Consider the following 72089-nt stretch of genomic DNA (forward strand, 5'->3'; position numbering starts at 1 on the left):
CATTTACAAAGCTTTCTTGTCTTACTCGTTTTTGTTTTAAGATTTTCTTTCTTCAGAGGGAAGGAGATAGAGAATCAACACGTTCCCTCTTGCATGCCCCCGAAGTGGGTCCCTGGCCTGACCTGCCCCACCCCAGACATGTGCCCTGACTGGGAATAAAACCAGTGACCTTTCTATTTACAGGTCAGCACTCAATCCACTGAGCCTCACTAGCCAGGGCTGTCTTACTTTTAAGTGAACTGCTCATCATTCCAGAGGCTGTCTGTTAAAAGATATACAATACTAGCTATGAAATACATAATATACATTCATTTAACTTTGTAACAGTTAGTGAACCAAGCAAAGGACAATTTCTTCATCTCTTCCTTTTTGTCTTACATATTATCTGTTATTTTAGAAATCTACCACATAATTTTACATTTCTTATTTACATAACTTATTTTATACCTCATGTTCGTTTCTATCTTTGTCCTCCTACTTGAAAAAAAGTCCCCAATCTCCTTCATGTTTTGGTCACTTTCTCTCATGATGCATGTTTTCCATCCAGCTGCTTTCTGTCTCTCTCTGGACTCTGTCCACTGAGCCTCTTTATACACTGTACAACAAGCCTTCATCTATGTAATTCTGATTTTAGCTCTATTTTCCATGTTAGTTGAAGGCCGTCAATTATGTTTTTCAGCATAGATTTCCAGCAAAAGGTTTTTGTCAGATAAGTTATAATAATGTTTAAAAGATCAAACATTGAACAAAATTATGCATCCTGTAAATCACTTAAAAGTAGTCTGTTAATGTAATTATGTTTATTTTCCAAAACCCTGAACAAGACCACACCTCTCTGAAACAGGAGGTAGTTCCTTGAGCTCCCCTTTCCCCAGGTGCTTTGAGTTCCAGATGCCTGTGTCTAGTCCCACCTAATATGCAAAGGAACTTATTTCTAAAATTCCGTTGTCGCTCTGTTAATAAGAAAAATCTGCTGCATATGTGACTTCTCATGTTTTGCAAGCAATAAAACAATTCACAGAAAACATGCAGAAGAGCAGAAAAGAGAAATCTGTTCCTAAGGGTTATCTAATTATTTAGATTAGAACTTAGATTGTGCTATTACTGATGTATCTGGCTGAGGGCGGTGGGGAACTGAAGAGGGTGAAAGTAAACTATAAATGTTGAAGGGGAGTCTCTTACATCCCCCAAATACACGCCCTGCGAAAATTTCAGCGGCCTAAGGCATCCTTTGCTCTCTGCCCTGCCTCCGGAGAGGTGTCACCTTTTAATAACACTAATTAAAATGGGCAATAAGTGATAATTTATGGGTGGCCAAGAACGAATAAGCCTCAGAGTCGTCATTAAAACAATAGCACAATTACAAGCTCTGGGGGTACACTATTATAATCATTAGATGTTCATGTGCAGTCGTCAATATGCACCGGTAAATTTGTTTCAAGTCCCTTCACTGAACATTTATTTTTTATTACGGAAAAATTTCAAAGTACACACAAGTAGAAACCCTCTTGTACCTATCACCCACATTGAACAACTCTTTCGCAATACTGTTTCATCTATCCTCTCCATTTTTTCCTCTTTGTCGTTAAAACTTCAAAGCAAATACCAAAGTGATAGCATTTTGCTCATTTAATATTTCAGTAAGCATTCTGAACATTTTATAACAACTTCTTTGGTTATCGCAAAATGCACCCGCACAAAATAAAGAAAAAAACGTAGAGAATGCTCCCTCGGTTATCTAGCCGTTCAGGCTCAGAAACGAACGTGGCATTCCCCCGGGAAGGGTGGAGGTGGTGAGTGAGAAGGAACAGACCCCAGGCACAGCTCCACGAATTCCATCACCAGCAGTCCCCACCCCCGCCAGGCATGCGCATTCAGACTCCAGAGTTGCTAAGGCTCCAAGAAAAATAGAGGCGCAGAATACAGCGAAAGCCAATCAGAGAGCTCAAAGGCTAGTCAGTTAGCCAATCCAGATACGACAGTGAATCAGGTCCTCAACCTTCTGCCAGTGTCCAATCAGAGAGCAGGCTACTTTGGGCGGATTATTCAAAACAAACAAAAAAACAAAACAAATCAGAGACCTTTAATTGATGTAAAGCAAACACAAACTGTCTCCTTCCGCCCCCAGCCCAGTTATTCCCTTTCCTCCTCCTCCGGCTCAATACCAGAATGAAGTTGACGCCCAGATTCCAAACTCTGCCCTGGAACCAAGAGCGAGGAGTGGCTCATTAAAGCAAAGGCGGGGGAGACCAGCCGGGGACAGCGGCTGAGAGAAGGGACTATTTTCTAATGTTCCCGAGCAGTGATAAATCCCTCCGCGGGAAGTCACGTGCCCCGCCCCTTGGTGGCGTAGAGAACACAAAACAAAAACAAGGGGTTTGGTTGGGTCTGCGAGGTGGTGCCCGTAGAGGGGCAGGGCTTGAGGGGCTGACGCTACGCCCCAGGAACCGGGGTGCGCAGGGAGCGGAATGAAGCCTGGGTGGTGAGGCTGTGGTGGCGGTGACGGAGGGGAGGGGTCGGGTGCGGGTCCTGGGACACAGCTGAGGGGGCGGGTCCTCGGAGACAGGTCCGGACGCCCTCACCGCCGCACTCAGTCCCCTCCGAACCGCAACGCCCAGCGCCAGTGGAGGCGCGTCTCCGGCATGGTGAGCGGTCCTACCCGGCTTTCTTTGTTCGTGGTCAGGATTTGGGGGAGGGGGTGCATCATAGTGCCCACCTCTCAGCCCCGGAAGCGACTCCGGTCCAGCCCTCAGCTCCGGGGGCGTGGGCATTGGATTTGGGGAGATGATGGTGGAATGGATGGAGAGTCAAGGAGGCTCTAAGCCATTCTTTGGTGCCCTCCCCCCATTTTGCCACAGGAGTTCGTTGGGGTGGTGCTTGAATTGACAGCCCGAGGCTCCGCACAGTTGCGGAACCGGGGCATCAGTGGTTGGACGGGTGTGTCGGGATACGGGGCGGGCTGGCTAATGTCTCCCACTGGGTGGGCCTCGGCACCCCACCGCTCTCTGGGGCCCGGGTCTTGTCACTCGGGTACATCCAGAGTAGGTGCTGCCGCAGAGGATGGGGAAGACGGCTCGGGGGTCGGACTCCAGCTGGAGAGGCTTGTGCGGCCGGGCTCCCGGGAGGGGCGGGACTCTGGAGTCTCCTCCTTCTGGTTTTTTGTTCAGTCGCGAGACTTTCTCTCCCTGCCCCTCTATTGTGCAAAGCCCGCACCCCCAGAACCCGCCGCAGTGGCTGCCCCCTGTGCTTGCCATAGGGTAGACTCCCCCCTCCTCACGGCCGCAGGTGGGGCGGCCCCTCCAGATGCCTCCACCCCACGTTCTCTAGTTTGTGCAGCGTCCGGGAAACCGGCGCAGGCCAGTCTGACCCAGAGCTGGCCTGCGGGGCCGGCGGAGCCGCGGCCCCTCCCCCTGCCACACCTCCCTGGTGGGTTCGTGGGATCGTTCTGGAGACGCGCTAAATCCCTCATCGGCTCCTCGCTGGGTGTGTTACGGCGCCCCTCCGCGGAGGTATTTTCTGCCCTTCTCCCCTACCATCTATCCCACCTCCTCCACGGATACACTGTAACTATCTGGTGTCTTTGCTGCAGATGAAGGATTTGGGGGCAGAGTACTCGGCCGGTCGTGAAGGGCTCCAGCTCTTCGGCTTGTTGAACCTCTACCTAGAACAGGAACAGAGATTCCAACCTCGAGAAAAAGGGCTGAGCTTGATCGAGGCTACCTCGGAGGTAAGTCCCCACAGAAGACTTACTCAAACAGCAGATAGCTGTAGAGAGGATAACCTTTTTTTTTTTTTTTTTTTTTGAGTTGAATCAAGTCTAAAGGTTGCCAAGTCTCTTAAGACCAAAATTGGGCTTCCTGGAGTACTAAAATAAATCTTAATCCTGGGTCAAGCTTTTGTTTCTTAGCAAGAATGAGAATGGTACTAACTCTAGAGAAGTGTTTCTTTAAATGTGGAACCCCAGCCTGCAGCTTCTGGGTGGGAGGCTTGGAGTTCATTTGTGGAAATACCCTTTGCCTATGAAACACTTGTTACAGGTTCTTAAGTCAAAAACAAACAAGCAAAAAAACCCCATAAAACAAGCAAGTAACCCTTTATGTCCATTACAGGGAATTGAATTATATTTGCTATAAACCCCTGGAAGTGTGACAACAGTTCACTTTTATATGTTGCCGAAGCTCTTTTATGATGTGCATTTTTTAAAAGCCATGATATTTACACCTTTTGTATCTGAAAAAGTGTAGTGCTTTAGTTAAATGATACTATTCTTTCCCATGTTCTTGAAGGTTATGGGAAAAAATTGCCTTATTTGATTCTGTGTGTATTATCTATTTAGTGTAAGAAAATCATAAATTTTGGCTCTTGGTTTTTATTGCAGAATGATAACACTTTGTGTCCAAGATTGAGAAATGCCAAAGTAGAAGACTTAAGGAGTTTAGCCAATTTTTTTGGATCTTGCACTGAAACTTTTGTCCTAGCTGTCAATATTTTGGACAGATTCTTGGCTCTTATGAAGGTATTTAATCATTTTTTAATAAATCTTCATTTTTCTATATCTAGAACCTACTATGGTGGCTAGCATAGAAGGGTTCAGTAAATATTTGGCAAATAATGTGATTATGTCACTCTACATAAACAGTTTTAATAATTGGAACTATGATGTTTAGCAGATTAAGAGACTACAAAATTTTGTATTGTATTTTAAGTTAGGTTGTACTTACTTCTTAACATACCTTTTCTTTGAAGATATAACAAAATGAACACTACTGTTTTTTAGGTATTCTTTATATATCTATGCAGTCCTTAATAATAAGGTTTTCATCTCCCATCATGTTTTCGTTGGAGCCTAGATGTTTTTTATACTGAAATATAAGTGGAAGTATAGCAGTCTGGTAAAGGTAACCAACTGCCTTCACTATGAGAAGTCTTTTTAAAGCAGAGAGCCACATCGTAATAACAGTTACCAGCAACTGTTAGAAAAATGTGGTGATTCTTTTGCCAATAGAATGGCTGTCAGCTGCTGGGTCAGTTTTCAGGGCACTGAAAAGAAAAGGGCAGCCATCTGTTCATGGCAGTTTTTACATAAGCTCTGCTCTGTACAACTGATGCAATATTTCTTGTGGGCAAATTTGCATTGAAATATGGGATGATCCTAATGTATTATTTTTATATCCAAAGAAGTAGTGTATTTTCTAGGTGGTGAAAGCTTTATGTTATTTTGGGGAAGATTGTATTATGAATTTTATGAGTTTGAAATACAAACCATACTATGTTAGAAGTCTAGCTTTTTAACTTGTATTTACATTGTTATTTGCATTTAAATGTTCAAAATGGTGGTGTTTTTTTTTAAGGGAGGTAAGATAGTTCAAATTGTAAAAATGATTAAATATAACTGTGGGTAAGAGTAAGTACAGGGAAGCAGCTTTTTTGTGTTCTGTCTTAAAAATAGGGGCATTATTACAATATTCTTTTAAGTATTTGCTTTGCTAAATCAAGTAGCAATTGTTAGAAGAAGCCTTTTGTTTTTTTGTTTTCCAGGTGAAACCTAAACATTTGTCTTGCATTGGAGTCTGTTGTTTTTTGCTAGCTGCTAGAATAGTTGAAGAAGAATGCAATATTCCATCTACTCATGATGTAATCCGTATTAGTCAATGCAAATGCACTGCCTCTGACATAAAACGAATGGAAAAAATAATTTCAGAAAAATTGCACTATGAATTGGAAGCTACTACTGCCTTAAACTTTTTGCACTTGTACCATACTATTGTACTTTGTCATACTTCAGAAAGGTCAGTGGGATTAAAAATAAAAATTTTGTACTTTATCATTGCTATAGTTAATAGTAAAGAATGAGAATGCCAATGAAATTTTTTTTTTTACCTCCTCCAAACTTTCAACTTGTACTGTGGAAGTTTAGTAAATAAATACTTGGTTCTTTCTTTTCATTGTATAGGAAAGAAATACTGAGCCTTGATAAACTAGAAGCTCAGTTGAAAGCTTGCAACTGCCGACTTACCTTTTCAAAAGCAAAAGTAAGTCAGTTTCTTGCTTACATGTGATTTACAGTTTCTGTTCAGAACTTTCTAAAAATTTTTTATTTTTCTTTTTTTTTTGTAGCCATCTGTATTAGCTTTGTGCCTTCTCAATTTGGAAGTAGAGACTTTGAAATCCATTGAATTATTGGAAATTCTCCTGCTTGTTAAAAAACATTCCAAGGTAAACATCCTCATTCTTTAAAGCAAGTTTCCTTCCTAATATTTTTACCCCCTGTGGTGACTAAAACATTAAGTAATACTTTATGATTTTTTCTTTTATCTGTGTTGAAGTTCTCAAAATACAGCTTTGACCCAGACAGGTGAAGCTGGAAGGGGACCCAGTCCTTATCCTAGCTTTTTCCTGCATTTAGATGTCCCTTATGTAGTATTTTTGCAAATTGGTAATACACTGGTCTGTTCTGAAATACATAGTAGGAAGTAGGCTTACTAAATATACTAATGGCATCCTGTTTCATTTTTAGGGCTAAATCATCCCATTAGTAGCATTACCAAAAATAATATCAGCTGTTTTTCTTTTTAAGCCCCTTAGGCCAGCTCAGTAAGTTTTTGCAGTTATAAAGAAGTATAAAACAATTAAAGACACAGTCCTTTTTCCTAAACAAATAGTGTAGTTGGGATATATGGAATTTAACATGTAGTCGTATGTTCTGTCATTTATCATTCTATGCCTGAGTGCTAGAAAATGCTGAACATAGGGAGTACTTTGGGGTTTTGTTAGTATAGAAGTAAGGCAGTGAGAGGCACTATGACTGGGGGCTGTGGACCAGAAGAATCTCAGTGAAATTTTGGTCAGCAAAGGCTTATGGCCAGGAAGCTGGTGGACTAGAAAGATTTGGGAATTATTTTAGAGTAGGGTTGTAGATAGAACATCTAGGTGATAGTCCAAGCGGGAGTGGGAATATCTAACTCAAATAATGGTTTTGGAAGCCAAGCATGGAAACGAGTCAAGGAGCCATAAATGATCAAGGTTTAGACCTAATGATGGAGAGTACATTGGTACCATTGAGGGAAATTTGAGACCTGCCTAGTGTCGCTCAGTGGCTTAAGGTGCTGGCCTGCAAACCAAAAGGTTGAAGGTTCAATTCTCATTCAGGGCACATGCCTGGGTGGTAGGCCAGGTTCCCAGTTGGGGGTATGTGAGAGGCAACCAATCGATAATATCCCTCACACATTAACGTTTATCTTTATCTCCCTCTCTCTCTCCCTCACCTCTCTCCAAAAGTAAATAAATAAAATCTTTTTAAAAAATGGAGGAAAGTTAATTTGTAATCAAACAAGTATGATTTGACCTTCCAGGTAGATGTCTAGCTGATACTTAGCAATCTGGAATAAAAACTCAGAAGATAAATCATAATTAGAGGTCAATATCTGAAATTTCTGCCCTGGCTGGTGTGGCTCATCTGGTTGGAATATTGCCCAGTAACCAGAAGGTTGCAGGTTCCGAACATTCCTGGTCTGAGTGCATATGGGAGGCAACTGATCGAGGTTTCTCTTTCACATTGATGTTTCTCTCCCTCTCTCTAAAAGCAATGAAAAAATGTCCTCAGGTGGGGATTAAAAAAGTAATTTAAAAAGATTTGAAATTTCTCATGAGGAAATAACAAGTGAAACCATAAGAAACTCTTGGGAGTCCTTTGCTTAGAGGTTGGTTGACATTCTGGGTTTTCAGTGTTCACAGTTTCACCTTTAGGAGCCAAGTGAAGAAAGATACACTACATAAATAAGAGCACTATCAAGTTGGGAAGAGGTTTTTAAGAAGAAGGTAGTTAAGAGAGCATTGAATTTTGGTGAGAAGCCCAGTATAATGAGAATTGAAGGAGGTCATTGGACACCCAGGAGGTGATGGCAGTAGAGTGAGAAGGGAGTAGTAGAAGCCAGAATGCAAGGCGGGTAAGATGTAGCTGAATTAGGTAGAAATGGAGGTAAATTATATAAAATTACCCTCTGTTTGTGGAGAAGGTACTTACAAAGTACTTTGTTTTTAACAGATAACTTCTAGCTTGTGTTTTAGTTATGAATTTATTAGTTTTAATGTAAACCTCTTATAACTCTTTCTAGAAACATCTTTGGTGAAAATTGATTCCTTGAAATAAACTGGAGCACTCCCCAGTGGTGGAGGAACTATGCCCTTTGGGGGAAATTCCTCTTCTGTCATACTGCTTGCTTCTCCATTAGCATATATCTGGTATCTTAATGTAAATACCCATTTTTAGCAATCAAACAATACTTTGTTATAGAAACCTAAGTCATGTTAAGTTCCTTTGCATTGAGATTACTAAAGAATATACTTGATGATTGATTATCACACCAGTGTTTTTAGGTCAATGTGTTTTCTTAATAGGCAAAACATTCTGTGTATTGAATCTTATGTAAATTATCTATATCTGTGTGATGCTCCTCTCCTGAACCAGTGGTTACAAATTTTGGCTGCACACTAGAATCACCTGGGGAGCTTTAAAAAATCTTGATTCCCAGGTTGTACCCCGAATCATTAAATAGGAATATCTGGGGTGGGAGCCAGGCATCAGTACTTTTTAAGGAGTGAAGGGTAATTCCAAGGTGCAGCAGGGTTTTGGAACCACTATTGTAACCACTTCATTAAATTGTTTTTTTTCAGGTTAATGACACTGAATTCATTTACTGGAGGGAGTTAGTTTCTAAATGCCTTGCTGAATATTCTTCTCCTGAATGTTGCAAACCAGACCTTAAGAAACTGGTTTGGATTGTTTCAAGGCGCACAGCTCAAAACCTCCACAACAGCTACTATAGTGTCCCTGAGCTGCCAACAATACCAGAAGGAGGTTGTTTTAATGAAAGCGAAAGGTAAGCAGGTTCCTTAGCTAATTAGACTTCCCCATACTAAATATACTCAAAATGGGGATATTATACGGGCATCAGAGGAAGTCCCTATCCTAATAGCATCATTTCTTCAGTGGAGAAAATTAGCCAGAAGTAGTTAATTATTAAAAGAGGTAGTAATTTAGAAGTGTGCCTCATCCCTTTTTCTTAATTAAAAAAAAAAAAAAAGTAAAACACCATGCTGTCCATTATATCCCAAGATTTATAACTAGATATTTATACCTTTTGACCATTGTCACTAACCACTGCCCCCCTTTTCTGGCAACTACCAACCTGCTCTCTGCATATATGAGTTCTGCTTTTTCTTTTTTAGATTCCACATGTGAGTGAGATGATAAAGTGTTTTGTCTTTCCTTCACTCCTCCTCCTTAAAAAACTGGTTATTTCCCACCTCCTTTGGTCTTTGAAGTATAGTTTTTAAAAAAATGTAACAGCCTTCTGGGCTCTTTCAGTGTTATGAATTCCTAACGTGGTTCATGGGAAGGGGCTACAGGTTAAATACTTGGGGGGGAGGGTGGGAAGGGAACCCCCACCACAAATGTGGCAGAATTCTGTAGATATTTTTAGTTTTTGTCAAGTGTCTTTGTCTTGTTCAGAGTTAATTTAGTTTGTAAAATGAATTATTTAATTTTTATACTGTAAGGATAAAGGACTGGAAGTTCCATTTCATCATTTATTGGGTGTTTTGGTTTGATATTTGAAAGTATTAGTGATGCGATTATTGATGCAAGAAAGACATCAAAACCATGTGATAGGAGTTTTGTTGTCCTTAGACTGCATTTATTGGACTTAAAATACTTAAAATTGAATTATTGATGATAAGAGTTATTAGTTGATACAAGAATAATAGTTTGGCAAATAATAATTTGTTTTAACCTCTTAGGAAAATGTATTTCCTAAGAGATTACAGTAGACTTCACTTTAGGAAGTTCTTAAGTTAAATTTTCTCTCTGTAAGCTTAAATTTTAAATATAAAAATCCTGAGACTAGAGATACTCGTTTAGCAGTTTTATTTTGTCTGTAAAACATTGTACGTATGTTTAAAATAATGGAATACTCTTTGTCTTTTTTTCCTTTTAGTGAAGACTCTTGTGAAGATATGAGTTGTGGAGAAGAGAGTCTCAGTAGCTCTCCATCCAGTGATCAAGAGTGCACTTTCTTTTTCAACTTCAAAGTGTCACAGACACTGTGCTTTCCATCTTAGAAATCTAATTGTTCTGTGTCAGAATTTGAATTGTGCATACAGGTTTTAAAGCAATAAATGGGGGAGTAGGTAGTTTTCTGTTCCAGCCCCCATCTAGGCAGGAATTGCATAGACTGGAATATACCTACCTTCTATTTATTATTCAGATCAGATCTGGCCTATTTTCATATTTAATCCTAAGCCATCAAATGGGTTAGTGCCTCTCAGACAATTAACAATACTTTAGACATTGGCACTTTATTTTTCTCGTTGATCTTTAGCTACTTGGGGGAGGAGGGAAGGTGTTGATACCTTCGATTTATTACTTTTCAAGAATTTTTAAAGAGGAATAGTATAGTTAGTCTTAAACCTTTTATAAAGCCTTCAGGTGTCTTTATTTAAACAGATTGGGAGTGGGCCAGTGCTTCCTTAGCAGGGAAAATGGATAATCCTTTAATGGTTTATCTTAAGTTTCTCCCCTCCCCCCATTCTCAGTACAGAGAATATACTCTTAAATGTCAAACACCTTCTTTGTTGTTTTTTTTTACTCATCATTTACTGTCTAGTGCAAACTCTGTAAACTTAGGAATTATAATATTGCTATTTCTGTGAATTTTAGTGTGTAATGTGTTAATTGAGGTTTTCTGCCAAAGCAGAAATAATCAACAAGCTATGGTTGTTAGATAATTGCATTTCTGATGCCTAAGTATTTTCAGACTGTAGTATTATTTTAATGTTTTTAAACAATCCATAATCTGCTAGTTTTGCATGCACCTGTATGAACGCAATGCAGGAAGTTGAACAGAACTAGGTAACTATGGAATTGATAAATGTTGATCTAGTAATACATTTTATTTCATTTTTATATATTAAAAAAAGTCTGCATGATTACATTTTACTTTCTTTGTAATTCACATTTCAAAAAGAATGCTATTAGTATATGGGTGCCAAGACTGAATATGAAGTAAAAAAAAAAAACCAACTGTGTAGTGTTATAGTTTTAGGTATATCTGTGTGGTGGTACAGCCATAAAAATAGGGATTTATAAACTCTGTACACGTGAAATTTTGTACAGAGAACTTTTTAAACTTTATAAACTATGAAAATGTAAATCTTAAAAAATGTACATAAAAATACTGTATTTTTTTACCTTGTGTGTGATAGTCTAGTAATTGCATGTAAATATAATTTATTGTGTATTCTGTATTATAGGTCAAACATGATGACTGACTTTTTTAGTGGTGGTAAGTCAGTATTCATTGGATGTTTTCTGTAGTGGTTCTTTTCGGAGTAATAATGAATTACAACTCAAAATAAAGATATTAATGGATCGTACTCCTTGTTTTCAATCACATCTTAATTTTTTGGTAAAAGAAAAAGTGCTTGCTTTATTTCAGTGGGAAGGTTGAAGTGAGGCTGGAGTGCCTCCAGGATAAGCCCTCTTTGGTTACCTGAAGCCCTCTGGGTAGTATTTCCTTATCACAGTTTGGCCCATAGTCTTGGAGACAACGAAAGTGAATCTGTCATTTGAGAATTGACCTCTCTCTGGATGAACTCGCATTAAACAAAATACATATTAATTTATAGTGAAAGGCAACAGGTATCAAGTAGACCAGAATACTCTGGTTGGCAGGTTAGTACGGTTTCTGCAGACAAGCTGAATTCTCAGGTTGCTTGGTGAGTAAGCAGTTAGGGTAGTGTTGGCTGTGACTGGACCCTGCCAGCCTCTGGCTCTTTGGAACTCTTTTTCCAAGCCTTAGGCTTGTTTTGCAAGTGGTTATGGGTTTTTTTGTTTTGTTTTGACATAGGTTCTGCCTCTAGTTTGATTTTATAGACCTTCTAGTTAGAGAATCAGATACACTGAATGTGGTGTTCATGTAATACCTCTTCCCACTTGGAGATATGTGCATGTTTTTCTGCTCCGCTATTAGAAATTCTCTGGTTACATAATTTTGGTAAATAGTAGACAATATGTTCTGCTGTCAGATTTTGATTTGTTAATGGCTTTCCAAATTTTGAAACCTTTAGTTCCTCCAGGGTTTTACTGCTTTTCCTAGATTCTCCTTCATGAACCTCTCCACACATGACTTCATCTTTTCCCCTTTCTGTTTTTCAGTACTTAGTCTAGAGCTCTCTACCTTACTCTCAACCTGTTTATTCACAACTGACCATCCTACTTGGAGGTTTCTGATTACTCCCAAACCTGCTCTTCTGTGTCTGTCTTGGTGCAAGTATATTCTATATACTCAAGTAGGAAACTTGGGCAATATCCTAGTCTCGCAGCTGTTTACAGGAGGTTACCATTTACCATTGATAAGATTTCATTTATACTATATAGCTCCACTCTGACTCCTCTTTTCTGCTACTGATTTGGTTCAGCCTTCACTCTAACCAGGGTTTACTACTGTCTTAGTCATCTCTCAGCCTCCAGGCTTGTTTCTGATCCCCTTACTGCTGGGATGTTTTTTTAAAATATGCAAATGCAGTATGTCTCTCCTGAAAAATTGTTGAATAAGTACCTCAGTCAGGATAAAGTCTATGTCACAACATACAGGTCTTTTCCTAATCAAAACACTATACCTGTCTCTGGCCTTTTTTTCCTTTCCCATTAATTAGCAAGGGTGTCCAACCTGTTGGCATCTTTGGGCCACACTGGAAGAAAGTTGTCTGGAGCCACACATTAAACACATTGTGACACGTAATCACAAAAAAAATCTCAATGTTTTAAGTAAATTTGCAATTTTGTGTTGGACCACATTCACAGCCTTCCTGGGCTGTGTGTGGCCCATGGGCTGCAAGTTGGACATCGCTATATGTGTATTAAGGTAACTTGGGGAGCTATGTGGAAGATGGACTGGAGCAGATAGAGATGAGCAGGTGGGAGACCAGTCGGGTCCCGCAGAAGTCCACCAGAGGTGCTGAAGGACTGAACTAAGGTAGTGGGAGTGGGGTTGAGGAAGAGGAGGGAATTGAGAGACACTATCCATTCTCTTGAGGCATTATTAAGATACCCACACAAGTCCAGGAGCCTAGTTATGCCCTCGTTGGACCATTCAACCAGGTGGCTTTCCCATGACATGAATAAAATTGAGATTTCAGCCTTCTGCCCCATTCACAGCAAAGGGTGAAAGAAGGCAACCATTTTGATCTTCTATTTGCTGCTTGACTTGGTAAGAGATCTGACTTTGCAGGTTTTGATCTGTCATTTCCTAGGATGTGGTATGCAAACTCTGCTGCTTCTGCTGTTGTGTATGCTGAAGTATCACTGTCTAGTCCCTGGTCTCCACCCATTTGTCCTTTAGAAAGTGAGAATGGACAAATGGCATGTTTTAATCACCTGTCATATTCAATACTGTGTTGAAGTAAAGAGGCATTGGTTGTAGAATACTCACAACATTTTAAACCATTTTCTTTGTTTAGGATCTGACTTTTTCCTTCAATTCCTTTCATTTCAATATTGGATTTCAAATAGGATGTTCCCCTCTGCCTTCCACCTTCCCCTGTACACATGCAAATTGTCAGCTTATTTAGGTAACCTACTTACCAGATTCTTTTATGGCAAAGGCCATGTATTTGCATTTGTCACTTTTGAACTCAGTTTTTCTAATTTTTTTGTAAGGGCAACAAGTTACTGTCTTTGTATTTAGCAAATAAGATTGTGTGGTAGATAGTTTCCCCAATAGTTAAGCCTTCCTATCCCCTCGAATTTCAGTTGGCCTTGTGCCTGGCTTTGCCTAGTGAAGTGCAGTGGAAGGACTTCAGTGCATGCCCAAGCCTAGGCTTTAAGAGGACTGGCAGCTCCCTTTTATCCCTCTTGGAAGCCAGCCACCGTGCTGCGGAGAAGCTCCGGCTGGATCACGGAAAAGATGAGAGGCCATTGTGGAGAGAGGCTCCTGAGGATGGGATATGCCAGCCTTGGCTAAGCTCCCAGCTGAATGCAGCCTGCAGAGTATCCTCAGCTGCATCACACAGAGCACAGGAGCCACCCAGCTGATCCCAATCAACCCAAAAGACTCATGAAAACTAAATTGTTATTTTGGGCCACTCGGTTTTGGGGTGGTTTGTTAACAGCAACAGATAACTCAGGTTGCTTGTAATTTACAGTCAAATGGTCATATCTGAGTGGTAAGTTCACAGGTGATTTATTTTTCTTAAGACAGGTATCTGTAGCTTTCATTTCCCACCCCCCCACAAATGGATTTGAATTACTAGTGTAGTAACAACAAAGAACAAATGTTTAAAAACACTGTATCTTTCCTTTTATTAAAATCCTTAATGGCTTCCCAGGGTTCCTGAGCATCAAGTTCAAACCCCTTACCATAGCTTGCAAGACCCTGTCTGATTTGGTCCCTGCTCCTTTCTCATCCTCACACACATGGCTTCCGCATACACACTTGCCAGCCTAATTGCATCCCAGTTGCTCCCACTCCACATGCTTTTGCTCACTTCGTGATTTCATGCACACTACTTCACCTGCTCACATTTTTGCTGTCATCCTCTTTAGGCAGACTCCTACTTAACACCTTAGGGGTCACTTTATTCACTCTTCATTTGCCCACCAGATACTTGAGTGCCTCTTCTGTGCCAGGCACCACACTAAGTGCTTCGTATATAAAACCAAACACGATATCCGTGCAACTTATATTCTAGTGGCAGAACCAAATAATTAAATTCAAAGGGAATAACACAATTTTTAAGGTGGTGATGGTGTTTTCTCCCAAGAAATCTTTCTGGAACTCCCTAACTCTCCTCTTGCCAGTGCTGCATGTTTCCATAGTACATTACTTTTTCTTATGCTAGCAGTTAAGACCTTGTTCGTCTCCCACGTCTGCTTACATTACCTGTCTGCTTACCTTACCTGTCTGCTTACCTTACCTGTCTGCTCTGGGAAGGCAGGGGCTTTTTGTGTTTCTTGTTCATTGGTGAATTCCCAGCGCCCAGCATATTTTCTGACCCAAACTCCTCTTCCTGCTGTTACTGGTAGCAAGTAACTTCACTGACTACTTAATAGTTCCAGGCACCTTCCGTGAATTGTTTAATTCTCACCACAAGACAAGCACTGCTGTTAGCTCCTTTACACACGAAGAAGCCAAGGATTAGAGAAGTACTTTGACACAGATTTGGTAGGTAGTAGGGCTATAATTCAAACCAAGTTCATCTGCCAAACCCTACACAACCACAATGCTAAACTATTACTCAAACCTTGATAGTACTCATTAAACAGTTGTAGAATGCATGAAACAATAAAAATTCTTGTAAAGAATATTCCACTCCTAATACCAGTAAAATAAAACATAGTATTTTCCCATTGTTCAATGTTTAATTGCTCTCACCCATAGGAAAAAAATGGCTGAAATTTAGAATTAAAATACCCTTAATCACCCAGGAGCCAAACATGGTAATGTGCAGATTCCAGGCAGGTAGAGAAAATGATGCCTCATCAAAAGCTGAGGATTTTAATTTGCCCTGGGAACTTTTCCATACTTAGGCTTACGGGACCCTCCCAAACCCTGTAGGTCGAGTTCCTTTTACACTTAGGTTATAGTTCATACTTTATCATTATCTTGGGTCCCAAGCCCCATTGTCATTTAGTATTAAGGGGGCGGAACTTTGTAACAATTGAGGACATTTTGTCAAAGACTTGATTGCCCTTTGCCTGTTTTACTGTTATCCAGCATAGCAATCATCTGCCACTTACTCGTTGACTGCTCCGAGACTGTTCCAATAATGATTTCATGTGTTTGTGGTTTATCCCCTTGCCGAAACTCAGAGCTTCGCATGAGAAGAGACCATGTCTTCTGCTCTCTTTATATCCTTTAACGTGGCTCACATCATGCTGGGACCTAAGTCAACATTTTTTTTACACGTGTCACCTGTAATCATTGCTCCTGATTGTAGCAATTCATGGCTGATAAAGGTGAACCTCCCTGCATGCAAGGATGAATTCAGCCTCTCCAATGTTAGGATTTCGATTCATTACTTGGGTGTGCAGGGGGACATAGCCCACTGCTGCTATTATGTGTACCTTATTCAAGAGTTAAGATGGAGTGATCAGGAACGCAGGCTCTTTAGACTGTCAGGGTTTGGTCCTGGTTTGACCTCTCACCATCTGACCTCACTGGCTGTTAACTAACGTGTTTCTGCCTCAGTTTCTTCACCTGTATAAAGGGGTCAATACCATTAGCTACCTGTGATGGATACTGAAATGTGCTACCTAGATGCCTGGCTACTGTGAGTGCTGTTGGCACACAGCCTTTAGTGGATGGCCCTTTCGGGCCTGCCCACCCAGACAGCAGCCTGACCCAAGGTCATGCCCTGTCCAGGAGAGTTCACAACTAAGGACTAATTAAGTTGGAAGGAGATATAAAGGCTTGGTCACTTCAATCCAAAACAGGATAACACACATCATTTTGACCCCAAAGCTCCCTATGGGTTTGGCTGAGGCTGCTTTTGGCTCAATTCCCTCCACCCCATCTTGCTTCCTTCTCCTCCCTGCCATGGGTGTTGATCCCAAAGAGTCTTCCTAATGAACATCCTGCACCCAGTCTATGTCTCAGAATCTGCTACCTGCAACTGCAGTCCCAACTGGGGATACTGTGTATTGAGTGATAGGACAATACATGATAAAGAATTTGGAACAGTGCCTGGTATGCAACTAATAAATATTAGCTATAACAATTATTACCTCAATTTTGTCCACACCCTCTTACTTCCCTGCTGAGATAAGACTCAATTACTTATCTCACTATTATTAAGTTATTGTGATATACTGAGTTTTATTCTAGGCACTGAAGATGCAAAAGGGAATCACAGCACAGGTCTTACACTGAAAGCCTCATACTCTGAGGAGAGAAGCGCGCATATCAATTACCACGCAGTGGAAGAAGCACAATACTAGAGATATGTCCAAGGCCCTGTGCCAGCGTCCTGGCCTTGCCTCTGCATGGACTCTCTAGTCTTCCAGAAGGACCCAGAAAACCATTTGGTGTGCTTTCAGTCGTTCCAGAGAGGTCCCAATGGTCTGTCCTCTCTCCAGTGCCTCTCATGTCATTATTTCTCCTCTAGTTCATTCTGCCATTCCCATTTCTAGACAGATTTTTTTTTTTTTGAGCTGAAGATTTTGAGTTTGGATAAAATGCAAATATCTCCAACAGAGTTTACACCTTCAATGCGATTCAGAAACTGTGGTTTGGGCCCAGGGCTGGGCACCCATTCACTGTGAGTAGAGTTTTGGACAAGACGCATGTGTTATTTTGGGTACCCCAGGAAGCAGTTGAAGTCATAGTGCAATAGATTTATTGGGATGACACCAGCAAATGAGAAAGGGGGAGGAAGGAGGGCTGGGCAGGGAGAGCCTAGGACTGTGATGCAGATCCGACAAGATCCAGACAATCTGGGACGAAGGAGCGCAAGTTGCCAATTAGAAGAACCCCATGTTGGGCGGAAATGGCCAGGCCTAGCACCCCCAGTGCACAGTCATTGCCTGAGGATTATTCAAGAGGAGCGTGGCTTCAGCTGGAATGCTGAGGTGGCTCCTGAAGGGGCTACAGCTGGAGGCTGACTGCTACTGCCCTCCTTGTGGTGGAATGGCGGGTTTTCTCCAGAGGGCCATCTGTGTGGTGCACCTCCAAGGTGCTAAGCAACATAACTGTTCTGAGAACTAGTTTCTTCATCCGAAAAGGGGAGACACTGAGAGCCACAAAAACTGTTGGCAAGAACACCTCATTCTACCCTTTGCACTAAGAGACCTGACCAAACTTTTTCATGGCTTCCAGCAGCCTAAGGTGGTATCCCTGGGACAACCCAGCCTCCTTATGCATTCCTGTCTGGGAAAGCTCAGGGCTTTCAACAGAATTTACTGTTTATTGTAGTCAACACTTGACTGCCCTTTCCTAGGGCATTTACTAAAAAGGGCTTACACCTGTGAAATTTTTTTCTGTCCCTTAGAGATATATATGTATTTCCTATAACTCAGGGGTATTTTTCTTGAGGATCTGAAAGCCATTCCTGTGAAATATCAGGAAGGATAGGGCCTCTGTGTCCCAGTCTCCGTGGGAAGATAGAATCCCAACTTCCATAATTGCCAGCTTGTAAACATAGCTGGCCTATCACATTGATAGTCGCCAACTCTCTGTAATTTTTCATGGAGCTGTCACTTTCTTCCGCTCCCTTAACCCTCACTCTCCCTTTGAAACACCCAGTCATCACTGCCCAAAATTTGAAGGGAGCCCAGCTCTTTCCTCTGGTCTCAGAGGAAGATGTCACTAAAGGGGATAGAGAAAGCATAGACCCCCAAAAGCTGGGCTCATTAAGTAACCTGCTGTCTACTTTCTGTCTGGTCCCAGGTCACAGCTCACGTACCTCCTAAGCCCCCAAAATGCTGGGACTGCTTTGAATAGGATGTGGCAGGCAAGCAAACGCAGGACCATCCCTTGGCCTGCACAGGGAAAAGTCTTCCTGCACAGCGTTGGAGAAAGCCCCGCCTGCAGTTATAACTGCCCGGCCTAAGCTCTTGTCCCATCTTGCACATGAAAGAGGAGCAGGGGTGACGTGTCCCATGAAGGAAATGTGTTCAAAGGCTAGATGAGCTGCCAACTCTCAGAAGTGGTGCTGTGCCTGAACTTGGGGCCTGGCTGCTGGAGCAGACATCTATCTTGGTTGCTCCAGGGAAGACTTTCATGCTATTTTTTTTGGGTGGGGCATTGGGGAGGGAGAAGGAGGTGAAGACGACAGGGAGCCACATATTACCTGCCTCTGTTCCTGAATTGTACCAGCAGCCAGGGCTCTTCGCTTTCCCTCTTTTTTTTCCCCATTATTAATTTTCCTAAAGTTGAAAAGATGAGTACGTAAATTTATCCTAAACTTAAAAATCGTTATTGAAAGCTCATCCACTATGTATTCATTTTAATGCCACAAATGTCTTCATGATATACATTACCCGCCAACTGTTGTCACAGAGGGTTCTATTTTTCACATAGCTTCCTCTTACACTAAGCAGCTTTAAGGCACCATAGTGCAGCTGCTGAACAGCTGTTGCCTGGCCGTAGGGCAGGAGCCCTGTCTGAGGTTCCATGACATAGTTCCTTTATGTAGTTTGCAGGACTCTGAGTTCTGAAATAGACAGGCTGCTCAAGCAAGAAGTGAAATGGTCCTACAAGAGGCCCTCTGCTTTGTCTGGGGAGTGGAGAGAATGGTGCATCTGCTTTCCCAGGGCCGGCCCCAGCAGGCTCTCAGGTCTGCTTTCCCTTCCTTCCTCCATGCTGTTAGAAGAGTATGAAAAAAAATGGCACAGAGAGGAGCACGCCTAAGTATACATTTCCTCAACTCCATTGTTCCCACTACTCTTGGTTTAAGTCAGTGAGATTGACCACTCTTGCAGCGAAAATAACCTACCATAGTCAAAGCAATCAATTATGCACAATAGATGGTTGTTAGTTTATCAATGGGCAAGAAGCTAGAGAGGGCCCTGAAATGCTAAAGAGGGAAGCTGGCTGGGCGTTCAGGAAGAGCTCACAGTGATGACACTTTCATGCCATTACCAGGTTTCAGATAAGAACCTCAGCTCTGCAGGCCCAGAGCTAGAGTCTAACACAGGGAGTAAAAGAGTCTTTCAGTGGAAGTAAGTGGAGGAACCAACAATTAATTTACATGAGATGATTTCCCCTCCCTGGATCTAGAATGTTAATGTCTTCAGTCAAAAAATGTTAGAGGCATGTCCCTTCTGCTAGCAGAATAGATGAGAAACTAATTGTAACCAGAGAGTCCACGCTTAGAACGGACTGAGAATAAACAGCGGGTTTGCTTCTGTGCATGGCCTGATCCAGACTTGATAAAATACAGTGCATCATCTTTCTCCAGTTACTGTGATGGGAGTTAGTTTGTATTTGTTGTTTGTTTGTTTGTTTTCACTGTCCCTAGTCATTCATTCCCATTGCTACTACAGAGAGCTAATGTCATCCCTTACGTTTCCAGCTGATTATATTACAGAAGACTGTAATTCCTTTATAGGAACCTTATATCTTTTCTCAAGTACTGAGGGCCCCTAAGCAGTCATTACAAAACCTGCTTTACCATTCCACATTCCAGAAGTGCTTTTGTACTAAGTCTTGGGAATTTGGTAGTATTATCTTTCCAGTAGACTTAATAGTATATTTATAGAATTGTAACTTTAAAGATAGTTCAGAATTTTCATACCCATCAGGTTTTTTTAAAAGTACTAAATGTAGAAGAAGCAAAGATAGACATGTAAACTGGTTTTCCTTTAGTGATAGTGAAGATGGAAAAAAACAAAGGGTTTAGGGAAGAGGGAACTCACACGGCACTGACAGGAATGTAAAAATCCCACGGAGGAGGAAGCAGGAGGGAAGGAAAGGAAGCTGCAGCAGACAAAAGATGATAAAAAGCAGGTGCTGTGGGGATTAAAATATGGGAGGGAGAAGAACAAGCTGTGGAAGCTGGTGAGACCCGGCAAATTCAGTATGGGACAGCTGTCGGAAAAAGCTTGGGTGAAAAGTATGGGATCTTGGGATTCAGTCTCATATCTGTCAAAGCTGTCTGACCTAAGCAAGTTACCTCACTGTTCTGGCACTAACTTTCCTCTTTATAAAAGGACGGGGTTCAGCCAGGTGACTTTCTGAGGTCCATTGTCACTTTGCCTTTCACATTCCAAAACTTAGAAGAAAATGCTAAGCAGCTCAAGACTCGTGTCTTCTGGGGAAATGTTTGTTACATCCTAGACTAGAGGACTGCCATTATTTCTAGTTGTAATCGTTTCTTAAGATTACGTCTAGTCCATGATCCAGTCAACTCTGTTTTAAGCTTTGGATTACATGCAGTCCAATCTGTGCTGAGTTTGGTTAATTTTTACTTAAAAGGATAGAATTGATAAATGATCATTTCAATAGTTATGGTGGGGAAATAGAATAATAAGTATCACTGAATGCAACTGAGAACATTCAGCACAAATACAGTCAGAAAACCAGACAAGGATGACCACCTCTATACAGATAGTGGGGACGTGCTGCAAGTATGCCTTGTGCAGAAAGCGTCACCACTGGGGCAGCTTCATTATTTTTCAAGCCCTGGTGAGAAAGAAGCCACCTCAGGCTGGCAGTGCTATCAGCAGACCGGATCTGAGGGTGGCACTGCCAAGCACCACCAATCAGTAGAAAAGAAGCCACGTCCATATTTAATATCCAGTGCATGTAGAGAGGCTGTGCTGGCGTGAAAAATCTCTGAAGTTGTATCTCATGGAGGATGGAAAGCTTACAATACTTAGGTTGTAAAAAGCTCTGGTGAGTGATTCCCTCTTTCTTGCTTTACATCTCACCTCTTCTGACTCCATTCCCCCAGCTTTGTTTACCTAAAAAACAGCTTCCACGAGCTTCTTGGGTGAGTGCCTGTGTCTTCTTCATTTTTGTGTGCCCAGTATCTCGCAGAGCCCTGTCACACAGTAGGTGCTTAGAAAATGACAGCTGAAGAAACTATATTATTTTGTTTATGTATTTATTTTTATCTTTACCTGAGGACATTTTTCTCATTGCTTTCAGAGAGACAGGTGTGGAGAGAGAGAGAGAGAGAAACACATCAGTTGGCTGCCTCTGGACCTGCCCAAACCAAGAACAGAACCGGTAACCTGGGTATGTGCCCTGACCCAGATGGGAACCCTGGCTCTCCCACCAACCGAGCCACACTGGCAAGAGCTATTTTATTTATTTTTAACTTATTTTTATTTTTTCTTTGTAAGTTTTGTTAACACGAATTTTTAAAAACAAGCATCCCTATGAGCGTGGGGGTTGAGAGTGGAGGAAGAGGGCAGCAGGGCAGGGCAGGGCGGGCAGGGCATTGGGATAGAACTCTGCTCTATGGGTAATAAAGCTCCAGGTTCATCCTGTCGTGGATTTCACAATCCGCCAGAGAAACGTGGTCCTTAAAAATTGCGAACCCCTTCTTTAGGACGATCTTGTTCCAAGGGGTACCCGTTTGGGCTGCGATCAGCTTCTTTAAGGTCCCCATGGTGTCATCCCTGTTGCACTTCATGTGGACCTTCTTCCCCAGGTGGTCGTGGCAAACCACCTTAATCGTCCTTTCTGGAGCTCCAATCCCCTAGAACGTGCCGGCGCCACAGCCTCCTCGATGGAGGGCCAAGCCGGGGCCAGAGCTGATGCTGAGAAAGCGAGGCTGAATGCGCAGCCGAAAGCGCCGTCCCTGCCCTCCCCCCTTGCCAACGTGCACCTGGTGGCGTTCATTGCTGTCCCAGCTCCTCCCACTCCCACCCCTCTCCCTTTTCTGGTGGGCTTGGGGTCCCCAGTCGCAGCTTTCGGGTCTCTAGACTTGTAGCCCCTGTACCGCAGGTCTGATTCCCCAGGGGCTGCTAGGATAGGAGTACAAAGGTGTTTCTAAGGAACTAACCTCACAGGGTGATCTGGTCATAAACTCCTAGCTGGGAGGTCGGGGTGGATAATCTCCTCCCAGCTGATGCTATTTTAAAGACATACATCAGGTCCCTAAAAGAAGTAAAAGGGAGTGGCTGTGAGGCTTGTTCAGGGCCCTGAGAATTGAAACCGTAAAGCCAGCACATTTTAAAAATTAATTAATTAATTTATCTATCTTTATTTTTATTGTGGCTACTGGTAGACATTTTCCCCTCCTTTGCCCACCTCCACCCAGCCCCCACCCCTGCCCCTTCCCTCTGGCCTTCACCACACTGCTGTCTGTGTCTGTGAGTTATGCATGTATGTTCTTTGCCTAATCCCCTCACCCTCTTTCATCCAGTCCCCCTCCCCACCTCACACCTGACAGCTGTCAGTGTGTTCCATGTGTCCATGCCTCTGTTGTTATTTTGGTCATCAGTTTATTTTGTTCATTAGATTCCACATATAAGTTAGGTCATATGGTAGAGGGCAGGTATTTGGAGAATTTCCTTAAACAAAAAACAAAACAAGCACACAAATGAAGAGAAAAGAAAACAGAATGTCTTCTGGACCCCAAGGTGGGGAAAACAGGGAGGGCTGGACTGTAGGGCTGATTCCATGTTGGAGTCGACATGCTAAGAAAGCAGAAACCAACAGACTAGGAATGGTTTGAATGGAAAGAGGAAAACAGGAGTCAGAGAATCAGAGATCAACTCTGCCGGTGTTTACCAGTGTAGTCTGGGGGCACAGATGTCCCTTCTGAAAAGGAGAGAGAAATCACCCGCATCAGGAATATCCTCACGGTGAAAATGGATTAGTCAGAGAAGCCCAGCTTGTTCTGACCCAATATTCTTTCAGTATGAATATTTGATTTCCATGGAGACTTCCTCATAGGGAAGTTATTCAGATATGACCAGTTGCAGTGAAGGAAGCAGATGCTGAGATGGAGTTTGGAGTACAGAGGTTTATTGCGGGGTGGTGGTGGGTAGTGGCCATGTAAGAAAAAGGGGGTTGAGGAGAACAGTACTGGGCAGGCAAAGTCTTGAGACCACAGTGGAGACTCGACGCCTGTGAAAGGAAACAGGAAGGAAGCAGAATTGGGCAGGGAGAGCTTCAGACTGTACTGGGGATCTGAACAAGTCTCTAACAAGCTCTGGAACAAAGATGAGAGGAGTCCCATCCTGGGCAGACAGGGCCGACCCTAGTACTCCCAGCTCGTACAGGATTGGCTGAGAGCTACCTGGGAACACGGTGGCTTCAGCCTGGACATGCAGTATATCCTGAAGGAACTGTGGCTAGAGGCTGTCAGCCAACTGGCTCCCTTGATACAGAACCAGCTGCCACACTACTCAAAGCCTTTCCAAAGCTCTTATTTCATGCTGACCCTCCCTATAGAATGTGGCTGGAGAATTAGACGCTTGCTTTCCCAGCCTGCCTGACAATTGCAATGACCATGTGACCCACTTCTTGCCATTGGGGCTTCTGGGGAGCTAACCAGTTAAAAAGAAAAAGCCTTATAAAAGAGAGTATTCTCCCCTCCCCAACCAGGTATTTGTTTCCTGATTTTGAAAGCAGCATGCATGTCTGGTGTGGCAGGGCCTTGTTTCCAGGAGGTCATAGGCAAACATGCTGAAGGAGAGTCCCTTGAGGACAATGATAAGACTGCTTTCTCTTCTTGTTGAATAAACCATGAAAAATGTTGTTATGGTTTAATCCACTGATTTGATTTCCTTTTACGTGAAGCTAACTGATACACCGGTTGCCTGGTTCCCATAACTTTGTATATATGGCATATATATAAAAATTACCATATGGTAGATCTTAATATAAATTGGTTAAGTTGGCATTCTGTTTTGTATGTAGTCATTTCTTATTACTTGGGTTAGAATGATCCCGTCTTTGTGAAATCAATATCCACAGAGTGCCCTGAGAAGGTCTGAAAAGCTAAAGACTAAATCTGGAAAAGGGTGTCATTGTGCGGTTGCAAGTTTCACAGGGAACCTTGGAGTTTAAGAGAAAGAAAGTTCGCTCAGAAAGAAGATTCCAGTGGGCCTGCCCCAGGGTGGGCAAGTGCTGGCATCTTTGAGAGGATTTGTCTTCTTTCCAAAATCGGGTATTTTAGGGGAGGTCTCAGGGGAGGATCTCAATAGACTATTCATCAGCTTTTCTAGGTGTGTCCTTTCAGGGCAGTGGTGTACACTGATTGGTTGGTGCCATGGGTTAAGTCATTAGCCATTTCCGGTGGTCTTGGGGTTGCCTGCCTTTTTTTTTTTTTTGGCCTGGGGCTGAAATACCGTGGAGGCCTAGGTGTTCTCTTGGGGGAGAAAAACTCAGCAGAGGATCAGAACTGAATGAGCAGCCAGGTGCCAGGGGAGGAATGTCCACCCTGGGGACGAGGTCCCCCACCAGTTTTGCCCATTGCTAGACACTCACGGGCTTTCTGCCCCGGTTACCTTCTGCATCTGGCTGTAAATTGCTCAGCCAGTTTGTTCATCTATCTGTCTGAGTTTCCTCATTCCACTTGCCATGGAATTTTCCTAGCTTCTTACTCTCCTGCTTTGTATTATACTCCAGTCGGCATTCTTGAATGTCTCAACATTTAGAAAGCTGTTAGTGATTCTTGTCCTAGAGAGAAACTATTGAATATTTACACTTGCTCCTCCAGATCCCCCCACCCCAACCTGCTCTGTGCCCTGCACGGTTGACCCGTGGTGATTGCCTCATTGTCTCCCTTGCCCTGGGGCTTCTGGTTGGTTTGGCTCCTGAGAGGCAGTTTCAGGAGACTGGAGAATGTGAGGAGTGTGATTTTTTTATTTCCTCAGTTCCAGCCAGGACTGGTTACTGCAGGTTGGATTCATATCCACTGAAGGCAACACCCCCTGTCTGTGGGTCCTCCTGGGCAGTGAATCTTTGAGAGCTACACTCTCTCCTTGCACCTGCAGCTCCTGCTACAGCTGGTCTCAGGGACGCTTCATGTTTTTCTTTTTTATTTTATGATTCCAAATGTGTTTATATAAAACACTTTTCAATAACAATCTTTTATTGAAAATTTAAAAAATAAAGGAAATATAAAGAAAATGAACATAAGATGGAGAAGTTTACATAGTTTTGATATTTCATGACATATAATTAGATTTTTATTTTATTTTATTCTAAAAATTTTTTTAATTGTATTTTTTCCATTTGTCCCCCAATACCCCCTCTCCACCGACCTGCAATCATGCCACTTTTATCTGTGTCCATGAGTTCTCTTTCTTCCCTTTAAAAAAAATATTTTTAGCTAAGCAACTATACAGTAATATTTAAATAAATCCATTTGTTTTATACAAAAGAAATACCCTCCCGCAGTAGAGTCTCATAACACTTTGGCGAACACCAATTTGATGTTTTAGGATTTTAATATGTTAACAAATGTTTAAACTCAAGCAAGTTTAGATATATCTTCATATAAAATTCCTTCAACTCTGTGTCCTTTTAAAGGGCCAGTTTCCATGACTATAGTAGCTGAAAGGCTGAAAAGGTCTTCTCATTGATGAATTCTAAGGTACCTCCACTTCCTCTGTAGCCTCCATTTAGAACTGGTGACTGGAATTACTGTTTCTATTATTTACTTATTTATTTTTAGAAAGAGGGGAAGGGAGGGACAAAGAGAGGGAGAGAAACATCAATGTGTGGTTCCTCTTGCACGCCACCACTGGGGACGTGGCTGACAACCCAGGCATGTGCCCTGACTGGGAATCGAACCGGCTACTCTTTGGTTTGCAGGCTGGCGCTCAATCCACTGAGCGACACCAGCCAGGGTGAGAATTACTGTTTCTAAATGAGTCTGGTCAAGGTTCAGCTCGTCTCCAGAGTCAATCATCTTCACAACAGCCGTATATTTGTCAGTATTTCCTTAACAATGCCCTTTTTCTTATGATATTTCTCTCCAAGTTTTTTGGTTATAATTCTCACAATGATTTCAGGCTGCTGCTCTTTTCTTTCGCTTTTTAATCCCCATGATTTCATCAAGTGTGGATTTCTTTTTCTTTTTTCTTTTGGTTGAGCTGAGCTCTGGAAACAGTGTTTCCATTTCACTGATGCTATGGTCCCAATTGCCTTCAAAGCACTTGTCCCAAAGAACTTGACTTGGAAGATGTTGCTGTTGAGCTACATGTTCCTTTATTCAAATTAAATATCACTTTCTCTTCATCGTTTTCTCTGATTTATTCTGTAAACACAGGGTCTCCAGTTCTTTCCTTTCCAGACCTCTCCTCACTTGCCCTTCAATAAATTTGGCAGTTTTTTCCTCATCAAGGTCCCGCTTCTTCTTTTTCTCTAGTTCCAGTTGCTGGTGGATAGTTTCTGGGTCCCTGTCTCTATACTGAATATGCCGGCCTTTTAGTGTCTCATCCATTTGCACAAGCCTTCTCTGCCCAGCCATGTGGTAAAATCAGAGTCCCACTGAGTGGCATCCTTATGATGTGCTCTCCGTGGCGGATGTACTCATTATGAACCATGTTGTTGTGAACTCTCTTTGTGCCAAAGTGTCTCCTGAGAAGTTCTAGAAAGTCATTTAGGAATTGCTCTGAAAAATAATCCATAAACTGCTGAGGAGTCTCTGAAGCCAGCAGAAGTTGTCTCTGATGTGATTGGGACATGCAAGGACACTTAAAGTCATTCTTGTCCCCGATCTGCTTCTGGCACATCTGGCAATACCAGCGCAGCTTCTGAAGCCTCTTGGATTTCATCCTGTTGACTATGGCTATAGGGGTAAGAAAATCCCACAATGGTCGTCCCTATTGTGACCACAGCAGCAATAACTTCCTGGAGCTCAGCGGTCTGCCATCAGAAAGCAGTGGAAAGGGGCTGGCAGGGATGGGCAGGACAGCTTCATCCCACCCCCACCGCACCTCCCAACTGACCACTCCCATTTAATTTTTTCTTATGGGTTTCCCTTACCTTGTCTACACTTTTGTAACTAGTTGCTTTACGATACTCACCTGAATCACACCATTTGAGCATATGCGTCATTTCTAGATATAGCAACCTAGCCATTTATTCATCCCCTCATTTTTAAAAAAATATTTTATTTATTTTTAGGGAGAGGGGAAGTGAGGAAGAAAGGGAAAGAAACATTGTTCTGCGAGAGCAACATAGATGGGCCCAGGCTGGGGACCCAACCTGCAACCTAGGCATCTGACTGGGAATAGGCCCAGCAAGCTTTTTGGTGCAGGCGTCAATGCTCCAACCGAGACACCCAGCCAGGTCTGACATGCATTTTAAACTGACAGCACATCGCAGTCCAGAATAGCCCCATTTCAAGTGCTCAATGGCCGGTGTTTGTTGTGCTGGACTAAAGAAAAGGTAACTTCAGGGCCTACTAGTTCCCTTAAACTTTATTTGCCATCTGCTTCAGAGAGATGTTGGTTTAAAATAACTTGCAAAGAATGTAGTTTCACTATTTCTGCCAGCTGGGCAGGGACATTTCAAGAGGTAAATACACGCCCTGGCTGGTGTTGCTCAGTGGATTGAGCACTGGCCTGCGAACTGAAAGGTCGCCGGTGTGATTCCCAGTCAGGGCACATGCCTGAGTTGTGGGCCAGGTCCCTGGTATGGGGCATGTGAAAAACAACTGGTTGATGTTTTACATCACACTGATGTTTCTCTCTCTCTCTTTCTCTCTTCCCTTTCCCCGATCTCTAAAAATAAATAAATAAAATCTTCAACAACAACAAAAAAGAGGTTAATTCCCAGGAATCAGAACATGGAAACCATTTAAGCTAGTTACTCGAGCTTTGTCAGGATGACTGCCTTTGTGTGTTTTTTCCTATTGTGTGATTCCATTCATATGAAACGTCCAGGACGGGTAAATCCATAAAATGGAAAGCACGTTGCTGGTTGGCAGGGACTAGGTGAAGGAGGGAGTGGGGAATAACTGCTTACTGGGTGCATGGTTTCACTGTGGGGTGATGAAAATGTTTTGGAACTAGATAGGGGTAGAGTGGCTCTACAAACACTGTGAATGTACCACATGCCACCGCACTGTTCCCTGTGAAATGGTTACTTTTATGTTATGTGACTCTCACCTCGCTAAAGATAAATAAATATACAGATTGCAAGAAAAAACTGTGAAGGCATGTGTCAACCAAAAAAAAGCAAAAGATGTTTACACTTACAGAAACAGGAAGGGTGGGGGAGCGATCTGATGTCATGCACCATTACCACATTGGTCAAGCTGTCCAAACCTAGCTAAGCCACACTTTGGCACCCTGTGGGCCTACCTGCCAACTGGAAAGGTCACTGCGACTATTCTGAACATCTAACACAAAGGCTAGAATTCCAGAATTACCTGGTATTTCCCCTCTCTTGGAAATTTCATCATTAGTTGGGGTCATAAATTTAAGAGCCATATTTATGAACACAATTTTTGGATACTCACCCTGATAAATACCAAGCATATTACCAGGGACAATGGACTTTGCTCAAAAGCCCAGGACATGTGGCTGTTGAAACTACAACTCTCTCAATGACTCTAATATTCAAGGGACTAAAGGATGCAGACTCAGAGATTTTACATACAGAAACATTAAAAGCATAACTGAATTTGACTCATTTTTATTATTATTATTATTATTTTTCATCCTCACCTAGGGGCATGTTTCCATTAATTTTTAGAGAGAGAGGAAGGGAAGGAAGGAAGGAGAGCCAGGGGTGAGGGTGGGGAAAGGGAGAGAGAAACACAGATGTGGGAGAGAAACATATATCTATTGCCTCCAATGTACCCGAACGGGGGGATGAATCGCAACCAAGGAATCAAACTGGCAACACTTCCGAGCAGGCTGCATTTTTAGAACGTAGCTCATTTCCGATTCTGCGGAGCAGCTGCCTGGGCTGCCGCTCCAGTCAGAAGTCTGAGGTTGCTGGGATTCAAGGAGTCCAGGTCTGGGAGTTCCCGGACCTTTGGGATTAACCTCGACTTCTACTTCAATGGCTATGTCCCCCAAAACGTCCCTCGGCCGGCCAGTCTGAGCTTCGACCTCAGTCACTATCCCTACGTTTTCTTTTCTTTCTTCCTTCCAGCTTGAGGACTTGTGCTCCTGCTTGGGCATCTCCTCTTTCAGCTCCCTCTACTGGATCCCCGCTCCCCGCATAGGTTGTCCTGACCTCAGGGGAGCTGGGTTGGTGATCCAGCACCTCCTGGACTGTGCCTTCTGACCCCTGTCTGAGTTCTTGCTCCGGTGCTTTTTAGAGCCAGGGTCATGCTTTTCCTTTATCATCTTTCTTCTGGGAGTTGAAGAGGAGGCTGGCTGCTCCACCAGTACCTCCCCATTAGTCTTTTGTCTTCCTTCCTTCTTCTTTTTTTACTTTTTGTCTTTGTGTGTGTGTGGTGGTTTTGCCATCTTCAGAGTCCTCAGGTGAATTCAGTGAGGGGGTTTGAGCCCCACAGCCCTTACCCTTGAGCTCTTTGGTCACAGTATCTGTTTTTCTGAGTCCTTAGGAGCCCAATAGTCAGACACGTGATCCACACGGATAGTTCTTCCTTTGATCTTGATCCCATTAAAATTGTCAACGGCCAGAATTGTGCTCCTCTGGTCTTCATAGCAGAGGAAACAGAATCCTTTGGATTTCCCAGTCTTCTTGTCCCGCACCAGATTAATGTTAACAATCTCCCCATATTGTGAGAACACACAGATGATGTCCCCTTCAGTCAGCTCATAAGGAAGTCCTCCCAGGAAGATCCAGGTGCTGTCCTTGTACTGGGAGTGCCAGGACACCTCATCCGCCACCCCGAGCTGGACCTCACGCTCATTCAGCTCCTTGATCAGCTTGACTTTAGTTAAAGGGTTCATGTCTGCGGACTGGGATTTCTTCAAAAAATCCTTCTCTTTCAGGGCCGCGTGAGCCACAAGCTGGTTGCTCCCGCACCCGCCAGCCTTCTATGGGTGGGCGTGCGACTGCAGCCGAATAAACAGGAGCAGTGGAGAGCCTGCCCACGGTAAACGTCCCTCCTCCGGGTCGGAGGCGGCTACCCTGACGCTATCCCAAGGCCGCCGCGCTGCTTGCTGGGAAGTTGAGTTTGGGCTCAGTTTGCCCGGGGCCAGACAACCAGCGCTGGAACTACCTTTCCCATGAGACACTGCGGCACGGACGGGGAAGGTGGGTAAGGGGCCGTGGGAAGTAATTGTCGCTCTTGCACTTCAAAGGAGCGCTGGGTCGCCCCCAAGCGTGCAGGGAAATGTCATTTTTCAGCGAGGCAGGCCTGGTAGGAGGTGGACTCATTCTTGTCAGGTATTCATTCTTTCGTGTAGGCATTTGACAGTATTTATTGATCACCTACTGTGTGCACGTTACTGTGCACTACGATGCCAGAATAAATACTCGACAAGCTCTGGGTTCAAATATTAAGAAAATAGACCTTTTCCTCTTTAGAGGCTCCTAGTCCAGTGAGGAACAAGGACCCGCACAAGTTCTCGTCCGTGGGGCGCAGGCGCAATGTGACGCCCGCCCTGCACACCAGCCTCACCGTGGCGCTGGGGCCAGTTGGCTGAGGACTGCTGTGGACTGGCTGCGGACAAGGAGGCCTGGCTCTAGAGATCCAAAAAAACAACCTGCATTCCTTCGTTTGGGTTCTCTTAGTATCCTCCTAGTTCCATTCTTGTGTTCATACTAGCTACTTTCTTGCCTAACTTTACATCACTTTCCCCCCACCTCTTGACCATTTATGTTTGTGTTCCCCTCCCTATACCTTACTCATTTTTACCACCTTGCTTTACTCGCTAGTGGATATTGAATATTCTGGTTCCCCCTTCCCTTATGCCATAACTACTTTATCTATATACACATGTTCATTGCTTAAATAGGTAGGACCATGCTATAGTTACGTGAACAGTAGATTAGGGTGATGACTAACTGTATAAATGTGTGGATATGGACAAGGAATGGTAGCAGCAGTAGCTAAACCTTTATAACATTATTCTCAATGCTTTACATGTACTTGTTGATTTATTCCTTAGTAGTAACTACCTTATGAGGTGGTTTCATCACTTCATAGAGAAAAAAATTCTCTATGGCCCAGAGGTTAAGTCACTTTCTCAACTTAACTGAAAACAAATAATTTCCTAAGTGTCTTTGTGTACAATTAAACTGCCTTTATAATAACTTTCTATAACATGACTATAGAACAAAAGTTTCACCTAATGCTTAATATTGTAGTTAAGTGTTAGGTATCAAACTGATTTTCTAAAATAAACCAAAACTACACAAAATGATGTAGATGTCATTCCTACCTTGCTCAGCAGGAAACTAAATGTCTTATGGGAACAAGAGCCACTTCCTATATCACCAAGTCCTATCTGCTTACCCAACTCTTGTACACTGACTCAAGTGTCAACTGTGGGTAACACAGAGCTCCTAATATTACTATGTGAATGGAAACTTTTGGTGTGGCAAGATGACTGGTTAAGTGTCATAAGCTTAGTCATATACATGTTTGCATCAGACTAAGTGACCAAATAGACGTTAAAAGATGGAATAAATGTCATAAATTGGAACATATCTTCTTCTTGTTTCCTTTTTTTTGTATGGCTTAACTCCATTTAATAGATCTCTGGGCTGTTTCAATGAAAAAAACAAAACAAAACAGTTAAGGCCTGCCTCTTGTCATACATGATTAATGCATGCATACACTTAATTTTTCTATTTAACAGTTAAATCTGAATTCACTTAACAGAATACCTATCTGATTCAGCACAGGGCAACTGATAAACTAGAATTTATGTGGAAATCTTACATTGATGTATTACAACAGCCAGTTTCCTCTTCTGCTGGCTAAACCAAGAAAGCATTTCAGTACTGGCCCAATGCCAGATAACTGAATCTCAACTAATCAGTCATAGGTAGTTATCAACTTTTATAGGTGATGCATAGACGCTAACTGCCCAGAGTCTCCATTATAAGAGGTACTAGGATTTGGAACCCCAGGTCTCCTTCCAAAGCCAGTTACTAGTTCTGCATGCAGATGTGATGGGATGGTTATGGAAATGACTCCCTCATCCCCTGACTCATCTTACTGCTTATTGCTTTTATTCTACGTCCTTATAAAAGGGTGGTTAACTCCTTGCACTTTGTTTTTCCAATGAACTAACCCAGTTGTTTCACTCAATGACCTTGTCTTCCTTCCTAGCTTGCTCTTCCAACTCTTTCCAATTCTGTCCTATGAAGATTGTTCTGTGTCTTTTATATGGACTTTCAGCCTGTTGACCGTTTTACTGTATCTCAATATCCAGTGGTTGTCTTTATTTCCTTGTTAGTGTGTCTTTTTTCTCAAATAACAATCTTATAGCTCTATTTCTTATGCCTTTCTTTTTTATGCTCTAAGGATATTACTTATAATTTGGGGGGATTCACAAACCCCTGAGCCCCCTATGATTACAAATGCCTGCTCCAGAGACTGTGCTCTTGAGGTAGAGGGATTACCCAGGTAAAGAACCCATATTTTCTCCCAGCTTGCTGAGGAAATCTTTCCATTTTCCATGTGGTCTCATATCGTGTAGATCCTGAAATCTGGCTACCTAAATTATGCCAAAAAGAAACTAAAGAACAAAATGAGCCTAGTTTTTACTTTGTTCCCAGTTCACCTCAGTGCCAATCACAACCTTGGGGTGTATGGTCCCTGGGGTACGGTGGTCTGGAGGTAAAGAAAGTTAGCAGCAGTAGCTGGGGTGAGCCCTGGTGGAACTCTCAGACTCTGCCAGCAGGTTAAGACATGGGGGTAAGCCCCGGAGTCCTGAAAGTTTCCTGCCTTGAAGAGCAATGAGGAGAACATCCTATTGAAAATAGGCAGGGTCCTAGGAGAAGCATATTATAGTGAAAGACAGGAATGAAGGACCTGACAACCTTCCTGAAAATGTTTTCAGTAGTGGTGTACAGGATGATGAACTCAGCTGTCTGGGTTCAAATGCTGGCTGTTACTTTTAGCTGTGTGACCTTTGCCAAGCCACTGAATCTCTTCAAGACTCCATTTCCTAGTGGGTTAACAGTATCTTCCTCATACGATGTCAGGAGGATTCAGTGTCAGGTGCTTGGTAACTTGGTATACATTTACAGCTCCATAAGTGTTATTATTGCTCTCTTTATAATCATTATTATTTTATTATTGCTTGGATTGTCCTCTTCCCCATGATTTGACATGAGGACAGAAATACCAGTCCCAGCTAGAGAGGATATGAGGGTGAGGAGGCGCTTGATTATCATATGTGAATAAACCAGGAAAGCCCTCTGTGGGTTCTGCTCCTGACCCCTTCCTCTACCTAACAGCTCCCAGTTAACATTTGCGCTCTTTCCTTCCTGTCTCTCCAAGGTAAAGTTTCATATGGTTTACCTATATAGGAAACCTAGCAGAGAGGGCCAAAGGACTTTGCCAATCCTGGTCTCCTAAATCTTGCTGGATGAGTCTAAAGAGTTGACTTTTTAAGTGTCTAAGATTCTGCCTATCTTCTCATACAGCCTTTACGTTGTTTTCTTGCTAAGCACTATTCATTCTATAGGTCAATGACGTTGTCCCAGAGAACTCCTGCGGCCATTTCCTGTTCCCTGTCATCCTATCTTTCCTGGTTCTTCAAGTCACTATGTTATTTGAAGTGGAGTAAAGGATGGGAAGGTAAAATCCCTTTTTCTCCCACTCCAGGGGGAAACAAATTTGGCTCTACTGTTCAAAGCTCTTTGTAATCTTAATCCAGCAATGTAGTTTAACCTGGTGTCTATGCCTTGGAAACAGACAAAACAAAAGAAAAAAAATACCACATCAATTGGGCAAAGGAAAGCATAAGCCACCTGCTCTGCCTTGTGCCCACCATGGAGAGAGTTCTCAGGATTCAAGTTCCCACATGGAAGTTTACCACAGGCCACAGTAGAGAAGCATAAGAAGAGCCTGAAGGACTGGACTGAGGGCCTAGACTTATCCAGAGACAATAGTGGGGTGGGACCCAGTAAAGTGAAGTGGGTGACGTGTTCCACAGAATAAGGAAGCAGGGAAGCGGGAGTGGTTTTTATTCCATGCTGAAGAGAGAAGTGGGTCTCTGAGGAGCACCTGGAACAGGCTAGGGACTCTTGAGATAGACAAGGTTTCCTAAGCATGTTGTGCCTTTTTGCTGACCTGTCCAATATACTTTAGAATCTTTGAAGTATACTACATATAAAATATACTAGATACTCTAGGTACCTAAAGTCCATGGTAGAATCCTGGTCTAGAAAACCTCCACCTGGGAGGGTATGGGATTCCCAGAGACTGGCTTCCACTCGGATAGGGAAGGCCAATGCCCAATGGGTTGGAGCCAAGATTCTCTCATTTAATGGTACCCATTCAGGTGGCATTCAGTGATCTTAATGCACTTCAGTGATCCTGCCTATGACTATCACTGGGGCAGAGATACTGCTACCTCAGGAGCTCCTTTCAAAGTGTCACCAGGAAGCTATTCTCCAAGCCCATCCTCAGCAGTTGGGACAGTAGACAGTTTAACTGAAGAGCCCCCTTAGCTTCTTCCTCTTGACCTTCGACAGCCAAGAGCTCTGCCCAGGGCCTGAAGTACCCGTGGGCTCTTTCTCAGGCACTGGGAGGGACGGTGCTGAGGAAACCTGCTCTTCTGGCTGGTTCAGAAGTTGGCTATCAGTCCCTTGTGGGGAAGGACTACTTGAGATCGGAGGATCTCTAGTGTCTTGATGCTTCTGCCTCTCTTGGTTCTCTATCTAGTCTGGTGACTGCCACATACAGATTCTGTAGATTCATGACGAAAGTTCTTCCGTCCCCAACACTGCATGCCTCTGGTAGTTTTTGTGGGAAGCAGGATCACTTAATTTCTCTGAGTCAACCCATCATATCTCCTCAGCTTGAAGTGGCGTTTCATCAGAAGCTTCCCTCTGGTTTCTTTTCCTGACTGCAGATCCCCAAGTTTAGTGAGGTGATAAAAAGGAAAAAAGAAGCAGAAGTAAAACTTGGCCTATTTCTTTTCCTGCCATTCTTTAGCAAGGGAGGAACCCAGAAGGTTCACATTCCCTTCCTCATGGAACTCTCTAGTCCTCTAAATTCTGGGCTTTGTTATGCCTTTCTAATAAACCTCAACCCAGCATGAATCAAGTATCTACTCTGTCCTAATATTGGAAAGGTAGAGCTTGGGTAAATTAATAAAGACCTAATAAGGAATCAGGTAATATTAATTAGGTAACTATTCAAGAATTAATAAGGTGGATTCATGCCTTAAACTCATTACTGACTTTGGATTCTTCCAACTGCCAAACATAAGCAGAAGGGAGGAAGGGGAGAAGCCAGAAAAACAGTGTTTTGGGGTGGTCTTAAGCATAGATTTCTCTAAAACAAAAACAAGAAAAAACAGGTAATTCATTCTCTTTTCATAACAAAAATTCCCCTTCAAAGATTATAAATAAGTTAGTAAAGTATGTGTTAATAACCACAAATTGATGTAGCATGAATTGAAATTTGGATTTTGACCTTATTCTCACATATTCTGCCAATTCTCACCAATACGGAGTGGCTCAGTGGATTGAATGCTGGCCTGCCAACCAAAACGTCACAGGTTCGATTCCCAGACAGGGCACATGCCTGGGTTGTGGCCCAGGTTCCCAGTTGGGGGCATGAGAGAGGCAACCAATTGATGTATCTCTTGCACACTGATGTTTCTCTCCCTCTCTTTCTCCCTCCCCCTCTCTCTACAAAGTAAATAAATAAAATCTTAAAAAAAATCAGTTCACTAATTTAAGTAGCTGCCATGGTCTAAGATGGGTCCTTCCCATTGACTTCCTTTTTCCTGAATCAGTCTCTGGTACGTGAGTGTTAGAGGCTAAGTCCGGGACTGCATCTCTGTCAGCTGGGACACAGAGAGAGCCCTTGGGATGATGAGACTCAAATAATGTGAAGCTCTACAAGGTGGTTTGAGACATTAGGCCTGTGAAGCATGACAAAGTTCCCCACCTGTCCTAAGGAGGAGGGCTTTGGTGACTATTTCTAACCAGTTCAGAAGGTAGCTATGCCTTACCTTTCCTCTGGAAGATTGTATGAAACGGAGAACAAGTGTCTTCTAGTGGACTTTAACTGAAAATGTTTCCCTTGACTCATAGATGGAGAGCAGATGACAGCTAGTGGTAGTGGTGGGGGGAGGTGAGGGGGTGGAGGGACTGAGCAAAAAGGAAAAAGGACTCATGGACATGGACAACAGTGTGGTGATTGCTGGGGGGAGGGGGTATAAGGGGACTAAATGATAATGGAAAAATATACAATGAAGATTAAATTTAAGAAAGAAAAATTATGCTATCTTTATATAATAGAATACTACAATTAGAAAGTGTGTCAACATATGGTGGGTTTTATTGTTCTGTTGTGAATTAAAAAATATTTTAAAATAAAAAATAAAAATGTTTCCCTCTATCTGTCTCGCTGTGGTTAAAGCAAATATCTGTAAAAGTGGCAATATTTACACTTTCAGCCCCCAAATTTCAGGCAAATTAGCAAAACTGGTTCATGGTTTTTCAATTTAAATCTTTCCTTTTTCTACAGTTACTAAGCGCCCCCTGCTGGAAGCTGTGTTTAAAGCTCTAGTTGGTGGTTGTGCCCTAAAATGCTCAAATACAAGACCGTGTGTGTCATCCCTGAACAGGGACCAAGGCTTCGCAATCGTGAGGCCATGGCATTAGGCCCGTGTTAGGTCATGTCCCTGTGGCCTTTGCTCTGATACATATTTACCACATATTCATTGTTGGGGCTTCTTCTTGTCTGGTCTCTTATCCCAGGTTGATGCTTTTGAGGTTGATATTTATCAACATTATCTCTCTATTCCTCCCACCAAAGGCTAGTTGCTTTGTTTTCATTGGCTCAGGATATTTGAAAATGGATAGAACTAGAAATTTTGAGTTGGTTGGGGCCCTGAACACTGGCTTCTGATTGGTCTTGAAAAAACACCTTTTACCCCCAATCATACTTCCCATTTTTAGGTAGAAGTTTTAGGGTTTGGGGGTAATGAAGTGGCAGAAGTGAAATAGTTAACTCTGTAGACAGTTACCATGTTTATGAAATGAGTTTACGAGGTTGGGGTGGCCCAGACCGGTGCATCTCAGACTGACTGGTGTAGGACCAGTTCGTTTCTAAGCTGTTATGGGCTTATATCTTGTGAAATGCAGATAAATGAATTGTCAAAAAAAATGAAAGACTAATTGAGCTAGACTTGATAGGCATAAAACAACATTTTGATAAACATACTCAGATGAAAAGGGAAGAACTATCAATTGTATATTCATTAAAATAATAGGTGACTAAAAGTATTATAATTGCAGAATGATATGTTAGTGTTATCAAGAATTATGGTAATTGCACTAAATGTTCTTATGCTGAATGAATACTGTGTATTAGTACTTCAAGCACTCAGTTCTTAATGTGACAAATTTGCTTCTTAATGTGTCGAATCTGGGCTGGATCGACAGCAATGCTACTCACAAGGGACAGTATAACTGAAGTACCCTGTTTCGTTTCAATACGTTTTCTAGCAGGGAGACTAGTTTCATACGGGTGTGTTGATCAGAATGGAAGAAGACTTTAAAGCCATCACAGCAGGCTCTGGAGATACTTAACTTAGCCAAAATAAATCAAGGGATGCTATATTTTAAAAACTCAACCTTCAATCCTTTATTGCTAACCAGTTATGGTTAAAGCTAAGGTTATCTTTCTGCAAAATAAATGGATTCCAGGTCTGAATATTCTATGAATGGATCTCTTGATGGAAAGCAAAATTCAACATGTTCTAATTTATAAGGTCTTCAATTGTCTTGTAAATGTGTGATAATCAAGAATACCTACTTCATTTATAATTTTCAAATTATGTAATGTAATAACTTCATTGGCTCAAGAGTGTGACTTTTGCTCTCGTGCCTCTATCTTACCTGGAACTGCATACCCATGTTGATGTTAGGAAGCTTTTCAAGGCTGTGGTGTGTTTGGCGTGCAGGGAGCATGTAGAAGTCCCCTTATCTGCTCATCCACTGAGATCATTCTATCAATAGGTTATCGCCCAACACTGGAGAAAGGTAGGTTATAAATAAATGATGTCAACTATTTGCAGCTATAGCTTTTGGAGTCTTATGTGGCTGAGGAAGGACTAAAATTTATGATGGGAACCTTAAAATTGTTGGAGATCTATAAGTTGCCAAGATTTCACTATGGCAATATTCAAAAGTGGCTAAATCCTAGAGATTGCTACACCTGGGACGCCATGCCTCCAAACTCCCATAAGAGACTACACCAGCGCATGGCTCGAAGAGTTCTAGCCACCTCCTCTTTCTCTCATGATATCTCCCCTTCTGCCCTCTCTTCTTTGACAATGCAATTGGTTCTTGCTTAATTAATACAGCTTGGTACATAAGCATGGTTTCAAGCCATAAGTGCATTTCTATGCAGACCAGGCTATCATTCCTTAAGGCCATCCTTAAAACCAACCGGTGACCTTTCAGTTCGCAGGCGAGCACGCAATCCACTGAGCCCCACCAGTCAGGGCAAAGTCCTTCTCCTTAAACATGAATAATCACTACTAATGGGAAGGCAGGGTGGGGCAGAAAGGCTTCATTTTGTGAAGTCTCTTAGCGCTAATTCAGGATCTAGAGCCACTTTTATTTCTTAAGACCTCCTGGGCCCGCAATGACCACTCAGCATTGTCAGATCTGCTCCTGCTCCTAGGCTGAACTTTACACATTTTTAGTGACTAATGTTTTGTTTGCTTATATTCTGAGCTCCCAGGTTGAACACCAGTCCCAAGAACTTGATCCCTTCTTAAATGCACTTCCAGGACTGTGGCAACGTGCTGTGTGATTTACCCAGGAACAGTGGCTGTCTCTGAGGCAGAGCTGCCCTGTGTAGTGTCCATGCCGCGGCCAACCCTGGTACAGCCTGGTCAACCACTGAACTCTACCATGAATCAGTTCTGACCTGGGTAGGTACCTTCTGCTGAGGTTCACTTTGGTCATTCTATAAAATAAGGATAAAGGGTCGTATTAGCTCTAAATTCTCAACTACTCAAAATTGGATTGATCTTGGAGTTTCTTTTGCTGTGACTGAAGGTCAGGGAAACATAACATAGTAACTGTCTTTGCCTTGTCACGCACCACCTTGATGTAACAGAGTCATGTCTTAGTGATTCTGTTTGGCTCAGAGGTCCCTGATCCAATAGTGGGTATGAGTTGTAAGACGCATGCCCAGGCATGAGCTCAGGGACTTCCTGCTGTGTCTTCCTGTACAAGAACAGCTATGACTGGATCTCTTTTGTATATTGGGCTTTCTCTAAATTGCCATTTGAAGACAGGTTTCAACATTGGAGTTTGGAAAAACCCTGCATACCATTATGACCAGTATCAGAACTGACACCAGAGATAAGCTGGTCGAAGTTCCCTAGGTCCTTCCCCTGAAGGGTTGCCTTGTGTGTCTCTTTAGCTGGCTCCTGAAAGGCAAGGAAGCAAGGTTGCTTGAATAAGTTCTTGTTTCTTTGCTTTTAGGGGGAAAGAATGGGTGTGACTTCTGAACTAAATGGCAAGTGGACAGTGAAACACTGGACACATGGAGGATTGAGGCAGTGGCTAGTTCTTTGAGTGGTGCCAGAAGACCGTGTGGAATTGAGGGGGTCAGTGAAATGGTAGGGAGAAGCCCAATTTGTAGCTACTTGGCCATGTGTCCCTTGCAGGACTGACTGCCTGTAGTCTTACTAACACCTTCAGATGTGTGGGATGACCAAATTGTACTCTAGGCATGAAACTCCCAGGAGGATTGTCTGGTAGGTTTATATCAAGGGGAAGGAAATAAAGTAGGGTTTTAGTATTGGAAAACCCTAGCAGTGATTGTTGGTCACGTGAAAAGAAAACTCAGGTATAAGCGTCGTTGCAATGTTTTGTAAGAGCCAGCTGTTGGTTCCTTGAATAAAGGACAAATTCAGTGATGAAGCCACTAGGGTTTCCCTTTGTGGGTGGGCAGTGACAGTTTGGTTCACATTTCCCCCCTGACTTCTTTATAGAATTGCACCAGAAGATTCTTTTCTTTCCTTTATTCTTGATCTCTTCCAAATGAATGTTTCTCAGGGGAATGCTATTCCTCCAGCCAGTGGTTTATTGTTCCTCCCCTTCTCAATCATATCCAAGGGAAGAAGAAGAATTGGGTTAATGAGCCTGGGAACAATTCATGAGGCATAGGTGGCTGAAGCCTTCTCTCTAGCTTTCTGAGCCATCTTCCCTCTTCAGTTTGTGGGGAAAAATTTGAAAACAAGCAGGAACTCTCCACTTATGTCAGAAGGTCCATTCAGCCTGGTTCAGGAGGACCATTGCTTCCAAGCTTTGTTCTCTGATCCGTGCGGTAACACAGGTAGTTTGAGACTGTGACTTTGGTCGACTTTTTGGTTGGCTCAGAACCACGTGGGGAAAGTGAGGTGAGTGGCACCTTGAACACCAGCCTGGGATGCGCCGGTGTGCAGCAGAGTTGAGGCCCAGCCAGGTGTTTTCAGGGGCCCAGGTGCTCCTGACAGTATTTGGTCCCTGACAAGCAGCAGGGCCAGGCTCTCCTCCATGGTGGGGGTGCCACTATTCCAGAAACTTACTGTGAAAGCAGGGTCAGACAGACCTGGAACTCAGCCAGGTCCTCGTGCACATGAAAGTGAGCCTGGTGCTCCTGGGCAATGGCCGGTCGGCTTCTTGTAATGTGTCCTGTTACAGAAAATCTGGATGAGCATTTCTTCCCAGATATGCTGGTTTGGGAACACAGTGGTCCTGGCTTCCCAGGATAGACAAGGATCAAACTCTAACCTCCTGGGAGAACAGGCTATGCTGTCTGTTGGGTAAGGGTTTTTTATGGTAGGAAAGGCTGAGTAGAACCAACTAGTATTGCCTCTACCTACAAAAATAGTAAGCCAAGGGCAGAATCACATTCTGAAGGTAAGTACTGTTATCAGGGGCTTAAAAAAGGAAGGGATGGGATGCCTACCACATCCCTGTTCAATTTGCCTGTTTGGCTCGTGCAGAAACAGATGGATCTTGAAAAATGACAGTCAGGATTATCATAAACTTATCTTAGGTGGTGACTAAATGTGGCTCCTGTCATAGATGCAATTTCAGCTGTTGGTCTGGCAAATGCCTGTTAGTAAAAGCCTATTACCATGTCTTAGCTTTGCTGGTTTGTGAGGGGAACTGAAGTGGGACTCATGCCTTGCCCCAAAGGCTGGAGAGGCAGACGCTCACCCTGCTCCCCTCTCCTGGCATGGGGAACTCTTTCTAGGTGGGGAGTTTCCTGTTAGCCCCGAGGAAGCCCTGCCGGGGCGGGGAGGCGGGGGATGATAAAGTCATCCTTCTCTTTTTGTGTGGTTATTCTCAGGATTTTTGTTCTAGTGTATTGCTAGTTTCTTAAGTGGATCCCAGAACTTTCCCAGAGCTGTTTCTGTTCACGGATGACTGTATAACAACGGATCTTTGTTAGAGGACAGACACTGGGGTCTTCTATCTTGTAATTTGGTGATGTCACTTGAGATTATGGTTTAGTGTTGCATAGGGTGCCGAGTGGACAAGGGGTAGACTGGTCTTCTTTTGATGTTCCAGCTTGGCCAGGCTACAGTCCTCAGTTATTCAGTCAAACATTGACCTAGGTGTTTCTGTGAAGGTGTTTTGTAGATGAAATTGAAGTCCATAACAATTCTTTTTAAGTAAGGGGAACTACTTTAGATAACGGGGGCCTGGTCCAGTTTAAAGGATTAAGTTTAAAGGATTTAAGAGCAGAGCAGAGGCTTCACTGAAGAAGAAATATGCCTGAGGGCAAGTCTTAGCCGTGCCTCACAGTCCTAGCCTACGCTCCTGCTGCCTGCCCCGCACCTGCCCCGACTGCACAACCCGATTCCTTGCAATCAGGGTCTTTATATGTATCTCCTATTGATTCTGTTCCTCTGGTTGAACTCTAATGGACACTTATTGTTAAGTACCTGGTATAACTTCCAAGACTGAAAAAAACTTTTCCCCAGCCACAGTAGTTTCAACCACCCAAGGGGAGAGAATGATTTACACAATCAGAAGTCTGAGCCTTCCACGTCTGCTGTCCTATGATTTGTCCTCTTCTGCCATCTTGTGGTCCTACTTGGAAGTTTACTGTGATGACTGCTGAAAGAATGCACCTCAAAATTCTTCAGCAATTCTGCTGAGTCACCTTCTCATAAGAAAATGGGGAATTATGCCAAGATTCCAACCAGGTGAATCACATTTCTCTATTTCTCCAGTAACTGGAGTTGAGTAGTTAGACATGCAGTGTGTTATCTTCCTAGCTGGAAACATACTTTAGAATGTATTTGTGATAAGTTAGAATAAGTGTTTATTTCTTCATGTTAAAAGTTCAGAATTAGAAGAGCAATATCTTCTCTGTAGGAAGGCTTTGTATATTTTTCTCTTGAGGTTCAAAGTCAAAGTCCCTCCTTTCTCACTACCCACCTCTCCATCCCACTTAACAGGTGTTCACTGTCAAAGTCACCTAAGGTCATGCTTCAGAAGGCTGAGCAAATCCAAATGAACAGAAAGGATTATAGAAACACAAGAATTACTTTGCAAAATATTTGATTATAATGTACATGTTTTATGTGATTTCCCTTTATACTCGATATATCATGATCATTCTTCAAAAAAGATCTGCCCACTTCTTAATGTATCCCCAGTAATGTATAGTATAAACGGACCATAATTTATTTAACGTTCTCCTTATTGACAGACATATAGTCCTGTGTAGCCTCTTGGCAATGAAAAATAATGCAGTGAACAAACTTACAACTACAGCCTTGCTCTCCGTGCCGGTATTTCTATGGGGTAGGTGGTTAGAATAGCAACAACCCCTTCTCAATGCTGGTGCTGAGGACCTTGTCCAATGCTAGAAGCAACAAATCTAGCCTCCGATGGTCCTTCTGATCGTTTTCTCTTGGATCTCTGCCCTTCAGCTGTACAGTCATCAAAGACAAGTGTGGCCTTGAAAGTATACTGCATAGATCTCCCTCCCTTCTCAGGAAAGAACTTCCCATTCAGCTGCTGGTACAGATGGTAGACAGCCTCCAGATATTGGTCCTGCAGGATCCACCTCAGCTTTTGAGTAAAGGCATGGTTTTCTGTGGCCTCCAGCCAACGACTGAGCATGGCAGTTATGACTAAGACCTGTTTCTGCCCAAATGTGTGCTCCTGCTAACAACAGTCTTTAATCTGTAGCTTCCTACTGGGTTGGCTACAACTTAGTCAGATCTGCACAGCAGTGGAGGCTCTCCCCGCCCACTTCTCTCCCTGCTTTCCTTTCACACAGGCCAGGTCTGCATAGCCACCGGAAGGCTTTCCCTGCCGTGGCTGAAAGAAGAATGCGCCCCGAAGATGTCCACATCCTAACCCTGTGACCCTATGAATATTACTGTACAGGCAAAGGGGATCTGCACATGTGATTAAGTTGAAGATCTTGAGATGGAGAGGTTACCTTGGGTTATGTGGGTCGGCCCAATGTGATCACATGGGTCTCTACAGGAGGGAGGGGGGTAGGAAGGAGTAGAGATCAGAATGATGTGAGGCCAGGAACTTGGGCTGCCTCTTAGAAGCTGGGTAAAGTAAGGAAAAAGATATTCCCCTAGAACTTCTGGAAGGAATGTAGCCTGCTGAGACTTTGATTTTTAGTCCAATGAAACCCATTTTAGACTTAAATTCACTGTCTACAGTTCTGAAGGTATATATATCTTAAGCTATTATGTTTGTGATAATTTATTATAGCAGCAAGAAGAAATTAATACTCTTGCTCAACCTGGTGTCCACTTTTTGTCTTTCAAAGGCATTATGCTCAAGAGACCTATCACATGCTGAACTCCAGAGATCTCAACTCACTCAAAAGGGCTTAATGTTATCAACACATTTGTGCCACGAAATCTGTGAAGCCTGGACAATAATCAGCATGGCTCAGAAGTCTGAGGAATACCTTAAGAAGGTGAAAAGGAAAATCTCAGGAGGGAAAGGCAGACCACAATGACAAGTGGCCACCGGCTCCTCGGAGACGTTCTGATTGTCAGGGTCGATGCGGCTAGCAGCTTCTAAGGCAGAGAATTCAACTGGGAGGGCACAACTCGCTCACTGGAGGCCCCTGTGGCTGGTGTTTGGGCCACATTCCTTCAACAGTGCTGGTGACTTTGATATCCTTAATTTCAGCCTTAATTACCACCTTAAATTAAAGGGTTTTCAGCTCAAGGAGTGCTGTCTAGTTGGAGAACAAAATCGACATACAGCCATCTGTTGCATTTCTATATACTAACAACAAACTATCAGAAAGAGAAGTGAAGAATAAAATCCCATTTGTAATTGCAACAAAAGAATAAAATACATGGGAATAAGCTTAGCAAAGGAGGTGAAAGACCTGTACTCTGAGAACTACAAAACATGGTTGAAAGGAATTTAAGAAGACAGAAAGAAATGGAAAGGTATTTTGTGTTCATGGATTGAAAGAGTTCACATTGTTAAAATGTCCATATTACCTAAAGCAATCTACAGATTCAATGTAATCTCTGTCAAAATCCCAAAACCATTTTTCACAAAAAAAGGGAAACTCATTTCTGGCAAGGAGCCAAGAATGTACAGTGGAGAAAGGAGAGTCCCCTCAGTGCCCTGGGTTGGAAACACTGGACAGCCACATACCACGTAATGAAGCTACACCACTGTCTTACAACACACCCCCAATTAATCCAAAATGGATCAAAAATGGAATGTAAGCCCCAAAACAATAAAATACATAAAAGCACACACAGGCACTACGCTTCTGGACGTCAGTTTCAGAGGTGTTTTTGTGAATTTGACCTCAGAGGCAAACAAAAACAAAAATATCCTCACCAGAGGATATGTTTACTGATTTTAGAAAGAGAGGAAATAGGGAGGAGGGAGAGAGAGAGAGAGAGACATCAAAACATCAATAGGTTGCCTCCCATATGTGCCCCGACTGGGGATCGCACCAGCAACCTAGGCATGTGCCCCAACCAGGAATCGAACCTGCATTGTTGTGGTATACAGGAAAACACGCCAACCTCTTTGTTCTCTTTTTTGTTTCATTCTTTTCTCTGTGTTTTCCATTCTGCCTTTGTGCTCTTTGTTCTTCCTGTTTGGTAGTGAGTATGCACCACAGTATAGAGATATCAAATTATAATGTCTTATATCTGAAGTTTATGTTGTTAACTGTTACTCAATAAAAAATAATTCAAAAAGGAAGATTACCAGAAGTGCAATGAAATCCTTTTAATTCAAGGAACTGCGATCCCGAGGTCACCAAGTTGATCTGAGGCCAGATCGAACCATTGCGGACGCCAGCGGTCATACAATTTTCATGATGCCCTGCCAGCCTTTCAGTTTAGATCCTTAACGAGGAAGAAAGGGCCCTTCTTTCATTCACGTGATTGATAGGTTTATTGAGAATAGTGTTTGAAAGCCTAAGCAGTTTCATCTTGTCACTCTTTTTCTAAGCATGGAACTTAAATGTCAGGGGCATTTTTGTTGACAGGATGAACATTTACAAGTTTTTTCTAGAAGGGAGAATTGAGCCTCTGGAACTTCAGAATCCCTGCCCCCACCCCATTCCTCCAAGGCTGCAGACACAGGCATAATTTGAGTACTTTAATATGGCATGTGGACACAAAAGAACTCTGAAGAACGGGAGAGGCGGCAGGCCACCAATGCTCTACAGGGCACACAGAGTTAGAGAGAGAGCAGGCTTGCACGAGAAGGGGAACAGTTGACTTGGAGATTTACATAACGGGTGATATTGAGAGTTGAAAAACGAGTAGAGAGTAGGCGTTTATCGAGTGGGGAGGGCACTCTAGGGGACAGCTCATGCAAGTGCTCAGTGGTTTGAAAACAATTGTTATGATCGGGCAAATGTCTGTTTTCTACCCTGAGATTGGCAGGAGGTGAGTGGGGTGTAAGCAGGAACCAAGTCACAGAAGGCCATTTCCCTGTTACAGACTTGGTCTCTCTGTCTCCAACCTTGTCTCAAGTTGCTGTGCTTGTCTAGATGAGTGATGAGGGCCTAAACTATGGAGTGAGATATGATAGATTGGAGAGATTTACAGATTGACCAGGCGCCAGCTGAAACTTTTCCAGGGTCCCAGTTCTGTGGAGCCTCAAACTAATTGGGAGACAACTGGCAGCCAAGAGATGGGAACATTAGTAGTTATCCAATTTCTTGTCTGATTCAAGATTCCCTGATTTACTTGAGATCCATACCCAAGGCACTTTTTCAGGGACAATAAGAGACATTTAGGCACACTGCTAATACTTGTGATTCTGAATTTCTTTTCAGCACAGTGTGAGAGCAGCCACAACTTAGAAACCAGAACCTAAGTAAGTAATGGGTTAAGAATGGAGTTCAAAGCTTGAATCCTGGTCATTACTAATGTAAAAGCTGCCAGCACTTGAGTCTTGGTACAGTTCATTTCCAATGCAAAGACACATAATGCATGCTCTCTATTTTGATTGTACTATATCATCATAATTGAAATATACTGAGCTAGCATTTTTGCTTGTTTCGAAGGCAAATAGTGTAGAGGCACATTCATGCCACCCTCACTTCTCCCCTGCCTTCTCTCACTATAACCACCAATGTGACGGTTTAAACCGTCCATACCAGCAGCTCCACAGCTAGTCAGTTCCAAAGGTTGTCTAAATAAATGACATTCCACGTCGAAACAAAATGGCCCAATGGCCCTGGTAAACATAAAATAAATTTAATGGAGGATATTGGGCAACTCATGGAATTATCAGGAGCAGGAGAACTGGGCTCAGAAAAATGTGAAGATAGAGGCGCAGCTTAAAAAACTCACCACATATGCTGTGTGAAATAAGTCAGACAGAGAAAGAAAAATACCATATAAATACCATATAAATCACTTATATGTGGACTCTAAACAACAAAATTAATGAATAAACGAAGGAGAAACAGACTCACAGATACAGAGAACAAACTGATGGTTGGCAGGGGGGAGGGGTCTTGGGGGACTGAGTGAAGAAGGTGCAGGGATTAAGAAGTACAAATTGCTAGTCACACAATAGTCACAGGCACATAAAGTATAGCACAGGGAACAGAGTCCATAATATTGCTGTAACTGTGTGGTGCCATGTGGGTACTGGAAATACCAGGGTGAACACCTTGTAAAGTCTATGATTGTCTAACCACTATGCTGTACACCTGAAACTAAAAAAAAATAATATTGAGTGTAAAGTGTAATTAAAAAATAAAATTGAAATAAACAAACTCACCACAAGAATCAACTGAAGACACAGGCGTCAGTACTGGGAGCTTCTGCAGCTGGCAATGCCACCGTCCATGACTCTGCAGCAGGCAGCACCAAGGAAGGGGGACACTTGAAAATTTTGACATTTTCACTAGAGGGTACTGCTACACTCACAGTCCCACATGCCAACATTTGATTGACTGAGCCCAGTTGCCAGGAAGACAAGGGGAAGTCGAATATAGTTTTGGACTTCTGGGTTTGTAGCAGGAGCTAAGTGCTATTACACAACAAGACTCGCATAGGGCCCAATAAGAAGGGGTTCATGCTGGGTATATATTGTGTATTACCACACTAATTAAAAACCAGCCCAAACTTAGTGGCTTGAAACAACCATTTTTTTGTGCTCACAAGACTATGGATCTGCAAAATAGTTCTGCTGGGCTTAGTTGGGCAGTTTGTTTGGTCTTGGCTGGATTCACTCTGCTGGGTGGCTGGTCTATAATAATGGTCTCAGCTGGGATTATGAGCTCTGTTCTATGTATTTTATCTTCCAACCCAACCGTCTGGGCACATTCTCATGGCAATTACGGAGGTCTACTACCTAGGCTTGGAACTCACATACTGTCAGTTCTACCACATTCAATTGGCCAAACTCCAGATTCAAGGGATAGGGAAATCGTGTTCCACCTTCATAAAGAGGTAGAATCTAAGACTGATTCCCAAAATAACCCCAATTCTTCACCTCTCCTGTGTCTACACTCTTTTTACTTTCAGAATGATGGGCAAAATCTTGTCTACCTTTCACACAGCCTCCAAGGTTCTTCTATTCTTTTAGATATTGTCAGTAATTACAGGTAAATATGTATGCATGGTTCCTTTTGTACACAAATTGCTGCACATTCACACAATCCTGCAGTTCATGTGACTTGAAGATTCTCCTACATCCATTAGCACATGTATCTGTAGTGCCGATTTCTTAAAGTGGAGTTACTGTGTCAAAGGATATGCGCATTTTAAAATTTGATAGTGACAAACCGCCCTCCATAACAAATAGTACTAATGTACCCTCCCATCTGGAAATCTGTTGTTCTGTACTTGCTTTAAAAAGGCAATCCTCAAACCATTTTATATTAAAACATGTAGCTTTTCAAAAGGTATCTTAGTGATTTATTAAAATTTATTTTAAAATTTCAAACTTAAGGAATGTCACAGTAAAGTACTACCGTATCCCTCCACCAACTCCCCAATTATTGACTATTAATTTAATTTTACTCTGTAATCTCCTCTGTATATAAATATCCCATTGTCATTATTTTTCTAAGCCACTTGAAAGCAAGTTGCTAACACAATTCCCCGTTCTCCCCTAAACGCTCCAGTACGTAGTATTTCTGGAACACAAAGACCTTCTCTTACTTGCAAAGCCACGATGCAACCATGCAAGCCAGGAAATGAACGCGGACGGAACACCACTGTCCACCGGTGACCCACTTCACCACTCTTGCTGTTAACCTCGATCACCTGTTCAGGTTGGTGTTTTTACAGGTGAAGAAGCCTACCAATTCCCCCTATGTAACCGAGAAATATTTTGTGGGAAGATCTCTGATGAAAAATGGGAAATTGGCCTGGTCTTAAACTTCCACCCACCAGCCTTAGCACCCCGTGATGACCCCCACTCGACCCACTCATTGCAGTGGTTGTCAAATGGGGAGGCACTTTCCCCGTCATTCCTTCTGCATTTATTAGTTGGCATTCAATTGTAAAGGAAAGCACTTCCTCCTCTCTTGTATGTTTGTATCACTGTATACATTTACATTTTTATTCGATGGGGTATAATCCAGCACGGTCCTTTATTCCGATTTGCAGACTGTCCCAGGCTGGGCTGCCCCTTAAAGCTGGGTCCTGTGTCATCTGAGCATCTTTCTACTTCCTGGCACTAGATATCGCAGGCTCATTTTCTGCTTTGCTGACCTAGCCCTGGAACCATCTATTTCCCCAAGGAGCCCTGGTTTCTTTCAGTCAGAGGTTAGAAGACATTTCTGGAAAGGACTGAGTAGTAAATATTTTAGGCTTTGCAGATCATAGGGCTCTTTCACGACTCCTTAACTCTGCTGTTCCAGGGCAAAGCAGCCGCAGACGACAGGTAAATGAATGGGCACGGGTGCAAACGAGTGCGCTCCAGTGCAGTCATCGGGCCGTGAGCCAGACTGGCCTGCCGGCCATCGTTTGACGACCTCTTTTCAGTGAAGGACGGTATTTAATTTTTAAAAATTAAGATATAATTGACATATAACATTGTATTAGTTTTAGGTGTACCATGATTTGAGAAATGGGGTTGGCAAACGTAGGTTTACAGTTATGAGAATGCAAAACAGTTTATTCTTGCATTATTATTTATTAATTATTGTATTTTCCATATGAACAACTGTAAACCTACTTTTGCCCACCACTATGTATATATTGCAAAATGATGATCACAATAAGTTTAGTTAACATCCATCCCTTCACAGTTACAAATATCTTTCTTGTGATGAGAATTTTATGATCTAATCACTTAGCAACTTTCAAATACAGAGTAGAGTTTTGTCACTATTGTCACCATGCTGTACATTACATACCTAGGACTTATTTATAATTGGAAGTTTATATGTTTTGAGGATGGTCCTTAGAAACCAAGATCTGGAAACTTAGTATACCCATTGCTACATGTAAATCTTGCTTTACATCTAGGTTGTTGCAAGAAATAGAACTAAAAATATATGTATATACACACACGCACATACAGAACTGTATCTATTTATACTACAAAAGTGTGACTCCAACTCCACCCCAATACCTCTGGGTTCTTTCGAGCCCTGCCCTTCGCTATATGCAGATCCCTCTTTAGCTGTCATTGCTGTGGCTCTCTGCGCACGAGCAGTCTCCTGACCTTGCTGGCACCTGTCCAGCTCCATGCCAGCTCTCCAGCCACACATTCTTATCTCCACCACCTCCTCAGCCTCACATTTCTGCCTCCAGGGAAAGGCAGGGGAAGAGCTTATAAATAAGGGTGATCATCCTCTCATATGGTTAAGAGCCATTGCTTTTGTGAATTGTCTGTATACCTTGTCCAGTTTCTCTACTGGGTTACTTTCCACTTATATTCTTTGCTGGTTTTTCCATTGAGTTGTTGGTCTTTTTCTTGTTATTCTATGGGAAATCATTTTCTTTTTTTTTAAATGAATGCTGAGTAATATATATTTAATTCCTCCAAATAGAAACAGAACCAGCTTACAGGAAACAAAGACTGACAAAAACACATAAAGAATAGGAGAAATAAACTAATACATCTAGTCATTAACTGCACTGAAAATGGCACTTTAATAATTATCAAATTTCAAAACTCATTGAAATTTTTCACCTTGTAATGAGATTTCACCTGATAACAAAATTTGAATGTAGTAGTGGGTAACAGAAAGGACTTTAGAGATTAAAGAAAGTAAAGTTAATGTTGGAGCAGCTTCTTCTATAGGGAAATTAGCCCCTCTGAAATGTATTTTTATACAATCAAATTTATAAGCTCCTGGCCCTGGCTGATGTGGCTCAGTGCATTGAGGGCGGAAAGGTCGCCAGTTCGATTCCCAGTGGGCTAGGTCCCCAGTTGGGTTTGTGCAAGAGGCAACTATGTTTCTCTCACACATTAATGTTTCTCTCCCTCTCTTTCTCCCTCTCTTTCCCTCTATCTCTCTAAAAAAGTAAATAAATAAAATCATTAAAAAATTATTTTTAAAAATTTATAAGTTCTTGAAGTTGTTTCTTTTGCCAACTAGCTTAGCTGTGGAAGTGTTAGTTGCCAATATACTCTCAATACTCATGAAAAATAATTTTACAGAAACAGCTTGGTTCTGTAGTTAGCAGGTGTAGTGATCACAAATCAGCAGTTAGTGCCCTGAAACGATAAAAAATCCTTGAAAAAAACATAGGCTGTAAGCTGCAGGACATAAAAGCCTTGGTGATGATTTTTGAGTCTGACAAGCAAAGGCAACCAAAGCAAAAATAAACAAGTGAAAGTACATCAAACTTCCTACACAGCAAAGTAAATCACCAACAAAATTAAATGGAAACCTATTAAATGGGAGACCAGATTTGCAAATCATACAGCTGATAAAGAGTTAATATCCAACCCATATAAGGAACTCATACAACTCAATAGAAAACAAAAACAAAAACAACCTGATTAAAAAATGGGCAGAAGATTTGAACAAACATTTTTCCAAGGAAGACACACAGATGGCCAACAGGTCCACAAAAAGATGTTCAACATCACTAATTGTCAGGGAAATGCAAATCAAAACCACAGTGAGGTATCACCCCCACCTGTCAGAATGGCTATTATAAAAAAACACAAGCAATAAACGTTGGGAAGGATGTGGAGAAAAGGGAACTCTCATGCACTGTTGGTGGGAATATAAATTGGTACAGACATGGTGGAGAACAGTAGGGAGGCTGACCTAAAAGTTATGTATTTTCCATAATATAAAAGACACATTTTTCTTTTCTAAAAAATATATTTTATTGATTATGATATTACAGTTGTCCCATTTTTTCTCCCCTTTATTCCCCTCTGCCCTGCACCCCCCTCCCACCAGCATTCAACACATTTTTCATTTTCACCAATAACCTTTATTCACTTGTATATTTTGAGTATGTTGGCTATCTCCCACTATTGGCTTCTAGATGCTGCTAAATATCTTCCAATGCCCCACAGCAAAGAATTATTTGGCCAAAATGTCAATAGTACCAAGCAACTTTACAAACCACTTTGGACACGTTTGATCAGTCACAGCACCTTCTTCATACACTGCAAAAATCTTTTTTTTTTTTTTTACTTTTCAGTTGTGTTTTTACTTTTCTTGAAATAATAAAGCATAATATACCAAAAATTTTGTGTATTTTCTTCCATCTTCAATATTAAAATAGCTGTACAAAAACTCACTAATTTTGATAAGTTTTTTAAAATGCACACTGATATGACAGCTGTCACAATACAGTCTAACAAAATTGTTTTGAATGAAGTTAAAGACAACTAAGCACTAATACAGCCATCACACAGAAAAAACTAAATGAACTTTTAGGCCAACCCAATAAAAATAGAACTACCATATAATCCAGCAATTGAACTTCTGGGGACTTACCCAAAGAAAACAAAAACACTAATATGAAAAGATGTATGCCCCCCAATGTTTACTTCAGCATTATTTAGAATAGATAAGATATGGAAATAACCTAAATGTCCATCAATGGACGACTTGATTAAGAAAATACACAATGGAATATTATTTAGCCATAAAAGAACAATGACATCTTGCCATTTGCAACAACATGGGGGGACCTTGAAGGCATTATGTTAAGTGAAATAAGTCAGACAGAAAAAGATGAATATCATATGATCTCACTTATATGGGGATTCTAACCCCCCCAAACAACCTCCCCCCAAATAAACAAAACCCCCTGAGCTCATGGATATAGCATGGTGACTATAATTAATAATATGGCATTGCATATATGAAAGTAGCTAGGAGAGTAGATCTTTAAGGTTCTCATTACAAGAAAAAATTTAAAATATGTATGGTGATGGTGACATGTTGAGTGGACTACTGTGGTGATCATTTTGCAATATATACAGATAACAAATGATTGTTATCCACCTGAAACTAACACAATGTTATGTTATATGTCAATAAAATCTCAATTTAAAAAATCTGTATTGTGGCTTTAGGAGTCATGCCTGAAAGTTCACTCTAGCGTTTTTTCTCCCACCCATTCTGTAAACCATTTGACATCCTTTAAGTCCCTTTCTACTTTAACGAGAAAAAATAGGCTCAATTGTCTGCGCTTGCACTCTGAATGGACCTGCGTTGTTATTGCTGGACTGAGATGCCACTTTCTTTTAATTTTCCCATCCCAAACTCCAAAATGTTGCTCCAGGGAAAGATTTAACCTCACCAGCACTGGTGACTATGCTGGAGTTTGAGGGAGGGCCCTGTGAACACTGGCCATTGTGCTTCACCTGGGTTCAGAACGGGTTGCTTAGGGCGGTGACAGTGGGTGACATGGAGATCAAGGCGGTGTGAGGAAGACCGAGGGTTGTTTGTCCCAGAGAGTGGGGACAAGATGACAGCCCCACGATGGACTTGGCTTTGGGGAACTACAACTCCATGCCCATGTGTTCCAGCCTGCTTGTGGGGCCCATCAGACAGTGGGGCTGCCTTTAATCACCATCTGGCATCTCTTGAAATCTAGTGCCTTATTTGGATTTAATCAGCCGTAACGAAATGTTGATAAAAAAATCACATCCCAGGTTATTGTTTTATATTACGTAACTGGAGACATTAAAGTGATTCCAGATAAATTAAATTTGTGCAGCTTTCTCTTTTGGATGACCTCTATTAATCAAATGTATTTTATAATTATTGTTTATTTTATCATCGAGCCCTGAGAGTAAGTTAAAGATGATTTTAATTTTTCTGGGAAAGGCATGCCAAAACATGAAATCAGGAAGATTTCTATAAAAGGCAAGGGATATCTAAAATGATGGTGCTACCACAACTAACTCCTAAATAATATAGTATTTGTATGATTTTACAGGCTGGTTGCCAATAATTATGTCATCTATTTCTGTTGAGGAAATATCTCCTTCCAAGATATTACAGCTAGACCTTAATTCAGAAAGTCCATAAATTTCATTATAAATACATAGGATTCTAATGTCAGTAATCAACTTGTATAGACATGGGACAGCTTTGGAAGAATACCCTTGGGCGGGTGGGGGGATGGGGGGCCGTAGCAGTCATGACCATGGAGAAGATTGATGCTGCTCATTCTTGCATTAGAATTCTGTACTCTGTCAACATACTAATTTAAAGGTTACGATCAAAACCAAAGCTATAAATCAGAGTTGGTACAATCATCACTTTAAAATCATGTACTATTTGAAACTATGATATGCTTACTGTAGGAAGTATTAACTTGGATTTACATTTGAACATCTTTATATAGTATAGGTTCCATTTGGTTAAAATGCTGATCCATCTCTAGAAGATCCTTTCTAGGATGACAAGCTGACCATAGCCAATGTGGAATGACCCACGTTTAAGAAAATATACCATCGAACCACTAACACCACAAAACCTCACCATGGTAATCCTATGAGATCACACCATGGGCCCTGAGGATTAGGGAAAGACATTTCCACATTACCGCTGGGGTAAGAGATGAGATGTGTTTTGGGGCCAAGGAGAGTGAGGAGGTTGGAACAGTTTTGCTGGTGGGGTGAGCTCTATGTGGAGAAAGACAGGAGTGACAGGCAACAGCTGACCTCCTCTTGGTGGCAACAATGCCATTGTGGAGCCACCCCTTCCTAAACAGCGAGGATCCTCCAGGATGGGCCTCCAAATTCAAGGGGGTGGGTCTGAGTTCTGGCCCTGCTACTAAGTGGCAAGACCACCATTTGGACATGTAGTTGTCAGTCTTGCCTTCCTGAATTTGAGGTGGGACATCAGCGGGGGTCACCCTCTGAGAGTTCAGCAGAGTGACGGAGATGAGCTTAGCAGGATCAGTAACAGAAGGAAGCAATTTGCAAGGGCCAGGTGAAGAGGTTGGAGTAAAAAAATTCTAAGATAGTCATTCCAGGATGCATGGGAGATGGAACTTTTACAAATAGCTAGAAGTCAGTGTCCCCTCCTCTACCTATTTTGACAAAAATGCCTGTGGGAACTATGTCAATAACTTGGCCTTTAAAGGAAGTGTAACAATGGCTGTAAGCTGGGGACCTCAACAGCTTACCCTGTATCAGCCCCAAGTTCAGTAATTTCATGGGCTGGCAGAGAAAGCTTCATCCAAAAACAAAAACAAAAACAAACAAACAAATACCCAAAAAACATTTTGGTCTGACCACTCAGTTCAAAAGCCTCATGGACTGAGATCTCTTTCTGAGATCTCTTTCAGAGCAGGGTGTTGTATCGTCCTGGGTCTCAGGTCAACTCCCCCGTGCAGGAAACAACTCCGTCAGTGCTAGATGAGCTGTGCCCTCCCATTGGAGCCTGATCTCTGCCCTTATTTAAATAAGGCTCTCATTTCCTGATAGGCAAAGTACCAGAAGAGACAGTTACTATACTCTTATCAAATGAGGAAAAATTATGCCTTTTACTCAAGGGATACCCAGCTTTTTCTAGCAGGCAACTTTGTCAGAACATTTTCACGAGGGATTTTCTAGAGCAAGAGCTGAGGGGTGTAGTGGGCAATGTCTTCCATGTTCCTGGAACAGAGGGCATGGTGGGTTCATTAGCCAGTGTTTTCCTAGCATCCCTGATGAAAGTGGGAGGTGTGAAACCAAAATATAACACAGCTAACGTGATTATGTGTGAGGCCAAGAAAATATTGTCCCAAGCCACAAAGGTCCTGTTCAAGATGAGGATGGAATGTGGAATAACAAGAATTGGATATGCTATATGACCTCCAATCAATTTTTCATAAACATCACTTCTTTCAATTGGTCTTTTGGAAAGAGGCAGCAGACATTTGAAATTAACCTCTGGTAAGGGTGTCGAGAAGAATTGTTTTGCTTGTTCAAAGTTTACCCAATACATAAAAACCCAAATGGGGTAAAGTTAATGCTCAACATTATGGTAATTAAGCAGATTAACCAAGGCCTCTGATCTAGATAAACTTCCATTTCTCTTTTGTATGCGGTAGCCTTGGAGGTTCAATAGCCAAAGCAAGAATTTTTAATGTCTCAAGTTTACTGAATACTCAGTTATAGGCAGAAGAAGTTCCTGTGCATTTAGAGTTTTAGGCTGTGGGTTCTTTTCACCCACTTCTAGAAACCTACTTCTGGTAGTTACTTTAAATTCCGGAAGACCTGTTAGGTTTCAGGGACTATCCTTGCCCTCTGGTATCCAGATATTTTTGTCCAGAGATCTTTCCCTTTTGTGATCCCGAGGAAATTCCTAAAGCAGAGCTGGTGATTACTTAAGTCCTGGCAAACAGTTGCAGGCAAGATCTAGCTCCACCCAGGGGGGCCTATGTGCCAGTAGAGTCTGGGAATGAGGAACGGGAGGGGATAATTTCTGCAGGGTCAGCGGGATTAACTAGAATGGGTAGTTAGCACATTTGGTCTCAGGTCCTTAGCTTTGATTCAACTGTTGAATATGTCATTTGGCCAGTTTCTCTTTTTGGAAACTTTTGAAAAGTAAGCTTCTTATGCCTGCAGGAGTTCATCTACCAAACAGATTAGCAACTCAACAAGATTCTGTTTTATTTTTATGTGAAATGATCCTTCAGAAATATAACTCCAAAAGCTACTGTATAGAAACCCAAACTAGTCTTGGTTATTAGGAGAAACTGCTTAGATGTGCATGTGAAGACAAGTATGTATTCAAAATAAAGACAGTCACTTTTTAAGATCCCCTTCAAATGACTCATTTGAACAGCAAAGTTTGAAGACAAAATAATGAGGTCCAGGTTCCAGAGCTGATGTTCCTTGATGGAGAAGATGCATTTGGGCTCTGAGGGAAGTGTGGACTTTAGATGGGTCCACAGGGCAGCACTAGCAGTTGTAAGCCTTATAAAAAGGGTAGGGAGGGGGTGACAGGATCATCTCTCTAATCCCGGCTGGCAGTGTAGATGAGTAGCGCACACAGTTAAGTCCAAGGTGAACTGCTGGGGCAGATCAGCTGGGACCAAGTTCAGCACTTTGACCAGGAGATGGCAGTGTTGACTAATTACATAGCAGAGTTTACCGAGACCTGGGACTACTGGGCTGGATAAAGCCACAACTGGGCTTTCTGGGAAGAAACAATCAACAGTGACTGCCTCAATTAGTCTTAGAAGGACCACCGACTGAGTTCTGCAACTGTGGGTAAAGATACTTCGTGGGAGAAGAGTAGCCAGGTGAGTAAGCTAAGTGACCCAGTCAGAGGCTAATTAGCAGAAAGAGGACCCCAAGAAAAGGAGGAGATCCTGAAAGGCTAACACAGAGCGAAGACAAGCCAGAGAAGAAGCAAGAGTTGGACCAACAGGTATAGTCTCAGATGAGAACCAAAACCAGGGAGTCCAGAGAAAAGAGTGATTATGTTAGTGCGGAAATTGTGAGGGTCGCATTTCAAAGCACCGGTGCTTAGGGCTTTGTTGATCTTCCCTCCCTCACTAAACAAACAGAGTATGCTCTAAACATATGCTGGCAGCAGGTGAGCAAAATACAAATGGTCCCTGTTGTCTTGGATCTCTGTTTTCTGGGCAAGATGCCTACTCTCTTTTAGCTGCCTTGGGAGGGATGTTCCTGACAGTGGTGGAGCAGTCCCACCTGCCAAAAGCATGATGGTCCCTGGCTACATGTATTGATCTGGGTTCTACTCTAATGGAAATGGTGTGTGTGTGGGGGGGGTATTTGGGAGTGGAGGGGCTTTTGTGAGTTAAGAGATACTATGTGCCACAGAAAGAAAATAACCTAAGTTGGTATTACCATAGCAACTTTGGTTCTAAGATATAAACCCAGTGACCTTTGGTAATTTGCTTATAAGATAAAATATTCAAGGAAAAAGATTACTCAATAGTGGTTTATACTTATAAAACAGTGGTTTTAAATATGTATTGAATGTACTTTTTCTTATCAGAAACACATACTTAATGGCCTTAGGTTCCAATTATTTTGTTCCATGGTCATCAAATATTATGCTAAAATTTATTAAAATAGTGGTTTATACTTATTTAAAGGTTTTTGTGCAATTCCACTTGGTAATCAGTGGCTTACAGGGGCACATTCTATCATTGGCAACCTCATCCGGAGCACAGGAGTGAATAACTTGCCCTGGACACCTCAACTCTGAGAGCTGGACCAGTTCTGGGTCCCCGGACTCCTGGTTTAGTCCATACACCACGACACAACCTAGTCTATGCGAGCAGAAATTGTATCTGTGTACTCTTCCAGGCCCCATTGGTTTGCACATTAAGCTATAGTAACTTTGAGCATTAGCAAAACCTCTGAAGCCCTCTGTTGTGTGAAGGTACCCGATAGTAATCAGGGAACCATACAGGAACCTTGCTCAGGGGAGTGGGACTTGAGAAACTGGTACTCCATCTCCTCCTCCAAGCTTGTGATTCTGCATCAGGAATCCTCCAGCCACCTAACTGTAGAACGTGAATTGTTCTTGAAATCTATCCAAAATACCGCAATGCCCATGTGGGCTTTGTTTTGTCCTACTTTCACGGTGCAAGACTGATGAGGACTTCCTTAGATGTTTGTGTTTCAGAGCCAGATGATTGACAGACACATAGAAAAACCCCTGGGGAAAGGAGCCATCACTAGGCGGGGAGCCAGACCATGGAACAAAATAATCGGCCTCCAAGGCCACAGTGAACTTTTCAGTTGTCGTGGACTTAGTGACTTGAGGGGTCTTTGAGGAGAGCATCCTGGTGGTGTCCTTGGAAAGCCCTGTGGTGGGACCAGATCTGGGTAAAACATGCCATCAAGGGTCTCTAACTTAGTGCTCCACCTTCGTAATACCCTGTTCTCAGGTATCCCCTGACTTGCCAACCTGTTGAACTCCCACTATTCCTTCCCTCATGGGAGCAGCTCGCACCCAGATCACTGTTGTTCCTCTTGTGTGCACCATGTTTTGTTGAAAGAGAATGGCTTTAATCAAAGAAATGACTTGTTCTGAATATGACTTACAGTTTAGGTGAAATGGACCAAAGCAGTTTGCAGATGCTCACGGTACCTCCCCTCAGCCACCTATGACTTCATTTACACCTTCAGGGGATTATTAGTCTCATTCATGCTGGCAGTGTGCTCACAATGGACCTTTTCTGGTGGACATGGCTTTTGCCAATCCAGGCCCTTTTCTATGTGCAGCCTGGAAGAGTGAGGAGATGTTCCTGAGGGCAAGTCTGAGAAGCATACAGATCCTGTACAAAGGTGAAAAGATAGAGTTCAATACTGCACCTCGCACTGGCTCTTCCTCCTTTCCTAATCACTCTTCTTTTTCACTCCTAGTTCCTGGGTGCAGAGAGTTTGTTAGGAGGTCATCTTAAGTCCTTATCTCAGGCTCTGCTTTTAGGGAAACACAAACTAAGACGTAGGCCCTAGAACTAGGATTTTAATAACTTTTTAAAAAACCCTATAATTTAAAAAAGTGAGTAAGGGAACAATAACACATCACACACTTTAAAACCACAGGAAGGTACCATTCGGTGATGAAAGAAGAGACCAGAGGTGACCTCAGGGAACTTCTGTTTAATGGTTTAAGTTTCCTCCATTAGTGAAGAAACAGGAAAACTGGCCTCCAACCTGCTTTGCATACTTTCTGTTGTTTGAGCCTTGCCGTTCCTTGCCTGCTGGTCTTTTTTTCCTAAACTTTCTTTCCAGTCTTGTAGGAGCCAACAAATCCTGGTGCTGCCTGTCTTTGCTGCCCTCTACAACGGCGGCTGTCTTATTATTTGAAAGGTGGCCTATGCCTCCATGGTAAGAGAGATCTAAGCTTCTCTGCTGATTCTGATTGAGAGGCTGAGGGGGACTGCCTTGAGAAACTAGCACCCTCTGCAGAGGGTTCCAATATGAGATGGCAACATATGAGGCTCCTGGATTCACCTCCTCCCACGGACACACTGAATCTAAGTTACACATGGAACAGTTCCCTCCAAAGGACACCCAGAAACTAGCTGAGTGACTCTTCTTATACACTGAGTAAATGAGAAAAAACCCATATCAGACTAAGTGGGTCAGTGTGACACACTCTTGCCATAAACCCCACACCTGGCACAGTGCCATACAATTGAAAGGGAACTCCTCACTTCCAGCTTCTCCCTGAGGAGTTTGGACCCAATATTTAGTACCCCAATTTTGAAAACTTCCACCTGAGGGATGGGCCCCCAAAACACCCAGCTCTAAATGCCAAGAGAGCTTGCAACCATGAGACTCACCAGACCATAACAAATAGTTCTTAACAGGCTTCTAACAACTCTCCATAGCTATCCCCCCAGGGCTCTGCACAGAGAAAACAGTCAAAAATGCCCGTCTCACAGTCTTTCACTGAAAGAGGCTTATTTGCATATCTTAAAAGCTGAAGCCTGTGGGTCAGGCTCCTAAGTTCGCACATATCTAGGGGCAAATGCTTTTCCCCCCTGAGAGCTGAGGCCATCTGGAGCCATACTTACATTCTCCCTCTGCCCTGATACAGGTCAGTGGTATCTCCCTGAAAGGAGCTTGTGCACACATCTGGAGCCCTGGTCTTGCGGCTGCTGGCCAGAGGATGCACCCTTGATCGCTTGCCTCTGGTGGTTAGGTGTGGCTTCTGTCCTCCATTCTCACAGGACTACAGCAAACGAAGAATCAGTTGTTAACCAGCTATTCCCCCAGAGCTCAGTGAAGAGGGAACAGACAGAAACACCCAAGTCCCAGTCTTTCTCTGAAAAAGGTCTACTTGATACATTAAGAGCTGCTGCCCAAGCATCGGGCATCTAGGTTCTGACTGCAATTCTTCCCTTTAGGACGCTGATAAGTTTTGGAACATGCTCAGCTAGTGTCAGTCAATAAGACAAAGAAGGAAGCTTGGACAATTACAAAAGTTTGAGAGACAACCAAGAACTAGGGCCAATAAGATTCATCCCCACAGGAAGCCACTTTTTCAAGACTGGGAGAAGTGGTTGTTTTATCTAATGTGCATAAACAAACACAGAGACTCAAGAAAAATGAAGAAATAAAGGACTTTGTTCCGAACATCAACAACCACCACCACCAAGATAAAACTCCAGAAACAGACCATAATATGTTATTTACCTGATAAAGTGATAAGTGATTTACCTAGTAAAAAGTTCAAAGTAATGGTTATAAAGATGCTCACCAAGGTCAGGAGAACAATTTGGGAACAAAGTGCAAGTTTCAACAGAGAGAGATAGAATATATTTACAGAGTACCAAACAGAAACCACAGAACTGAAGAATATAATAATGGAATTAAACAACAACAAAAAAAATACAATAGAAGAATTCAAGAGCTGACTATATGAAGCAGAAGAAAGGATGAGCAAACTCAAAGACAGGACAGAGAAATCTATCCAATCAGCAACAGCAAAATAAAAATAAATAAATAAATAAAAAGAATGAAAAAGAGTATAGATAGCACTAGGGATTTATGAGACAACAGCCAGCTGACCAAAATTCACATTATAGGGCTGTTTCACAAAGAGAAAAGAGAGAGAAAGGGTCAGAAAACTTATTTGAAGAAATAATGGCTGAAAAATTTTGTACCACAGGGAAGGAAACAAACATCCAAATCCAGGAATCCCAGGAATCCAGGAATGCAGGAATCCCAGAGAGTTCCAAATAACAAAAACTGAAACAGATCCACACCAAGAAACATTATAATTAAAATGACAAAAATTAAGACAAGGAGAGAATCTTGAAAGCAACAAGAGGAAAACAACTTATTACATACAAGGGAATACGATAAAACTAAACAGATTTTTCAGCAGAAACTTTGAGGTCGGAAGGGAGTGTGGTATGATATATTCAAAATGCTGAAAGAAACAAACTGCCAACCAAAAAACACATTCCAGATAAGCAAAAGCTGAAAGAATTCATCACCACTAAACCAGCCTTAAAAGATGTATTAAAGGCACTTGTTTGAGTTTAACTGAAAGGGCACTAGTTAGTAACAGAAAAACATATGAACGTATAAACCTCACTGGTAAAGGTAAATATATAGTTAAATTTGGAATACTCTAATGTAATAATGGTAGGGGGTAAATCATTTATAAACCTAGTATAAAGATTAAAACACAAAATTAGTAAAAATTACTATAACTGTAATGATTTGTTAATGGAAGCACAAGGAAAATGTGTAAAATGTGTTATTGAAAACATAAAACACAGGGGAGGAGGAGAGAAAAAAATTCAGAGATTTAATATGCATTTGAGATTAAATGCATAAGCTTAAAATAGACTGTTATATACATATATGATGTTTTATATAATCCTAATTTAATCACAAGCAAAAACCTATAGCAGACACAAAAAATATAAAGAAAAAAAATCTAAGCATACCACTACAGAAAAATCATCAAATTATTAATACAAAGGAAGAGATGAAGAGGAGAAAGGAACAAAGGCCTTACAAGTAGCCAGAAAACAATGAACAAAGTGGCAATAGTTTAGTCCATGGCTATTAATAATTGCTTTAAATGTAAATGGAGTAAATTCTCCAATCAAAAGACAGAGAACGGCTGAATGGATACAAAAGCAAGACCCAACCATGATGTCTGCAAGAAACTCCCTTCAGATGGAAGAACTGAAAATGAAGGGACGAACAGAGGTATGGCCTGCAAATAGAAACCAAAGAAATCGGGGTAGCTATACTTATATCAAAGAAAATAGACTTTATGACAAAGACTATAATAGAAGAGAAATTATTATTATTTTTTTATTGCTTTAACTTTTTAATTTGTACCAAGCTTAATGTTTTCAAAGAATACATGATGTTATAGGGAAAGAGCTCAATATGTATACCATTATGTGAAAAAAAGGAAAATACAAAAAATGATTTTACAGAATGCTTTCAATATTGCTACATTATATTATATTATATTATAGTAAACTTTCATCTAAGTGTCACATCTGTCATTTTTTGTATTTTATTTTATTTTTATTGTTGTTCAAGTAGAGTTGAAAGGGAAATTATTTTACTTAAAGGCCTAAATTCCCTGCTTCCTGAGGACCTCTAGAGACATCTTGATTAGGCCTTGAAAAGGTAATTACCATGTTGAGCCATTTTTATAAGCCTAGTAAACTGGGGTCTGAACTTTCTTTTCCTTAAGATTCTGCCCCATATGGAAGCCTTATAGCTTCTCTCCTACAGGGCCTCTTTCAGCCATTTTTAACTAGAGTAGTACTAATTGCTCATTAAAAAAACAGGCTTTTTTCTGAAAGCAGTGCCAAACTTTCAGCATATTATTCTCGGCTTAAGTTGCCCACATTCCCATTAGAAGGAAGGATGACACTGTGTGGTTAAATCTACAAGGAACCCACAGGAAGACAAGAGGGCCTGCACTCCAGCTGTCTCACCCACAGCCGGGTGATGATGAGGGGACCACTGTTCAGAGCCTTAATTTCCTCATCTGAAAAATGAAAATACTTCCCAGAGCTTTTTGTGAGCCAGAGGAAAATATGAACATACAATATAAATAGTAGAAGAGAGATTGGACATGATCATTAGTGGGACAGATGTGGTCTACAGATGTGCTGGGTTTGGTCCACAGCAGATTTTTTTAATCAGAAATTTTAACAGAAACTCGGGCTTTCTGCCTTCTTTTGAGAAATCCCACATGGCAACATTCCGATGTCAGGGAATAGCAGCTGCCCTTTATACAGGGTATGTTTTCTTCAGTCCCTCAAACCAGACAAGGACACTACTGAAAAAGAAAAATTATAGGCCAATATCCCTGATGAACATAGATGCAAAAATCATCAAGAAATGTTAGAAAACTGAATTCAATAGTACATGTAAAGGATCATACACCATGATCCAGTGGGATTTATTCCAGGGATGCAAGGATGGTTCAGCACTCACAAATCAATCAACGTGATGCACTACTTTAACACAATGAAAAATCACTTGCCAAAATTTAACATTCATTCGTTACAAAAACTCTCCACTTGTTATAGAGGAAATGTATCTGAACATGATAAAGATTATATATGACAAGCCCTCAGCTAATATCATACTAAATTTGCAACAATTGAATGGAAAATCTTGTATTTAAGACACGAGAGTCCAGCTCCTGGTACCACTTTACAGATGGGCCGTGTGAAACAGGATTCTAATACAAAGGAGGAAGCACCACCCTGACGATCCTCCATGTCTCTGCTTTGGGCAGTTACTCCCTGTGTCAGTTCAGGTCCTCCAAGAGTCGGAACCAGGATGAATTAGACTTGGAAGGTACGGAGAGGTGCCCACGAAGTGCAAAGGAGAAAGGAGTGGGAGTAGGCAGAGAGAGAGAGAGAGAGAGAGAGAGAGAGAGAGAGAGAGAGAGAGAGAGACTTCAGCCATCATGAGGGTCTGACACCTGGGAAAGGAAGGAAGAGGAAGCAGGATGGACAGTCATGCCGTCATGCAGACTTGACAAAGCCTGGCTGGTCGGGCAGGGAGATCTGGAACAAGTATTGCCCATCAGTATCATCCTGCATGGCACCAAGATGGCCTCACATTTGTACCTTCATCTCAGTCACCACATGTGAGATGCTCAAGAAGGGCATGACCTCAGGTGAGACAACTCTGGACTAAGGTAGAGCCTGAAAGAGGTGACATTTGGAGCTGCTGGTCACACTCTGGATCAGGGTGGTACATCACTTTGCCTACCACAGGAAGAAGGCCAATGCATTGAGCAGGACACCACTACGGGCAGCTAAGGTTCAGTTCCGGTGGGGACTCTGAGCACTTACTGACAATATGCCTCAGTATTGTCCTACCAAGGATGCAGCCTTTCTCCACTGATGTCCATCTGTCGTCATTTAGGGATGACTCCTTGGAGCATTCAATCCCTGGTAACTTGAGGCAAGAGCCTTTAACATCAGAGAAAACCCTCAGGCAGAAAAGCTCAGATAGATGCTTGAGGTGGGAGGCTGACCATTGCAGCTGTAGACCAGCTTGGGAGTGACCAGGGGCACAAAGAGTGAGATCAACAGTCTGCCATGCTCCTGAGTATGCCTAGCATGCCATCTGTGCTAATGTAAAGTTAAGTAGTAATCCTAAGTTTCTGTTGCATTTTTGGGTTGTCACCAATGGGTATGTTAGTCTGTGATTGGTCTAGTTCTAGCAAATGTGAGCTCCAATATTCATTCTAGTAGCAAAGAATAAATAGAGTGTGAATGATAACTGATAGGGCTGTGAGTGATGTGAGACATTAACCCCTTTGGGGGCAGGAGTGTGTGCAGTTGAGGGTGCATTTAGAACCACCTTTGACTTTCAGTAGGATATACAGTTGCCCTGGCAGGGTGGCTCAGTTGGTTGGAGTGTCGTCCCATACACCAAACTGTTGTGGGTTCAATCCCTGGTCAGGGTAAATACCTAGGTTGCAAGTTTGATTCCCGGTCAGGGTACATACAGAGGAAACTCACTGATGTTTCTTTCTTACATCATGTTTCTCTCTCTGTCTCCCTTTCAAGATCAATAAACATATCCTCGGGCAAGGATTAAAAAATGTAAGAACAAATGTTTGGCTTGGGGAAGTGTTCGAGCCTCTTCCTAGTCACCCAGCAGTTCAATATCAGCATCCTGCACCACACAGTGGAGAAATCTTGAAAGGGCCTGTACATGAAATGCCCCAGCTCCCTGGGGAATGTCTTGTTCAAGCCCACCCCTCTCCCAACCTCCTCACACCTGCATGACCTATGGAGATGAAAGTTAGACCTGTGAATGCCTAGATACAGATTTCTAGAAGGTGAGCATCTTGTATGGTCCACCCCTCCTAAGTGTAAACCTCCAAAGTTTCTACTCTAGTTTAATATAAGTCTTCAGTGGTTACTGGCCTACAGCTGATGCAGAGGGCAGTTTCCCCCCCACCTACTGTTAAACAGAAATTATTCCTCTCTTGGATGAAATCAGGACATCGTGGGTCCAGTGGAAAGTAAGTTTTAAAGAGCTGGCCGGGAGAGGCAGACTGCTTGAAGTACTTCTGTGTTTTGTCTAGAAAGCAATGGTTTCTGGATCATTCTCCCATGTTCCTCTGCACTGCAGGATTAATAACGCACGAGCCACCTGTTCTCCCCCTCAGAGAGCTCATGCTGTCCAGGAGGCTGGCTGGTGTCTGCCTGCACGATGAGAACAGGGCTCAGTTTGGAATTAGGCTTCTCTTTTTAGAATATGCACTGCCAGTTGTCTGCATGCGGGAACTCGGATAAGGGTCAAGGGCCTTGCAACTTGCAACTGACTGTTTTTGTCCTTAAGAAACTAATTATATAATAAGATGAACCTGGAGAAGGCAACAGTGTCTTATCCTTATACCTAGAAGATGAGTATGACAGAAACAAAATTATTAATACATGTATCCTTAGCCTATTTACCTCCTCAACTTATGAAGAAAATTCTGCCAGTGTCTCCTGACCTCTTACAACCTACCCACATCAACCTGTCCAAAAGTATTTGGACTCATTATGCAGAAAGTTTCAAGAAAAAAAGAATATTCTGAAATTTTAAGCATGCTCCATCCCATCCTCTCCATTTCAGTAAATGGCACAATCACCTTCCCTTGGCCCTCATAACCAACCCTTCAGCCAGTCCTGTGGAATTCAAGTCTCAAATATCTTTCAGCCCATTCCTGCACTTCACTGCCGTCTGTCTCACCTGAGAGCACCTTCATCTCTCCACAATGGACCTTCCTGCATCCACTATTGTTTCTTTCAGATAATTCTTTTCATAGCAGCCAGCAAAATCTTTTTTTAGAGACTTGAACTTATTAAACTATTATTTATGCTATCTCTCTATTTAAAACATGTCTTGACTTCCCATTGCCCTTAGAATTAAATGTAAGTTTTTTAGGTACTACAAGCCCCAACACGACCCATCTCCTGCCTGCTTCTCCACTTCCCCTCATCCCATCTTCCCCACCCTCACTGAATTCCAGGCAAAGAAGTTTTGTCTTAGATTGGGTTCTCCTGAGAGTGGACCCTGAGATTAGGATTTATATCCTCCAGTTCATTTTGAAGGAGATCCCAGAAAATGAAGGAAAGAGAGGGGAAATGATATAGGAAAGGGAGTAAAACCAAAAAAGGGTGCTTTAACAAGTGGGTTGCTACTGTGGGCAACTGGGCCTCATCCTACTGGAGACCCTCAAAAAACTGCGTGGAATAACTTTGCATTGTCTAATAAGGGGCAAGGAAAGTTGGGTATTTATCCATCCACTCCCATTCTTCACTGGTGGACAACTACTGGGTAGGTTGACTCCCTGGTACTTTTAGCCTTCACCTTATTACAGCTAACCTTGCTGCCATGGCAACAGAATGAAGGGCCATAGCCTGGATTTGCTGCAGAGTCTTTTCTTGCTCTGATTGCTTTTACAAAACAGCTTTCTTTGACCAGTAGGGGTCAGAGTACTATTCCCTAGTGTGGTTTCTTGGGAATCCAAAGAGGGCTACCAAGTGCTAAGCTTCTGTGGTGGTTGGAGGAGAGGTGTTTCAGCATGTCTCAGACCGCTGGATCCCTAAAAATGTCACCAATGTGGTAGGCACCTGATCCCTTATAGAGCCTCTTGCTCACCATCTGGTGTGCTTGTGTCTCAGGCTATTCCAAGTATTTACCAATTCCCGCTCTTCAAGACTAACATGATGTTTGTTATCTGTTTAGTGGGGCAATATGATGTTTTATGGCAGGGGTGTCAAACTCATTTTCACCAGGGACCACATCAGCCTCGCGGTTGCCTTCACAGGGCCAAATGTAATTTTAGGATTGTATAAATGTAACTACTCCTTAACAGTCAAGTGAGAGCTTGGCACTGCTGCCAGGTAGAAACAAGGTGCCAGGCCAGATAAAACAAGGTGGAGGGCTGGATTCGGCCTGTGGCCTTGTGTTTGCCACCTGTGTTTTATAGAATGACCAGAAAATCAAGACCCTTCAAATTGTATTGTGATAAGAAGCATGGGGAAAGACCACTAATGTATAATTCTGTCCATTCCAAGTGAATTCGAACTTCTTGGATAATTTTCCTGCAAGAGGTGAAAAAGCATGCAACATCCCGTGACCAATAGCCACATGCCAAGTGCCGCACACCAACTAGAAGAGTTGATCTATTCTAGCCAAGATACTACATCTGGCACAGTGGTTTGGTTAGGTTCACATAGCCATCATTTACTAGCTCATACTAACATGCCCACCTCTCTAAAACTTCTCCCCCCTCATCAATACTCCACCAAGATAGTCTGGCATCCCTGCCTCTAGTTGGCCATCACTATTTTCAAGCTTCCACAAACCATCTAAGCAGTGAATCAGGACTTGTGGAGCTGGTCCTGAGTCCTTAGAGAGTGTTCCCCACACATTTCCACCAACAAAATTTCCCTTATTCAGTTTTACCCTTCATTCCTTCTCCCTCTTCCCTGGAAGGTCCTATTCCAGCACCCTTCAGATCCATTTGCAGGCATTTCCCCCTCCATTCCTGCCAGTACATATTAACCAGGTTCTGAAACTGTTTTGGTGAATAACTTTTTCCCCTCCTAAAGCATGGGTGGTACTTTCTTATGGCTATACTGGCTCTTAATCCTCTTTATTGGTCTAGAGGAGATGGGACAAAGAATTTAGAAGGGCAAATATCACCTTGCAAGGCATCTGCTTCAGGTGAGACTATTCACCTTTCCAGGTAGTGGGAGGCTGTCATGAAAGGGGCCATGGGGGCATTTCTGCCATCCCTAGGGTGTTCAGGACAATGGGGGCATTTAAAGTTAAGTGCATCCCTCCAGATATTCCTATCACAGGAGATTTGCTGGGACTATGAGGTCAGCCTTCTTTTTAATTCCTCTACAGTCAGGTATTGGGCCTGATTTTCAGTACTGTCTGCCCTCAGGCCTCAGGAAACAATCTCTTTTAATGCTGCCAGGAACACCCTCTAGCTTTCAGATTGTGACTGAGTTGGTGATAAGTGACCTGTAGCTGTTATTTTATTTTTATTTTTTATTTAAAGATTTTATTTATTTATTTTTAATGAGAGGGGAAGGGAGGGAGAAAGAGAGGAAGAGAAACATCCATTTGTGAGAGAAACATCGATCAGTGGCCTCTCACATGCCCCCAACTGGGGACCTGGCCTGTAACCCAGGTATGTGTCCTGATGGGGAATAGAACTGGCGACCTTTCAGTTTGTGGGATGATACCCAACCCACTGAGCTATACCAGTCAGGGCTGAAGCTGTCATTTTCTTCCTTCATGGTATCAGTGATACTTAATAACCAACCAGCATCGTGGTCTCTAAATCTATCATTGTCCTGATATCTCTGTAAATTGTATAAGCCACGATGAGCTACAGCACATTTATCCCACTTCCCATAGCAATGGGGTTGGAAATCACAGGCAAATGCATCTGAGTCTGCTGTACTTTCTTCTTAATTTTGCAGATTTAGAAACTGAGACGTAAAATGGCCTCCATCTAGTTAATGGAAGAGCTTAGCCTAAAGTAAGTTCCCTGGCTCACCAGCTGGCTATCCAGGTGAAACGAAAACCTTCCATTTTGGTCAAACAGATCATGTTTTTAAGGTATATAGTGGTATTCTTTATGCTCTTGATGCTGTACTCCCCTCCCCCAGATTCTCTGAATGTTGGCCAATAACAGCTCACAGCTGCTCCTTTCCCAGAAAACAGGTCCTGGGCAAACAGAAACCTGTGGAGTCTGCAGTACACCCCTTCGCTCCACCCACCTCCTCACCTGAGCCAGATTTTAGCCAATGACTAGCTCAGGACATGAGAGGCAAACCCCTTGCTTTGAGATACAATTAGTTTTATGGTGCAATTTATGCTTCAGAATTCCAGTGGGATCAGAATGACATGAGACTTCAGGGAGATCACATTCTTGCTTAGCTTTTTCATCTGCTCTCCTCATTTTAGGTCTGCCTCTAGGGAGCCCAAATTAAGACAGTTGGTAAAGGAAGCAGACTCTGAGGATGGACTTCTGAAGTTGGATTGCTCATTAGTTGTGTGGCAATGAGCATGCCAAGTAGTGATAGTCCTTGGCATGCTGGGAACTATGTGATTGCCAAGACTAACTGAAATGAGATACAGGTGGAAGAGGAAACTCTAGTTGATGCAGTGCCTTGGGCATTTGAAAGGTGTGGTGGAGAGAGCAACAAGCATCCATTCTCTAATCCTTGTTGTTTCTAAGTGCCATTGACTTGCTAATGAGAGAAAATGATGGACTCAGATATATTAATCAATGATTAAAGGCAAGGTACTAGTCGGATGGCCTCTTTCACAATATTTTAAAAGGTCCATATACTCTGCAGCTGAAGGGAAGCCAGATGAACAGGGTCAGAGCGAGGGTACCTAGGACACAAAATTTTAGGTGGTGCCTACACTCAGGGTTATAGAGTACAAGGTCAGTACTTGCATGACCTTGAGGATGATTGCTTTCTTAAATTTTGTATTCTAGGTGCCTCAATTGCCTCACTCTATTCTCATATCTACAGCTGAAGCATAGGGGTTAATTTTAATGGAGCTGAACTTCAGAGAAGGCTGGATTCCCAGCCTGGTCAAGAATCCTACACCAAAGTTCTGGCTCTAATAGGGGAGGAACAAGATCTTGAGATTTGGAATGGGGCTATCTGGGGAGAGGTCCTTGAGAAAATTGAATCTCATAATCTGTCTGAGCCCTCTGGACTTGCAGAAGTAGTTCACATCCTTGTTGGAAGATAGAACTCACTCCCTTCCTTGAAGACTACACAGGAGGTTCGAATGAGATGCATGCCTGATAAAATATTTGCCCTCTTCAGCAACTTCCCACACCTAATCTCCTGTCCACCAAACCTATAACAAGGGTCAACTTTCAGCAGAAGCTTCCTGAAAAAGCGTTGAGCCTGATGAGGTGAGAGATGTCAGAGGAGCATAAGGGCACGGCTGAGACGCAGGCGGGAACCAGGGCAGCACACATGGGAACGATCCCAAGCTTGCTGAGTCCACTGGGTGAGGGATATATATTGGGATAAGGGATAGTTTGTCAAAATGAGAGCACTCACCCTTGGCACAAGACTTACTGCCCTGGAAAGGACCTTGAGTGACAGAGCTGGAAATGCTTTTGGAAGTTTAGAAAAAGTGATCTCTACCACATTGGATGAGGTACAGATGCCAGAACTGCCTAGATAGACTGACTATTGAGGAAGGGATCGTGCTAAAATGGATCTACTGCATAAGACAACCATGATCTACTCTGTAAGAGCTAATGATGTTCCTCAGCAGGGTGTCAAGGACGCTGTTTAATGAGATGATAATAAATGCATTGGTACGATAGCACCGGCATTGATGACAAGCTACCCTCTATGAGCTGGAACTGACAGGAAGCTATGCTATTATGGGACTGGGCTCACTGGAAGCAACGGAGATGGTAGGATCTCAGAGGAGCAGAGGCCAAGTGGCCACACTTAATCCTCTGAACAAGGTGAGTGTAATGATCATAATGGGCAAACTGGTTGGACAGTCACCGGGGAGGCCTGCCTGTGGTCTTCCCCGGAGATGGCTCATACAAAATGGCATTCCTAGAGCAGACCACAGGATATTCCTTAATGTGCATAACAAAAACCAGTCCAG

At 42.5% G+C, this 72089-nt stretch overlaps 1 protein-coding gene, 1 long non-coding RNA gene and 3 pseudogenes across 2 annotated transcripts; 2 read left to right on the plus strand and 3 right to left on the minus strand.

Annotated features, from left to right (window-relative positions):
• The first annotated feature begins 2370 nt into the window (after window positions 1-2370).
• Window positions 2371-11433, plus strand: CCNG2 (cyclin G2). Its single transcript, XM_024579287.3, has 8 exons — window positions 2371-2645; window positions 3590-3727; window positions 4379-4516; window positions 5539-5789; window positions 5954-6032; window positions 6118-6216; window positions 8674-8879; window positions 9996-11433. The coding sequence occupies exons 1-8, from the start codon at window positions 2643-2645 to the stop codon at window positions 10117-10119; spliced, it is 1038 nt and encodes a 345-aa protein (XP_024435055.1). The 5' UTR covers window positions 2371-2642; the 3' UTR covers window positions 10120-11433.
• Window positions 11434-21960: 10527 nt separating this feature from the next.
• Window positions 21961-25754, minus strand: LOC112320366 (ubiquitin-like protein 5 pseudogene; annotated as a pseudogene).
• Window positions 25755-25932: 178 nt separating this feature from the next.
• On the minus strand, window positions 25933-27524 carry LOC112320359 (DNA/RNA-binding protein KIN17 pseudogene; annotated as a pseudogene).
• A 1535-nt stretch (window positions 27525-29059) lies between these two features.
• LOC112319781 (RNA-binding motif protein, X-linked 2 pseudogene) lies at window positions 29060-30499 on the minus strand (annotated as a pseudogene).
• Window positions 30500-34037: 3538 nt separating this feature from the next.
• LOC123478637 (uncharacterized) lies at window positions 34038-45688 on the plus strand. The gene is made up of 3 exons (XR_006653907.2): window positions 34038-34152; window positions 39335-39478; window positions 44353-45688. It is a non-coding gene; the product is annotated as an uncharacterized lncRNA (long non-coding RNA).
• Window positions 45689-72089: the final 26401 nt, after the last annotated feature.

This window comes from Desmodus rotundus, chromosome 4 (genome assembly GCF_022682495.2).
Source record: "Desmodus rotundus isolate HL8 chromosome 4, HLdesRot8A.1, whole genome shotgun sequence".
Lineage (NCBI taxonomy): Eukaryota > Metazoa > Chordata > Mammalia > Chiroptera > Phyllostomidae > Desmodus > Desmodus rotundus.

Coding starts and splice junctions, on each gene's coding strand:
- CCNG2 (XM_024579287.3), top strand. Junction 3,728..4,378: donor TGATCGAGGCTACCTCGGAG/GTAAGTCCCCAC, acceptor TTTTTATTGCAG/AATGATAACACTTTGTGTCC. Junction 8,880..9,995: donor TGTTTTAATGAAAGCGAAAG/GTAAGCAGGTTC, acceptor TTTTCCTTTTAG/TGAAGACTCTTGTGAAGATA.